The sequence below is a fragment of the Papaver somniferum genome, chromosome 4 (genome assembly GCF_003573695.1).
Source record: "Papaver somniferum cultivar HN1 chromosome 4, ASM357369v1, whole genome shotgun sequence".
In the NCBI taxonomy this organism is placed as follows: Eukaryota; Viridiplantae; Streptophyta; class Magnoliopsida; order Ranunculales; family Papaveraceae; genus Papaver; species Papaver somniferum.
Window position 1 is genome coordinate 152,269,541 of NC_039361.1, and position 72,089 is coordinate 152,341,629.

General features: G+C 39.0%; 2 long non-coding RNA genes and 1 pseudogene across 9 annotated transcripts; 2 read left to right on the forward strand and 1 right to left on the reverse strand.

The window, feature by feature from the left end:
• The first annotated feature begins 23,164 nt into the window (after positions 1-23,164).
• Positions 23,165-28,996, forward strand: LOC113271598. Of its 8 annotated transcripts, none has more exons than XR_003322221.1 (13): positions 23,165-23,301; positions 23,409-23,544; positions 23,979-24,118; positions 24,517-24,603; positions 24,923-25,035; positions 25,312-25,803; positions 25,931-26,017; positions 26,209-26,450; positions 27,486-27,560; positions 27,654-27,747; positions 27,888-28,023; positions 28,482-28,578; positions 28,712-28,996. It is a non-coding gene; the product is annotated as an uncharacterized LOC113271598 (long non-coding RNA). The 8 variants fall into 8 exon arrangements; XR_003322222.1 differs by having other exon boundaries at positions 25,931-25,993; XR_003322226.1 differs by lacking the exon at positions 25,931-26,017 and having other exon boundaries at positions 23,168-23,301; positions 25,312-25,360; positions 25,720-25,803.
• A 9,776-nt stretch (positions 28,997-38,772) lies between these two features.
• Positions 38,773-41,787, forward strand: LOC113271600. The gene is made up of 2 exons (XR_003322227.1): positions 38,773-39,040; positions 39,999-41,787. It is a non-coding gene; the product is annotated as an uncharacterized LOC113271600 (long non-coding RNA).
• Positions 41,788-42,582: 795 nt separating this feature from the next.
• LOC113271601 lies at positions 42,583-47,913 on the reverse strand (annotated as a pseudogene).
• Between the last annotated feature and the right edge of the window lie 24,176 nt (positions 47,914-72,089).

Consider the following 72,089-nt stretch of genomic DNA (forward strand, 5'->3'; position numbering starts at 1 on the left):
GGTTCCCATTCTGATGATAATAAAGTGTTTCCCTCTGATGATCCTTCCTTCACATCTTCCTTGGGACAATTGTCTAGCCTATTTTCAGATTCCATGTCTGCTGTTGGAGATGAGGCATTAACTCGCACGTTTGGAACGGTTGCGAGGATATGTAATGCCCCTTCTTTAGATCATGATTCCCTTCGCGAAGTTGCTTCAGCATCGAGTCCGAATTTCCAATTCTCATCTGGCTCTTTGGTAATCTCTATGCTTTTTTGCTTACTTTGGTGATGTTTTTATGCTTTATACTTTAATATTCATCTTATGTCTTCGCAGATGGACCGCATGTCATATGCTGTTTCTTCCGATTATCAGAGCAAAATTTTCTCTTTTTAAGCGGAGAATGTTAAGCTCAAGTCTGAAGTCTCCACTTATAAGGATGATGTTACCAAGCTTCGCAAGAGAAATGATCAATTAGTTGGTGCGTAATTCTTTGTTTCCTCCTTTTATTCTTATTCATCTTCTTTTGTTCCTTTTAATTGCATATTCTTGCAGAGATTTACAACTTAACTGACGAGGAAACTTCTCTGTTTCGGTCTCTTGATCATCCTGTTGATGATGAATCTCTTCTTGAGCACCTTCATGCATCTCTGAATAATGCTCTCGAGGACAGAATGAGATCTCTTTCTATGGAAGAGCTCTGGGCAGAGTATCAACTTCTTAATCGTGATCATAGGATTGCATTATCTAATAGCAGTGGTCTTAGGCGGCATTTTTTTGAATCTAAAGAAAATTTAAGACTTTAGAAGCAAGAATTAGCTCTCTTATTACTGAGAAGGATCAGGTTACTCTAAGAGGTGCGAAAGCTTTAAAGGAGTTTCAAGAAACTATTCTCCAAGTTCAAGTGGAGCGATATCTAGCTATAAGCGAAAATAATGCTCTCGTCGAGCGAGGGAATTTGATCCGTTCCCGACTTATTATAGAAAATGATACTGAATTGAAGTGGGCTTCTAGGGTCTTAGATAATGCTAGAAATGATTTAGCTATAAATGTTAGTCTTGAATCTGATCATGCTGCATTGGTTAAGGATATTATTTCTAATAAAGAAGGTTGTTTATTATTCTCATCCATCTGTTATTCTCTAATAGATATTTTTCTGCGGCTTTAACCTTCTTCCCTTCTTTCGCAGAGGATGAGAAAAAATATCTTGAAAGAATTGAGAATATGGATGCGAATTTATCCGCCCGTAATTCTAAATACTATAGGCTTAAGAACAAGTTGAATGTCATTGTCTCCAACTTGAGAAATGATGTTGTTCGCGTTCGTGATGCAGTTGTTAAGAAAGTATGCATTGATAATAACATCCCTCTTACAAATTATAACTTTGCTGAAGTTTTCCCTAACGAAGAAGATTCTGAAATCTCTGATAGTGAAGGAGAATATGAGGAGTATGAGGAGACTGACGAGGAGGACAATGGTTCTGAAACTGAGGAGGTTAATGAGGATGACATGGGCGTAAAATAGTTGTTCCTTTTGAGGATCTTTTCATACTTGTAATTTCTTTATCAAATTTCTTGTACACCGGATACTTCTTAGTCTTTTAACCTTTTATTTCATGTACATTCTTGAGTATTTGAGGCTTCTTCAATGTAAATTCTCTTTGTATTACACCTACATTTATCAAAAAAATGAAAATCAACTCTTCGTATTTTCCAACTGTTAGTGGTCTCAGTAATAATAACATATATAATGGCATATTCATAAGTATGCGTAAATATATCATATAGGGGAAAGTAACACTCCTTTATATGCTATCATTCCCATACTTTCCTCTGTTAGTTGTTACCAGATGATTGAGTCGGGAAAATGTTATGTAGAGCTATCATAGTGGCTTTGGAATTGACAAGTGTGATTTTCTAAAAATATATTATATATGTATGTATCTGCTTCGTGCAATATTTCAATATGCAGTAATTACCTTTTCTTTATTTTACCTTACAGATGCGTCCTTGTGTCTTCCCTCAGCTATATTATGTGTTATTGTTCTCGCGTTCATGCGTCTTTATTGTTCTCCTTGTGAGGAGTACCCTTTATCTTTTCATTGTGCGATTATGTATGTGTGTTATTTGATATTTCATTATATTCTACAAAATAATTATTATTTTTTTCATGAGGTCTTACTGAGCCTCCCTAAGTAAAGGTCTTATTTTTCCTAAGACATTATTTTGTTCCTATGCGACGAAATCGCAGGCGATCTTTACATTTTCATGTAATGGCCCATTGACTTCATCTTATCATCTTATTTTATTATTTCCTCTGCAGGTTTTATTGACGCGCAAATATGACAAGCCTTGATACCCCTGTGAGTAAAAAGCCTCATGATATTTGCGTCTTTTAACACAATTCAGCTCCCTAATGGAGGGTGTCGTCCTTATATTCCCCCTGAATTCCCCTTCAAGGAAGCTTACCCCTACCGGGTTAGGGTGGGCTCTTCCCATCCAGTGACGCAACAATCAGTTGTTTTCGCGGTCTTTTATCCCTCCACCAATATGGTTGTGGTCACAAGACCGCACCTTAAGTGGGGTTTCTTTGGATCGAGTGCATCATAGTCAAGACTTGCCAAGAGCGACCAGGTACGCTCCAGACACTCCAGGCACCCTGGGTCAACCGTGTACCCCGGCGCCCTGATCGAGTTTCTGCACTCCTTAAGAGATATCTTGTCACCTTAATATTTCGATTTAGGCGCCTCTCCTGGATGGGATTTTATTTCACCCCAAATCTCCATGACTCAGGTTTCAGGGTCGGTGTAGCTCCCCCCCCCCCCCCCCCCCCCCCCCCCCCGAGTCATGCTCACTAGGTTTTCCCCAATTATGACGTGCGTTAGGTCTTATTGTTGCCTCTTGTTGTATGCGAACTAGGGTGCATGCCACAATTGGATGCCTAGTCTCCCTAGTTAGAGTCTTACTTCTGTTTCTTTGTATTAAGGTCTTATTTTTCCTTGGTATCATAAATAAAGAGATTTTTTTTATTTGCATTCATACTCTTGATTAATACAATTTTGATATCTTCTTTCTTTGTTTATTCGCCTACATAATAACTCCTTCTAAAATATTTATATCTGAGATGACTTGGTTGCGTTTTTCGCCCACTGCACTTCATTAAGCTTGCTTACACTTTTTAACATACTTGCTCGCACAAAGTCTATTTTTTCTGGCATGATATAACTTCCGCATGGACCATATTTCTTCAAATATTTTTGGCTCCAGAGTACATCAGATGGCTTTCATTCTCCATCATTTACTAATTCGTACATTCCATTTCCAACGGCCTTCTTGACCCTGTATGGCCCATCCCATAGGTTCTCCATGGCTCCTCTACTACCTTTCTGATAGTGTGGTTTCTTTCTCAACACCAATTCTCATTCATGAAACAAACTCTTTCTACTTCGCTTGTTACTCTCTTTCGTGCAATTAGCCGGTTCGACTGTAGTCTTGTTTATTTCTTTACTCTTGATCACAACGTCTACCATTAATCATTCACTTTGCTTGTCATCATGTATTCCTTTTTCCAGTCTCTTCTTTTGTTCACACGCTCTTCACATTTATCCACATCAATCTCATGGCCACTCTTTCCCTCAATTGGGTCCCCTCTTATTATTCCTACACCTTGTGGAAAAGGGAATTTAATGCATTGGTGAAAGGTTGAAGCCACCCCTAGAATGTTATGTAGCCAAGGCCTTCCAATTAAAGCATTATATGGTGACTCCACATCAACCACGCAGAATACTATTTCCGTTTTCATGTCATTAAGTGGAATTCGCATCGTTATCTCTCCTTTTGGTTTATTTGTTGAGCCATTGAAACCGTAAATTTGGTAAGTTTGTGGTATAAGCTCATCATCTCTTCCACCCATAGTTTTGTAAGTATGATAAAACAGTATATCCACTGATCTGCCAGTATCTATCAGTATTTTGTTTATGTCCCAAGTGCCTTCATCATCATCCGTTTCTTCATCATTCTTTGCTTTTGGGTTAATTTCTAACTTAACCACTAATGTATTGTCATGCAATTCTCCAAATCGTACTTTTTCCGCATTGAAGGATATATGATGTTTCTTCCAATCTTTGAATGGAGATATCTTTGCCAAGTGGGTATCTCTCTCTCATCAATATCTCTTGTATAAACTCTACTTAGGACATTATCGTGGAAATCATCTATACTTCTGAATGAATGTATAATTGAGTTACAATATAAATTCTTAGCCTTCGCGCCCACTTCAATCAGGTATGTGTTCTTTCCTGCCTCTGCACCTGATGCATGCCCTTCTGGTGGTGGTGGTAGATTATGCGGTTGTACTAGGAAACGTTTTAGTTTCCCCTAATCAATCATTCTTAATATGATGTTCTTCACATTTCTACAGTTGCTGGTGGTGTGACCGTGAAAACGATGATAGGCACATAATTTTCTACTTCTCCTTCCCGGCGGTGGTTCATTACCCATATTTGGTGGCTCTGGTATGTCTTCCATTAAAATCACCGCTTCCCAGATTTTATCTATTGTAGTGTTTAAATGCGGCATCTTTATTTGCTTCGAGACTACTTTGTTACTTCCTTGTCCTTGGTTATAATATTGATTTTGCCCTCCATATCCTTCTGGGTGGTTATCAAGCCTTTGAACCTTGTTGTTTCCTCCACGATTATTGAATTGTCTTTCTCTATATTCTCTTTCAAACTCTTCTTGATCTGCACTGCCCATAGCTACTAGCTTTTGTTCTTCTTCCATTACTTTCTTTCCTTGGCTTCCCTGAGATGTACTTGCAACCGCATTGGTCATTATTGGAAGTAAGCTGGCATTTCCTTCCTTTGTGTTAGTATTGATGGTGGTTTTTTTAGCTTAGGGTTAAAATCGTAAAACCATACATCTGACATGACGTCACGATGACCACTAGCGCATTTATTGAATCAATCAACATGCCTACGTAAGAATTACCAGGGTACCTTTTTTTTATACATGTGTCATGTTCCACGACAGAACCCTTAGTGTTGACCGACATCATCTTCGTACATATGAAATCCTAATTCTCATGCTACCGCGCCAAGGCATGCCAACCATGCCAGTCACACCACTGTGCCAATGGAAAACCATGCCAGCCACATCTCCGCGCCAAGGCATGCCAACCATGCAAGCCGCACCAATGTGCCAATCGCAAACCATGCCAGCTACATCTCCACGCCAAGGAATGCCAACCATGCCAGCCGAACCACTGTGCCAATGGAAAACCATACCATCCCCATCTCCGCGCCAAGGCATGGCAACCATGCTTGCCGCACCACTTTGCCAATGGCAAACCATGCCAGCCACATCTCTGCGCCAAGGCATGCCAACCATGTCGGGCGCACCACTGTGCCAATGGCAAACCATGCCAGCCACGTCTCCGCGCCAAGGTATGCCGACCATGCCAGCCGCACCATCCGCCAATAGCATGCCAAATCCTTGGACCCACTATGCCAAGCCAACCGCACCTTTCATTGACCGTAACCATGCTATCCACACCATGCGCCAATGGCACGCCAAACCCATGGCCCCACCATGACAAGCCAACCGCACCTTGCCCTGGCCCCAACCATGCTAGCCGCACCATGCACCAATGGCATGCCAAACCCTTGGCCCCACCATGCCAAGCCAACCGCACCTTGCCTTTGCCCCAACCATGCTAGCCTCACCATGCGCCAATGGCATGCCAAACCCTTGTCCCCACTATGCCAAGCCAACCGCACCTTTCCTTGGCCCCAACCATGCTAGCCGCACCATGCGCCAATGGCATGCCAAACCCTTGTCCCCACCATGCCAAGCCAACCGCACCTTGCCTTTTCCCCAACCATGCTAGCTGCACCATGCGCCAATGCCGGACTTCCCTATGCGGCTACCAAAACGAAGGCGTGCGACGATCAACGGCCACCCTTCCATCCTATATGCAAATCCTAGCCGTCCAAGGTCACCAAACGACACATGGTAACCTTTGTCCCAAAACCCTAGTTTTGGCCACACCAAACCGCGCCAAGGCATGCCATGCCACATCTTCCAATGGAAATCCAACCATCTTGCCGCGCCATACCATGCCGGTCTTCCCTATGCGGCTACAAAAACGAAGGAGTACGACGATCAACGGCCACCCTTCTATCCTAGATGCAAATCCTAGCCGTTCATGGTCACAAAACAAAGCATGGTAACCTTTAGCCCAAAACCCTAGTTTTGGCCACGCCAAACCGCGTCAAGGCATGCCATGCCACATGTGCCAATGGCATGCCAACCACCTTTCCGCGCCATACCATGCCGGCCTTCCTTATGCGGCTACCAAAATGAAAGAGTGTGACGATCAACAACCACCCTTCCGTCCCAGATGAAAATCCTAGCCGTTCAAGGTCGCCAAACAACGCATGGTAACCTTTGGTCCAAAACCCTAGTTTTGGCCATGCCAAACCGCGTCAAGGCATGCCATGCCACATGTGCCAATGGCATGCCAACCACCTTGCCACGTCATGCCATGCCATCCTTCCTATGCGGTTAACAAAACGAAGGCGTGCGACGATCAACAACCACCCTTCCATCCTAGATGCGAATCCTAGCCGTCCAAGGTTGGCCAAACAACGCATGGTAACCTTTGGCCCAAAACCCTAGTTTTGTCCACGCCAAACCACGCCAAGGCATGCCATGCCACATGTGCCAATGGCATGCCAACCACCTTGCTGCGCCATATCATGCCGGCCTTCTTTATGCGACTACCAAAATGAAGGCCTGCAACAATCAATGGCCACTTTTTTTATCTAAGGTGCAGATCTTAGTCGTCCAAGGTTACCAGCTAACGCATGGCAACCTTTGGCCCTAGTTTTGTCGCGCCTAAACAAAGCCAAAACCCTAACTTTTGGCCGCGCCTAAAATAGGCCATATTAAAGCCATACTGATCATGTTTTCATGCCACTGGCTAGCAAACGAAAGGTTGCAATAATCAACGGCTACCTTTCCTCTCAAGATGAAAAATCTCAAGCGTCGAAGGTCACCACCGAGCCGGCAAGTCTCCCAATTTCAACTTGCCAGACAACAACAACATGCTACATGTTTTCCACGAAAACACTCGAGACATCAACGCATGTCACAAACTGGGGGATGCTCATTGGGTATCTGTTTGGCAGTTTTACAGCGTGCGGCTTACACTACGTCCGTTATAAGAAAGTTTTATAAGGATGAGGCAGTTAGTAAATACAGGGAGTAATGGTGAAACTCCTTCTTTTATGGAACATCAATTCCATGCGCTACCGGTTACCACCTCCTCCTATTTACTCGCCCGTTTTCCATTTCTTAATGAGACCATAGTGCGTTTCACTTCGACTTGTATAAATAGGCATTACTTATTTCCACCGAACAACAAGTTCAGGTCAGGAGCATACAACACTCAGAAAACATTTGCTAGCTTTCCATCTGTTAGCTTCTCACTTTCTGATACAAGTCGTAAAACAACTACTCTTACAGAATCAAATATTCTGGTCTCAACACTTTCTTCGCTTCCCTCCCAAAAAACAACCCTTCTCCTTCACTTTGTGACCGAAAGCAAGTCTGGAACGACCATTTCTTTGTTTAGGCCGATTTTACAGATTGATCTCTCGAATCTAAAGTACTCCCTTGCAGTAAATTTTTTAGGATTTAAATTCGTTTCTCACCCACACACCCGAAATTACCAAAATCAGCAGAACCTGTTTTCACCCTCAAACAATTGGAGACCACGGTGGGAGGTTTATCTTTCGGTTACAATGTAAATTTTCAATCCTCGATCTCATACTTCGACCCAGACGTCAGGACGGTATATGCAAACGACCCGCTCACGGATCGACGACTCAGTCACCAGATGACCCGATTAACAGTCATGACACTGCAAGGGGAAACTGGGGACTTCCCAGAGGTTAAATGCAAACGATCCGCCCAGGGATCGACGACTCGATTATCAAGTGACTCAAGGACTACTGGGGACTTTTCACAATCGCGGTGCTTCCCAAAAAACTCGGACTTGCACCTGACTCATTTTTCGTTAGCAAATCCAAAAAACCGATCCCAGCAACTTGCATCTCTTCCAGCGCTGACAGCTTGCATCCTTCCAGCGCTAACAACTTGCATCTTCCCAGCGCCAGCAGCTTGCATCCTTCCAGCGTTGCTCTTGAACGCTCAGTAGAAGGGAATCAGCAATCCAATTTCATCACACTTAGATATCAGGAACGACTTCTCCAAAATCGAGGCAAGGAGATCAACAACCCCCTGAGTTCACAAAGACTCTCTTCTCGTCAGGAGATGCATAATTTCGGGGGACTTCACCCACAAAATTGTGCAGTCTATGGTGGAACATTTATGAGAGATTTTATATTTTACCAAGGCGCAACGTCAAGACATATTTGCATCCCTCAACCGCGTTGTGTCATGAAAACATCTATTTCAAGCCAATAAGTTGTTCTCAAACCCCTAACTCTCTTGGAAAGCACGATATATGGAACTGGGGACTCCTAACCACTGTTCGCTTGAAGGGTGTCTAGTTTGACAGCACACTGATTGACTCAGCTTCTACACTTCAACGTGCTCCAGCAGTGGCTCCGTTTCAACGTTCACTTCAGCAGCCGCTCCGCTTCAGCATTCTCTCCATAAGATGCTTTAGGATCGAAGCCGAAGCTTCAGCGTTTGTCTTCTTAAGTTTCAACATCCTCTCCAAGAGCAGAAGCCTCCTCAACGTCGCTTCCTCCTGCTAAGGATCGTACCGGGCCCGCCACTCCTTCCTGCAAAGGGTCGTACCACCTTGCTTCCCATGTCAAGGATCATGATCGCAGCTAGCTAATCTTCGTAGTCATGACCGCCTTTTGATCCATCCAGCTAAAACTCATGATCATGGACAGTTAGCTCGCTTACGCATCCAGCCAATCCTTTTACTTCCATGGATCCCCATACAATTCCAGCCAACCTACTTTGTTACCACGACAATGTAGTCTCTTCTGATTACATCTGCTACTAAAAACTGTTACCACTCATTTGTTGATACCAGCCAGAGATTCACCACAGCAGCAATCGCTACAAATATGAAAACATGTAAATCATACTTGGGGACTGAGTATATACATGGAATCAATTCATTTTCAAATCTTAGAAGACACATTCAACCAAAAGGTTATAGCCACAACAAGGTCATCTACTATTCAAGGGTACAACGCAAGAATATCATCACCTCTCTATCTAGAAGACGCCTTCAACACTTTACGAGGCCGCGGAGGATCTGAAGCCTTCTTAGAGGAAAATAAATTCAGAAACTAAAGAAAAATGCGACTGGGGACTGCTCATCGCACTCGACGACCATCAAAAACTCATGAGATAACTCTAGAGACGCGGCTGAAACATTTCCTTGAAGAAATAGAGGAAGCCACGATAAATAACATAACTCTCTCATTTCTACCTCTTCTCTATCCAGAATATTTCACCATGTGATATTCTGAGCATCCCAACGTCGCATCCAAAAAGAATACAATAACCTTGTACCAAACCTCGTGGACGTGGAGTCAAGACGATGCAATGAAAGTATGCTACACATGAGGACTACCAGCATGAGACGCTTTCACTCCCCTCAACCAGGTTATTTCTGATTTCAACATCATCATGTCGAAGTTTTACGAGCCACGGTAATTTATCAACACAAATCCGTACATGTGCATTGAAGACTCCAAAATCACGCCACAGAGATACATTCACATGTTCGGCCGTGCCATCGGATCTAACATAAATATAACTGGGGACTGCTCACGGCATCTCATTCCATATGATAGTCTAATATTTAGAAGATGGTTGTCTCTTGGAACAAATTCCTTGAAGACTTGATAGCAGCACGTCGGTAACGAAACGTCTCCCAACTCATCTATTTCATCCAGTGGCTCCGGAAGATTTCGACCATACAAGCATCCACAACATACTGTCATCGCGAGCAGAAGGTCCATGCACTGAACAACCTAAAATCAAGGATGAACCGACAACGAAACCACATCCATTCGTCCCAAGAATGCAATATAGTTTGGTAAATTTTGGAATCCACTGGTGAGACATTGCATACGAAAGCACGGATGCGGACGAGCGACAAAAAAAATAAGAAGGTCAATACCTCTTTTCATACGGATGGAGTTTCTAGAGTTTGCACAGAATAAAGTTTCCTTCTTGCTCCATAAAGGGCAATAGATGACTATGCACGACTATGTTACCCCAGGCCCGCAACATCCCTCCTGAATTCTTCCTAAGTTTCACTGTCGGGCCGTTTTAACCTCCTAAACAAGCTCAAAAACTAAATATTCCCTTGTAAAGAGATAAGAAATTATTTTCCGGTCATATGGAGGGGAAGACCGTCAAAATCCGAGTTCGTACGAGAATTCTACAATAATTTTAGTAAGGAACACTAATTAGGGTTTCAGCATCCCAAATCCTGATTTCGACAGAGTTGCCAGGCGTCATCACCACTGTTTGGTATCCGAAGTTCCAAAACCAGTTCCCATCCTTCCACAGAACTGAAGCCATTCGTCATCCTTCCAAGGAACTGAAGCCAGTCGACATCATTCCACGGGCCCGCAACATCCCTCCTGAATTCTTCCTGAGTTTCACTATTGGGCCGTTTTCACCTACTAAATGAGCTCAAAACCTAAATATTCCCTCGTATAGAGATAGGAAATTATTTTCCGGTCAGATGGAGGGGTGGACCGTCAAAATCCGAGTTCGTGCGAGGATTCTACAACGATTTCAGTAAGGAGCGCTAATTAGGGTTTCAGCATCCCAAACCCTGATTTCGACAAAGTTGCCAGGCGCTATCACTACCATTTGATAACCAAAATTCCAGCGTCATCAACATCGTTTGGTATACGAAGTTCCGAAACCAGTTTACACCATTCTTCGGACTGAAGACAGTTGCCACCATTCCCGCGGACCGAAGCCAGTTTCCTCCAATTCCAAGCCTACCGACGTATGCGGCCCCCATTCCAAGCCGATAATCTACATCTCACCACTTCACGATCTAGCCAGCAACACCACAAGTAGAATCTATGCAAGGCCTCCAACACGAGAATCACGAACTCTCCTTACCTCTCGAAAAAGGTTAGTCGGATCTTCTTGACCATCTTTTCACGACTTGTCATTTCGATTTTGTCCTTGCCTGTCACCATCTTATGCTTACCTCGCAACAATGCTCTTGTTCCGAGCTAAGCATGAGACTTAATGTTGATGGTGGCTATTTAACTTAGGGTTAAAATCGTAAAACCATACATCTGACATGACGTCACTATGACCACTAGCGCATTTATTGAATCAACCAGCATGCCCACGTAAGAATTACTAGGGTACCTTTTTTTATACATGTGTCATGTTCCACGGCAGAACCCTTGGTATTGACCAACATCATCTTCGTACATACCAAACCCTAATTCTCATGCTACCGCGCCAAGGAATGCCAACCATGCCAGCCGCACCACTGTGCTAGTGGTAAACCATGCCATCCACATCTCTGCGCCAAAGCATGCCAACCATGCCAGCCGCAACACTGTGCCAATGGCAAACCATGCCATCCACATCTCCGTACCAAGGCATGCCAACCATGCCAGCCGCACCATTGTGCCAATGTAAAACCATGCCAGCCACATATCCGCGCCAAGGCATGCCAACCATGCCAGCCGCACCACTGTTCCAATGGCAAACCATGCCATCCACATCTCCGCGCCAAGGCATGCCAACCACGCCAGCTGCACCACATGCCAGTGGAAAACCATGCCAGCCACATCTCCGCGCCAAGGCCTTCCAACCATGCCAGCCGCACCATGCGTCAATGGCATGCCAAACCCTTGGCCCAACCATGCCAAGCCAACCGCACCTTGCCTTGGCCCCAACCATGCTAGACACACCATGCACCAATGGCATGCCAAACCCTTAGCCCCACCATGCCAAGCCAACTGCACCTTGCCTTGTACCCAACCATGCTAGCCGCACCATGCGCCAATGGCATGCCAAACCCTTGGCCCCACCATGCCAAGCCAACCACACCTTTCCTTGGCCCCAACCATGCTAGCCGCACCATGCGCCAATGACATGCCAAACCCTTGGCCCCAACCATGCTAGACGCACCATGCGCCAATGGCATGCCAAACCCTTGGCCCCACCATGTCGGACTTCACTATGCGGCTAACAAAACGAAGGCGTGCGACGATCAATGGCCACCCTTCCATCCTAGATGCAAATACTAGCCGTCAAAGGTCGCCAAACAATGCATGGTAACCTTTGTCCCAAAACCCTAGTTTTTCCCACGCCAAACCGTGCCAAGGCCCTTGCCATGCCATACCATGCCGGCCTTCCCTATGCGGCTACCAAAACAAAGGCGTGCGACGATCAACGACCACCCTTCCATCATAGATGAAAATCCTAGCCGTCCAAGGTCGCTAAAAAATGCATGGTACCCTTTGTCCCAAAACCCTAGTTTTGGCCACGCCAAACCGCGTCAAGGCATGTCATGCCAAATGTGCCAATGGCATGGCAACCACCTTTTCGCGTCTTACCATGCCGGCCTTCCCTATGCGGCTACCAAAACGAAGGCGTGCGATGACCAACGGCCACCCTTTAATCCCATATGCAAATCCTAGTCGTCCAAGGTCGCCAAACAATGCATGGTAACCTTTGGCCCAAAACTAGGGTTTTTGCCATGCCAAACCGCGCCAAGGCATGCCATTCCACATGTGCCAATGGCATGCCAACCACCTTTCCGCGCCATACCATGTCGGCCTTCCCTATGCGGCTACCAAAACGAAGGCGTGCGACGATCAACGGACACCCTTCCATCCTAGATGCAAATACTAGTCGTCCAAGGTCGCCAAATAATACATGGTAACCTTTGTCCCAAAACCCTAGTTTTGGCCACGCCAAACCGCGCCAAGGCATGCCATGCCACATGTGCCAATGGCATGCCAACCACCTTGTCGCGGTATACCATGCCGGCCTTCCCTATGCGGCTACCAAAACGAAGGCGTGCGATGATCAATGGCCACCCTTCCATCCCAGATGCCAATCCTAGCCGTCCAAGGTCGCAAAACAAAGCATGGTAACCTTTAGCCCAAAACCCTAGTTTTGGCCACGCCATACCGCGTCAAGGCATGCCATGCCACATGTGCCAATGTCATGCCAACCACCTTTCCGCGTCATACCATGCTGGCCTTCCCTATGCGGCTACCAAAACGAAGGCGTGCGACGATCAACGGCCACCCTTCCATCCTAGATGTGAATCCTAGCCGTCCAAGGTTTCCCAAACAACGCATGGTAACCTTTGGCCCAAAACCCTAGTTTTGGCCATGCCAAACCGCGCCAAGGCATGTCATGCCACATGTGCCAATGGCATGCCAACCACCTTGCGGCGCTAAACCATGTCGGCCTTCCCTATGCGGCTACCAAAATGAAGGCCTGCAACAATCAACAACCACTTTTTCATCTAATATGCAAATCTTAGCCGTCCAAGGTTACCAGCTAACGCATGACAACCTTGGTCGCGCCTAAACAAAGCCAAAACCCTAACTTTTGGCCGTGCCTAAACTAGGCCATATTAAAGCCATACTTATCATGCTTTCATGTCACTGGCTACCAAACGAAAGGTTGTAATAATCAACGGCTACCTTTCCTCATAAGATGCAAAATCTCGACCGTCGAAGGTCACCACCGAGCCGGCAAGTCTCCCAATTTCAACTTGCCAGACAACAACAACGTGCTACATGTTTTCCACGAAAAAACTCGAGACATCAACACATGTCACAAACTGGGGGATGCTCATTGGGTATTGGTTTGGAGGTTTATAGCATGCGGCGTACACTACGCCCGTTATAAGAAAGTGTCATAAGGATGAGGCGGTTAGTAAATACAGGGAGTAATGGTGAAAGGCCTTCTTTTATGGAACATCAATTCCATGCGTTACCGATTACCACCTCCTCCCATTTACTCACCTGTTTTCCATTTCTTAATGAGACCAGAGTACGTTTCACTTCGACTTGTATGAATAGGCATTACCTATTTCCACCAAACAACAAGTTCATGTCAGGAGCATACAACACTCGGAAAACATTTGCTAGATTTCCATATGTTAGCTTCCCACTTTCTGATACAAGTCGTAAAACAACTACTCTTTCAGAATAAACTATTCTGGTCTCAACACTTTATTCGCTTCCCTCCCCAAAACCAACCCTTCTCCTTCACTTTGTGACCGAAGCAAGTCTGGAACGACTATTTCTTGGTTTAGGATGGATTTGTACAGATTGATCTCTCGAATCTAAAGTACTCCCTTGCAGTACATTGTTTAGGGTTTAAATTCGTTTCTCACACACACACCCGAAATTACCATAATTAGTGGAAACCGTTTTCACCCTTAAACAGTTAGAAACCGCAATTGGAAAAGACTTTATTTGTCTTTTCTTCTCTTTTAGAGCAATGTACTCTTCTTGGTACTCGCGTAGCTCTGCCATGGTTATTGTATCTTTAATCTTGAATATCTGCGTGTACAACAGATCTGTAGCAAAGAGTGCGTTAATGAAGGCTATAATAAGATTTCTCTCATCCACTCTCCCTTCCATTTCACTTCTCATGCTCCTCCATCGCATTTTTAGGCCGCACAAACTTTCATTTGTTCTTCTGCGTAACCTGAACACCTTATCAATCCCTGGTCGCAACATGTTATTACTGATATATTGCCTTAAAAAGATGTTTTTTAAATGATGAAAGGATCGACTGCATCCCACAAGCAACCCTTCAAACTATTGTAAGGCTTCCCATGTTAAGCTTGTCGGAAAATATTTACATAATACCGCATCATGTTCTTCCCATTATAACAGAGACCTATTGTACGCTCTTATATGTTGCACTGCACATGTGCTTCCATCAAAGATGTTAGTGAATACAGGTATAGTGCATTTAGGCGGTACTACAGCGAGTTGGATTCTCCTTGAAAACGAGGTTTTGCTCGCTTCCTCTATTGCTTCATCATATTGCCGCCTACCTCCATCTTTGTGCGCGGCCATCATCTCCCTCACTTCTGCGAGTTCTTTTAATATTTCCTCCCCCATTAATTGATCTATCTCTTATTGCATGGGTCTTTTCAATCTAGCTTGTCTCTCCCTGTTGTCATGTCTGTTTTGACACATAACCCCATGGAGTTCTCGCTCTTCAGCTTCTTCTATTCTTATTTTGCGTTTTTCCCTTTCATTTCGTGCATGTATCTATGCGACATCATTCCTCTCCTCCTCTTCTTCGCGATCACGTCAATTTTTTAATATTTCTCTGCCATGCAATATTATCCTAGCTTGCTCTTCATCACTTTCATCTTCCCGATGATTGCGTGTGCGGTTGTTGTTACCATGTTGATCATTCCGATTACCTCTGTCGTTCTCTCGCACGCGATAGTTGTCGCCTTGTCGTGCGTCTTGATCATCATTGACTTGGTGACCTATGCGATCGTTACCACGTTCTTCTCGCACATCATCATCTTCCTGAATGTTTTCCACAAGGTCATTATTGACGAGTTCTTCATGCATAGCATCTTTACGGCTAGATCGACTTCGCCTTGATGTGCTCATACTTGTTTTTGATCTTGAGATCGCACGTGTTGCTCGCGATGTGCTTCTTAACCGCTGCTCTTGTAACCTAATATTCTCTTCTCCCAGTTCATCATTCTGACGCGTTAAGTTCGCGTGTGCCTCTTCTTATCTTCTCCTTTCTTGGACTAGCCTTTATCTTAGCACCTTTGTTGTCATGTTTTCTCCCTTGTCTGTTATTGGTCCACCTTCTCATGTTTCTTTCTTATCTTCTTATGTTGAATCTGTGTTTGCTGTATGAACACTCACCCTGTCATAGTCGATAATGTTATTTTGCGCTAGTTCGCGTTGGATCTGAGTTTGAGTTTTATTTCCTCTGTTATTCCTTTCTTCCATCCTTGACGATTCAATGATTTTGCTTCTTCTTTTCCCTGCGATACTTCTGCTTCTCCTTGTTGCTGTCACCTGCTCTGTTGTGGATGCTTGTCTCACCATCTGTTCTTTGTTATAAAAATAAAGGAATAATTTCTCTTTAACTAATGAAAACCTGACCAATGAAGATTTCTTTTCTAAGATTGACATCTTTGTTTAAACTTTTTAGGTCTAAACTTCCAAAACTTCCGAAGATGCTTATGAAACTATGAAAAATCTTATGCTCTTTCTTTATAGAAATTCATCAGCAGGGTACAACACTCCCAACTGATTTCCAGCGCCAAAATGTAGTTGCAGGAAACCCTAAAAGCACACCCTTAGTATAATCTATGAACAAACTAAGTAATCATCATGGAAATTATAAGAACTTTTATTAAATCTTGAAGAGAAATACAAAACTCTCAAGAAAACCTTAACTTGGGATGCAAATAATCTTTCTATCTCCTAAATATATTCTCCAAACTCTCTAAAAATCCCTCCTAAATACATGGTCGCTCATCTCCTTATATAGGAGTTTACATAGTGGAGGACAGCTAACAAAGCCCTTAATTTCGGATCTGACGTGTGTCAATGTCGTGTAGACTTTACTATTGACACACGGTTTCTTTACACTCGCACATCTCTTCACACTTTACTCGTGATTATGGTACGTCATCTGATGCGTCATTCTGGATAAGTTGTATGCGGTTGTCTTCGCATAGTCTTGGTGATTATTACTTCGCATGCGTGATAGGTGTGTGGTATTTTGTACCTACAAAACTATTTTTGAAACAGTCATAAAAAGTAAAATAGTTGACACTCTCGTAATTTTCTCCCATAACAATATAATACACTGTCTTATTTGCTGGGGAAATTTTTTATTGCGGCTGCTATAACATTTTTATCTAGCATCATAACAACATACCACTGATAAATATGAGGAGGGATCCCCTCACACTTTTATTGCCACACTATCTCACATGTTGGACGTCATATTTGTGAATTAAAACCAAAATGTAACGTATTTGAAGCTAATACTTTGGAGATATATTACTATTACATAGCTCTACTTTCCTACCGAAAATGAGCGTATTCCGAGTCGTATAACACTATCATCTACTACTTTGAAAATGAGCAGTTGAAAATCTGCGGAAATTCTGGCCACTAAAATTATGACCAGTAGATGGTGAAGTTTTATATTTCAGAATGAGCTCATTTTGGTAGGCATGTATATCTTAGTAAGAAGAACATTTCCTCAAAATATTAGCTTCAAATTCGTTATGATTTAGTTTTTATTTACAAAAATAACGTCCAATTTGTGAGATAGTGTGATAATAAGAGTGTGAAGGGATCCTTCCTCGATAAATATAAACCAACATTTCACAAATATAAACCAACCGAGCAAAAAATAAATAAATAAATAAATATAAACTAACATTTCATAATTAAATTAAATATTTATTCTTTTCTCTCCCAAACATGTCCCAGCTGACTTTGGAGAGACTATATTGCGTTGGATAAGTCTCGAACAGGCTTTATCGCGTTACCCAACTCTCAGGCGGCACCAGACACATCGGCCAAATCTCAAACGACCTTAGACGCGTCGGCCAAATCTCAAACTACGACATTACCGGCATCGTATTCATACTACGACCATGACGGTAGACCGATATCCCCCATTTTGAAATAAAATTTGGCATAGTATTGTACAAAAAAACTATGCCGGTACAATTACTTTTTCACCTACCAAAGAATATTCTCTGGAATATTCTACCGGCATAGGTTCATTCATAGGTTTTTAAGTCGGTACTGCATGAAAAACATACAGGAGGCAGTGCCATCCAAAACAAAAAACTGGCATCGTAAATTCATAAACTGCAACGCCGGAACTGAGTACCGTCTTGGAACCATCAATATCGAGAATGCCGACACTTGAAACCGGCATTGTTCAGTTACAAATTTACAATGCCGGTACCTTCCAAAAAACATACAGGAATAAATGTTTTCCAAAGCTGAATACCGTCATTACATACCAATTATTTGCTATGTCGGGAATACGTACCGGCTTAGAAAGATAGATTACGAGAATGCCGACACCTTAGATTCCGGCATTGATTTTTAATGAAACTGGTTTGCCGGAACATTGGTCGAGCATGCCGGTTCGTGTTTCCGGCATAGTGTTTTAATTTATTTTGGAACTAATTTTTATTCGATCTTTAGGTGGTGATATATATTGATCCAACAAATGCAAAGTCGCTTCATCAGGATACGTCGGAATATTATAAAATACCACAGGTATGTGACCAAAGAATACTTTTCACCTAGTATCTTGAACTTTAATAATGGATTGCTAGTAATGAACCTTCTAATGAACCCGAAATTGTTCTTATGTAGGGAATAAAAGATCGAAAGGAAGAAATCGTTTGGGCTAAAGAGACGGCTCTTAAGAACACGTGTGTGTTGGTGAGGAATACCCAAGGTTCAATACCCGTTTTGAGATGGCTTGCGAGAGAAGTGGGAAATACAAGGAGAAGAATAACCATAAGAGAAAGGATTATGTATATCCAAAGAATACTAATAGGGTATACAAGACTCATACGAGGAAGGATAATTGCACATTTAAGCTTGTATTCCGGCGAAATGACATGAAGAATTGGGGTTGTGAGGTTTTGTGTGGTAGTCATAACCACCGGGATCCGAAGGATTTTGAAGGTCACTGCCTAGTTGCGAAGCTAAAACCTCATGAGTTCGATGATGTATCATCCCCCAAAGGTTTCTTGCGACCTTCATCTTTCCCTCGTGGAGGCAGAGACTGAGGAGTATCAAGACCGTCCTTCCTCCTTCTCTTAGTGACATCATCTTTATTTTTTCTTTTGTTAGCTTCCTTGGCTTTTGACCTATATCATAAGCACAGGAAATAAATATTAGACAACTCATTTTCAGTTTCAAAACTGTCATAAACTCTCTTAATAAAACCAAGCCGGTTCAAAGCTCCCGGAATTGAAACTTAGACAATCACCCTTGCCGGTACAGTGTTCCGGCGGTGAACATTAACTATCGACAATGCCGGTAGTCAAATAGATTTCTCCTAAAAACCAAAAGACAACTACCGGCACTCTCGAAATAAATCAATTCCATGTCGGTAACTTGGTACCGGCATACAATGGAACCTAAAAGCGGTGCCGGTACTGATGAAAAATTCATATATGTTCTTGTATTAAGTCCACTACCGACATACACGAATTAAATCCAATACATGTCGTAACAGGGTACTGGCATACAATGCAACCTATATCCTATGCCGGTACTAGTGAAATATTCAGAGGTGTTCCTGTATGTTTTAAGTCAACTACCGGCATACGCGGATAATTATTAAGGAATTCCGTAACCCAAAACCGGCATAGCATTCAACCCAATTGCTATGCCGGTACATAACATTCAATTTCAGGGTTTGGTAACGACATTGCATTCATCCCAGATTGAATACCGGGAACTAAAAACCGGCATTGTCTTCATCCCAGATTGAATGCCGGTACTCTCTGTAACTCAACTGTTTCATCTAGGATTCACGATTCTAACCTAAACACATTGCTATAAATTGATTCAAACACTGATAAATTAGTTCAAAATGACTTACCTCTCACAGAAGCCATGGTTGCGAGAGGTTGATTGTCCGAGTTCGCTGCTTCGTCTTTTTCTTGCTCTTGAGCAATCAAATCAATTCTCTGTTCGTTTTTTGTTGAGCAATCGATTTTGTCTTCGATTGGGCATTTGTTTTCTTTCGTGGAGGCATTGTTATGATTCGGGTAGGTTAATCGACGAAGAAATTTTTGAATCGACGAAGAACGGATGAAGAACGATGAAGATTTTTTTTAAAAAAAAACCTAAACCTAATGAGTGTGCCGGTACTGAATACAGAGAATGGGGGATATATGAATTTGGTTTTTGATTTTAATGTTTTAGTGTAAAGTGTATAACAGTCTTTTCATAATGTTTTTTAATTAAACAAAGGGTATTTTAGTATTTTCATAACCAAAAATCACCCCTTAGCACACACCATGGGTTGGGGAAGTAATCAATATCCCTCAATTGCTTTTTCTATCCCCCAATTCCGCGTTCTATTAAATTAATAATAATAAATCCATTTAGTTAAATTAATTTAGTTAGTTAATTAGTTGATAAATATTTTGAAATCATGTTTTAATTAGATTGAACTCATAGATAATGTGGGAATATTTTTGAGAAAAAATTTGTTTTGAGAATTTTGTTTGTAACAGAAATGAAACCACACCAGACAAACACTTCTAAAAAGAGGATTACAAAGCTTCTTAGTGGTCTCATTCTACAAACAGAAATCAACACTTTCAAAAATCGCGGTATGAAAGTCGGCACGCTCGACCGAACTAGAAGATAATGACATTCTCTAGACGACAAGGTATCAATTCCATAACCTCCCGACTAATCTTTAGTCGTCAAGGTCGAGAATGCCAAACACTGACGACTAAAAATTATACACAAAAAAAGGTTGACTTTAGTTGTTACGGTTGAAATTGTACAAAGTGACGACCAACAATAAATCGTCAAGGTGGTTTCCCCTACCATGTCGACTAATAGAAAAATGTACACAAAGAAACTGTTTTATGGTAGTTATTCGTCGTCAAGGTTCGAGTTTTCATAATATGACGACCTTAATTACTACAACACTAGTCGGCATAGTATAAGGATGAATACCGGGACGACCATGTGAATGTATTTTCAGAGATGAAAAGTCGTCACGATATTCGCCCCAAGAAGATGACGACCAAAATAAAATTTCAAAAGTCGTCAAGGTTGATGAAGAAGACGACTATATAACTACAAATCAACAATTTCAATTTTTCTTATCGTATTTTGACAATCAAACAACAAAATAAAGCATTGATCGTTGGGTATGGAACGGAAATGGATTCATTTGAGCAGGGGCGGAACTACGACCTAGATTGGGATCCTAGTATTAGGCTTATTCCTATGGACATGCAAAAACATAGTATTTGGCATATATGCACCCACATGGGTATGCCAAACTGGTATGCCAATATGTCAGGACTGGCATATAGGCATACGAGACAGAGTTTCCATCGAGCGACAGAAACTCCATCGCTTCCGCTAGTCAAACTGTCGCTCGATGATTAGAAAATCGTTAAACAGATCTTCATCCAACGGTTAATATTCCCCCCCTCTATAAATACCTAATTTTAATCTCATTTCAACTCACACCAGAATTTCTTAATTTCTCAAGAATTTTTCAATCTCTCTCTAGAATTTCTCAATATCCAATTTTTTCCGTCACTCATCCAATTCCTTAGAGAGCATGGCTGATAATATGAATCTGGCTGAGTGTGTGGCAAACCAATGTACTATCCAAAATCGAAGAGCCGCTGATCGTGCAATCGTAGAAACTAGGAGAAGTCAAATGAGGCGAAACCTAAAATTCAAAAATGCGGAAGATGAATGTATTTGCAGGAATTATATTGATTTTACAATGGAGACAATATTTCATCACCAACTATTGTGGGAAAGGATTTATGTTAGATTTCAAGAACAAACAATGAACCTACGCGGTCGTAGTCTTTCGGATTTGATTAACCGATTCAGTATAATTAGGCAGGAAGTTAGTTGTTATGTTGCTATACTTCAACGAGAAAGTCCATCCTTGAGAAGTGGCGAAACCTTGATGGAATTTTAGGAAAGGTGTCGTGTGGAATATCGCCGCATTTACGGGGAAGAATTCCATTTTGGAAGTTGTTTCGAGATTTTAAGATGTTCGCCCAACTATTTTAAGTTGTTTTCATTTTTAGATTTTAAGATGTTGTAATTTCTCGATTATCCACTATTAATATTTGTTTAAGTTTTAATTAATTTGCTATTTTGTTTAAGTTTTAATATTTGTAATAGTTTTAATATTTAAGAATATAATTAATATTAATTTTCAACAATATTCGTCAAATTTTCAAATTTATTTAAACTTCACAAAATTTAAAACTTCAATATTGAAATAGTCATTTTACAAGATATAAAACTAGACAATAATTGGAAAGACTCTAAAAATAAAAATTTGGGAAAATGTTCTTCATCTTGTTCATCTTCTTCATTTCACCAAACTTCCAATCAATGCGCTCATGAACGGAGTCACCTTTGTTTATCTTCTTCTTTAGCATCAAATTTTTTTTGCCTTGATTTTCCTTGCCTTGAACTTGAACTTTCTTTGCCTTCATCTTGTTCATCTTAGTTGCGGTTTTGACTTGGTTAACATCCAAAACTTGAAGACATCTTTGCTTTTTACCAATTTCTTTATAACTCTCACAAATCTTCTTAACGGCACCTTCAAGCACTACTTCAGAAAAATCAAGTTGTGCCGAATCAAGTTCAGTTAATTGTGCCATTTGGAGAAAATAGAAGAAATAAATTAGATTGAGAAATAGAGAATAGATTAAGAAATAGAGAATTTTTTTTTGTGTAAAAAATTTGGGGCAAGATTTGAGTTTGTAAGTTACACTTTTATAGCGATAAAGAACTAGCCGTTGGCGCTAGAGAAAAAATCGCTGACGAAATGTTATTATCGTTGGCGATAAAGACTCTGTCGCTGGCGATATACTCAAAATCGCTCGCTAGGATGTCTATCGCTTATTGATTCTCCCATAGTGGCACCAATGGTTTGCCACGCCACCTGACATGCCAAACACCATTTTTTTGGCATGTGCATAGGAATAGGCCTTACAAACCGACATTTACTAGGGGGAAAAGTTATTGCGGCTGCTAAAACATTTTTTATCTATCATCATGAAAACAAACCACCGATAAATACAAACCAACATTTCATAATTAAATTAAATAACTTTTTTATTTATCAATTTTTTTCGTTAAATAACATGTAATCACAATTTTGATATAAATGAATTGAAATATGTTGACTGTTTTTTTTTTTACAAATATATCAACAACCAATGATGTGTAAATGGTGAATAGTGACACTGCTTGGCGTAGACAAAAATGTGCTCGAGCAGCACCCTGGTAAAAATATTTCTCCTTATTTGCCGTGGTACACCCTACCCATGGCATGACCCAACACAAAGGCGTGTAGTCGAGACCCACCACAGGCACAACTCCCGAGTCCCAGCCGCTCCGCTTCACTGAATTAACTCTCAAACCCTTAGGCGCGCCTTTTTGGCTGAAAGTTTTCACTTCCTTCGCTTCTTCTTCTTTGTTTACTGCTAAGATCTTACTTAGTGCTGCTCATGTAGGCGAAGTCGACCGATTAAAAAGTAAGCATCGAGTTATTAAAGATTTCTAGTGTTTTTTTTTGGTGATGTTTTGCTGAACTTTTTGATGTTGATGTTGTTTTATTTTGGATCATGATCTGCGGCAGCAGTAGCTCATCTACTTGGATAATGGATATGGAATAGGTGGAAGTGCTATTCATTTGGCTGCTGCTGGAGGGATAGTTCGATGTTCTTAAGTACTTGATTGAGGAGATGAAACTTATGTGGATGTGGAAAGTAATTTAGGTATTTAGTAATTTTGGGGGAATTCTTGTGATTCGATGATTCTTTGGTGTTGAGTGTTCTCGCTTGTAAATTGCGTGATTGGATTTGTTTTTCCGTCTATTTCTGTGTTAGGGTTTGGAATTGGAAATTGTTGTTTTTGTATTGATGTATTGGACATGTTTAAGGGTTTTCTGAATGCCTATTGCCACACCTTAAGTTCCAACAATATTTGTTTTCTTTTGTGTGGTTCTCTTTTTGGGTTTCTGTCTAATTGTACTGAAAATGGTGTGGGTGTTTTGGGATTGGATATTAGATGATGATGAAGCCATGACAACATGGGTTAATGAACTATTTTGGTTCCAATAGTTACACATGAGCAGGGGATTTTCCAAATGTGTTATCCAGACATCTTAGAGTAGCCTAAATAAGGCCCTGGTGTTTTTTTCATGTTGCAGGGCATAACGATATCATACCTTTATTACTTCCAAAAGGTATTAATGTGGATGTTTCGAATGGTAATGGCTCACCGCTACAATATGCTGCCGTTGCTAGCAAATACGCTATTGTTAAAGTTCTTCTGGATCATGGTGCCAATGTGAGTAGCATTTACCTTCTCTTCATGAATAGGCGTGGCATTCTGATTAACAAAGATTTAAATGAACCCATAATCGTAAGCTAGATATTTTCCTGATTGGATGCGATCTGCTTGATCATGACATCTGCTTATCTCTAATTGTGAATTAGAACTAAAAGCTTACATCTCCTATAGTTGTTGAGTTGAATCTTTGCCTAAATGTTGGTTTATAAGTCTTTGCCCTTCAGCATACTTGTTGGGATGATAGTGTGTTCATAATACACCTCCTCTCTACGTACATGGTTGTTATGTGAAAATGACAAGAACATAGAATCTTTCCTTCTACTTCCACAGTGTCTCCTTTGGTTATTCTATAGTCAAGGGGGATCACTGAATCTACCTTCTGTTTATCTTTGCAGCCAAATCTAGTCTTGTATGATACATTTACTCCACTTCATTCATCTGTATATGTCCAATCTTGGCAATGCGCGGAAGCATTACTGAAGGTAGAAATATTTTCTAACTATTACTTTTTGCTATATCTACAGTTAGTGTATTTTCAAACTACATTCTTGTTGGATTCATTAACATCTGTTAAGACTAGTTTGTATGATTCAAACTATTACTTTTTGCTATATTTACAGTTAGTGTATTTTTCTTGATTTCAGATGTATATTAGGGAACTTTCCATGTTTTTCTTGGTTCCATTTCTTTTCATCCGGTCTTTAGGGAGTTTGTACAAGTGGTGATGGGGTTTTTGTCATATGTTTATTATACCATTTTTGGGTTTGTAAATAATCCCTCTACATTTTTTCATCTGTGTAGGCATGTGCTGATCCAAATGGTGGATCAGATGGAACAAGAGCTCTGCCACTAGCAGCTGTAATGGGGGTAGTAAAAATCATCAGGCTGGTGCAGATCCATATGTTACAAATATAGTAAGCTAGTTATGCTTTCGATCTCTGTTCATTTATCAGACATCATTTTTTGTATGGAATGAGCGTCTCTTTAGATTTTATAAAGCTCCAAGGGCCACTTTGAGTCGAGTGATCAAAAGGATTGCCTTGAATACTTCGTCCTTGCGCTAAAAAGGCGCAATTTTTGATTTTTATTGTGCTTTCGTGATATGAAAAGAAGCGGCACTATGAGATGATTCGTTGGTCTCACCTATGGTAGTCTGGGTTTTGAAAGTCGACCCTTTTTTTTTGTCGCAGCACGGACTAAAGCCAATTGAAGTCTCAGCTTACAAAGATAATCGTCGAGGTGTTGAAATTCTTTTTCCTGTGACTTCTCCTTTTCCATCATATGTTGAGTGGAGAGTAAATGGAATAATTGAAGCATGCATATTCTAAGGAGTTTGACAATAAGATAAATACAATATGTATATTTATTTTGAGGTTTTGAATAGTGTCTTAAGACAATAAGCTCACTATCTTTTCACTGGCATACTATAAATCAAATTACTAGAAGTTCTGGATCGACATTAGGTTTGTAGTATCATGCCATACCATTTTATACTTGTTTTTGTTGCTCACTATCATAAATGTGTAGTTCATAGAGACTTTTGAAGTGAATTTATTGTATTAAATATCCATTATTGACAAATGATTCGTCAAGCGAAGGCGGCTTTTGTTGAGGCAAAATCAAGGGGCACAAGTGCATTCCATAGAAAGGAGTATTGGCTAGCAGTGTCTTGGTAGACAGAGGTATTTTTTGTAACTGAAACACTATAAGGTTGAGCGTTTAAGTGAATTTCAATTTTATTGAAAACTTTTGAATGGAAGGTGAAATAGAAACAAACACATGTTCCTTATATATTGTTGTGAATTGCAGGGAATATTCACATTTATATTAGAAATGTGCATTTGCCATATCATGATCTAGAAACGAAATAGGGTACAAGCCTTCATTTTTCTTTTGGTCAGTAACTAAATATTTCTATGCAGTTTCTTACTTTCGTATATGCTTATTTCAAAATCTATGGTCTTTCAGAACCAGGGTTCCTTTCAAGTCTCAACTGCACGGTTTTGCACAAGAAAGAGGGCTTCTTTGTTCCTATCATTAGTACTTACCTATATCCAGTTGAATGACTCGTGTTTTTCGTATTACAGGCAAATAAAGCATTAAGAGGTTTTGGGGAGATTCTTGTTCAAGTGAAGAAATTTGTTGAAAGAAAAGAGATGGGTGATGTGCAGTCAATACTACCACGGGAGATTATTTAGGCCTGTTGCACACCGTCAATGGTCAGATGGTAGGAAGATCAGAAGCCGAAAATGTGTACATGGGCAAATGATTTTCAAAGGATCACGATAACATGAATTGTTGTCGCATTTGCTTAAATGGTTTCATAGAGGTAATGCTGATACTTAATTTCAAAGTTTTGCTTCGGAGTATAGATTAAATGATTTATCAGACATAATTGCAAGCCAAGTTCTACTCTGCAATCATCTAGTTTCCTTATCCCTTAGAAGTACATCAGTAAAAATAATATCATATATTAAATCTTAGAGTTGATTTATAAAACAGTTGATGCAATCTTTAGCAGCTTTCAATCCTCCAATCCTAGTTTTCTTGTATCAAAGTTGTATTGAGTCATTTTATTTCGTACAGAGGCATCATTGTCAAAGCTTTTTCTGCCTCTTAAAGTGGTTAAGCTTATATTTCTTCAATGATTTAGTATTTAGAATAAGTCCAAACTTCACTTGGTAACATGTAGCCTCTAGAGTCTAGAGTAGTCCTTCCACCATACCTCGATATCTTTGTCCTATTGGAAGACTTTAGCTTTCTCATGGAATTGTGGGCTTGCGAGCAAACATCTGACCTGGTACTAGTATGTCTAGTGTTAGTTTGTGCCATGAGATAATGCGTCTGGAGTTTAGCTACTTAAGCACGTTTTGTTTTTAGATTACATCAATCACAGTAATCATTAGTATTGTTTATTGTAATTACTTTGAACAACTTGTTTGTATGCTTTAATCAACTTCTTGTTTTGCTTAACTCTTAAACTATCTGTAATTATTTTTCATGGGTGTTGGGATGAGCCCTTTGGAAAATTGCCCTTTGTACATTCATGTTTCTTTGAAAGAAATTTATGTTAGAGTGCAATGCAAATTTGTTCGAAAAAATATAATCTTTGAAAGAAATTTATGTTAGAGTGCAATGCAAATTTGTTCAAAAGAATATAATCTTCATTAATGGTGTTCTGAACATTTAATCAGGTAACCAAATCCCAATGTTTCGGTGATACAATTCATATATGTGTTTGCAGTGCAAAAATGTCCATTGCATCTGAAGAAATATGAAACCTTGAACTTCTTTTCTCTGTTATAATTTAGGATGTCAGTTTTATATCTTCTAATTTCTTCTTGTTTGGTTTACGTTTTAGCAGAATCCCATTGACAACTATGAGTTTTTGATATATTGAGAGCTTAATGCAGTCCTCAGAAAAGAATTCAAGAAGCAAGTGAGTAGCTGATATTCAGAAACAAGTTTAAGAACTCTCACTAACATTGGCTGCTCTGAGATGATTTACCAATTTTTACATTTTATATTGAAGAGGGCACTGGCTAAAAAAGGCTCTGTAGGATGGAAAGGTGTGGGCACTGAGAAAGAAGAAATAGATTTGTTATCAAAGAAGCTCTTAATAAAAGGTAAGGATGATTAAAATTTCTCTTCAAGAAGCTCAAACACTTCCTTTATCTTGATTATTTTCCGATGTAATTTTTTTTCTTCCTGAAGCATGATGTAATATTATTATTTATGTATCTAATTGTATTTTTTTCTTTTGCAGTAATTTCGCATTTGGAGTCGTTGATCATCAACTAAAGTTGTGTCTTCATGTTCCCCAACCAACCTTTCAGAAACGAAAGACGAAAGGAGTACTAAGCGATTAAATTGTTTTATCAAACTTTCATATTTGCAACTGTGTAAGTGCACAATTGAATATTTATCAATCTTGCTTAGAACTTGAAGCATAAAATTGCCTTAACAGGTTTGATAGAGTGGAATCTTTAAAAAAACAATCGAAAATGGAAAGTGCTGGTTGCCATCTCCAGATGTTTCTGAACCAGAGCATTTAGGGAGGACACGGGATCTAAAGCATAGTGATGCAATCTCTTTTGAAGAGAGAAAAAATAACCATATATTGTTTTTCAGATGGTAGTATAAAAATAAATTGGGTACCACTAATCTATGAAAGTAGGCACGACAAAAACGTTGATATCGAAGCTGTTCATCTGTTTAGATAGATCCACATAAGTTTAATCTCTATATATAAGTTGATGAGCTATCTAAATATATGCATAAACTCATTAATATTGTATGAATTATTATAATGCAAAAATTCTGGTAGTCGTGATTGCTAATTTATTGCTTGACTCGACAGGATCAAAAGGAAGAGCTCAAGATGCAGAGAAGAGTTGGAGGAATGTGAGGCGCAAAATGGAAGTGATAGAGAGAAACTTATCGATGAGAAACAGAAGGTAACATCCCCTCCTCAGTATAATGATAATAGTTCCAATTTGATTTTTAAGAGAAACACAAAAAGATCCGACCACACAAGACTAGCTACTGTTGTTCCTTGATGCTGTTTATATTAATTCTGGGTTATCTTAGGTGCGGGCACTTCAGTTAGCGGGACAATGCGGTTAATGTAAGGAGAATTCAACTCAAACTATTGCTGCCATGATGGTCTCAGTGTGGTATTACCATAGTACTTGGGCATAAAGTTGCTTGGTTTCCCTTTATCGCAGCTTTATTTGTTCGTGAACTATGAACCTTACTTGCAATGTTGCAACTTGTGTTACTTATCTGAATCAAGATTTGTACAATGTGTTAAATGTAAGAATGAGCTGTCTGTTTAACTTATCCTCGATCTTTATTTGGTTTGTTGTTTGATTTCGCACTAGAGATCTTCCTGATGAGCAACTAATCGAAGTGCTGCAGTGGTATGCTAAGCTTAAAAAACATTTAGGTCGTTAAGAGAACCACTGTCCACTTCTTCATAAGTCGTTGTTTCAAGTTGTTGTAATACTCTGTTATTGGAATCTTAAGAAGACTAGCGATCCCAGTATCTGTAGCTGTCCTTCCACTAAACATCTGCGATAAAACAGTGGAATTTTACATACAAATTCAGGAGTACAGAAATCTCTGAAGATCAGTTGCATAATTATTATTATTATCTTTCTACATCGATACTACAAAATCTGCTGCAAAATCCTTTGGCTACAGCAACAGAACTGATACCGGTAGAGGACCTGAAGGTTACAGCAACAGAACTGAACCCCATTATTATTTATCATCTTTAATACGTAAACAAAAAAATTATTCTAATGCTTTTTGTTTTACGTAAACAAAAAAATTATTCTCACTCGTGACCTACCCTACCCTAAGTAAGATGAGAGGTGTACGTCAATTTTAGCACACGACTCCCAACTACCGCTGTCAAATCCTTTGGCTCGCCTTTTCTTAAATGAGAGGTGTGCACGGTGCACCTATACCAATGAAACTTGATTGCCGCCGCCATTGTTTAACGTGATTTCTGACTACCAGAATAAAACACCATTGTTTTGGAACTGAACACGTACATTGAAAGCTTTCTGATAAACAGACTGACATAAATGGCATAGGGAATGCGCTAGTTCCCAATATCGACCTGAACCATGCGCATGGTAAGGGTGTTATTAGGTTTATCTCAATTTCAAGTTAGAAAAACTCTCTTCCCAGGCTCGATAATACCACCGAAATTATCATACCAGTCTCTTTAAAGTTCACAAAGTTAAAACGTCTGTAACTAGGCGTAAAAAAATTGGTCCACAGTCCGAAAGCCTAGAAGCCGTGGACGTAGAGTTGTCACTTCAAATGCGATGTAGAGTTGTCGCATCTGCCATTGACTAATTTAAATGAATACTTGTCAGTTGTCACTTCAAATGCCAACCTCTTTTATGGCCAACTCTGTCAATCAGATGTATCCGATAATGTTGATTCAAATCCTCCCAATGCAATATGAATTGGCCAGGCTTTTGCCGCTTGTATATGAACGAAGATCTCAATCATGTTGACCTCCCATTAACATGACGAATTATATTTCATTGTGGTAGGTTATACCTCTTCCGGAACTGGAATCTTCAAAACTTGATGCTCAAAAACTGTTTGGGTTTAGCATGATTTTGATCCAAGTTCAAACCAGAATGAATCAAACACATTTGGAGCAATTATTCATGCATCACCTTTCCATAACTCGGTGGGAAGTCTAAGTTTATGCTTGCTTCTTCAGATCTTACTATAAGGTCAAAATTAGCCTGGCGTTTTTAGGGGCCACCCGAAAGGATTTAGGGGCCATCAATTTATACCCAGCCAAAGACTCTAGTTAAGGGGTACCCTATATGATATTGAAGTTACATAAATGCCCTTCTGGTAAAACTGTATAAAAACCAAATCAAAAACAATTCTACTCATTTCAACTCTTCTTCTTCCAGTTTCCTATTATCTTCCGATTGTGGAAGAAAAAAAATTTTTCCACTCCAAAGTCAAATGGCCCCAATTAGGTAAGAATCTATCATTTTTGGGGTTTATTTCGCTTTAATTCGACGGATCGAGAAAAAAAATTCTAGGGTTTTCGGTTATTTATCCAGATTCGGGCGATATTCATGCTCCTTTACTTCCGAATGTAGTCGTGTTCTTCATTTCTCAAGAACATCGACAGTATTCGGGAGAAAGATTTGATGGTTATCTGCCGAATATTGGTGGCCATATCTTCCTGGATACAAACTGCTAATAATCGGTAGTTTAATGAATTTTTTGGCTACCGAATATATTTAAGTAGACACACAGTATTCGGAAGAACACTCACTACCGAATGTATATATTGAAAAAAATCTCAAAATTTCTGATATAGGAAAAATCCCATTTTGGGGCCAGTATTTATTCGGAAGACAATATAATGTTTTATACCTTCGATTATTTCAATTTCAAAATTTGAAAAGTATAAGTTTTTCCAAAATTCTGATTTTTGGGCCATCGTACATTCGGAACTTTACAAAAAAATTATCCTCCGAATATTGCAAGTTCAAAACAAACCACGCCATGGCTCTAGGTGGTTCCAAGGGCCAATATAGAATGTTAGACAGCCCATATTCGGACGTTTTGATAACTAATTATACTTCCGATTATTTCAATTTCAAAATTTGAAAAGTATAAGTTTTTCCCAAATTCTGATTTTTGGGCCATCGTACGTTCGGGACTTTACAAAAAATTATCCTCCGAATATGCAAGTTCAAAACAAACCACGCCATGGCTCTAGGTGGTTCCAAGGGCCAATATAGAATGTTAGACACCCATATTCGGAAGTTTGGGTAACTAATTATACTTCCGATTATTTCAATTTCAAAATTTGAAAAGTATAAGTTTTTCCCAAATTCTGATTTTTGGGCCATCGTACATTCGGGACTTTACAAAAAATTATCCTCCGAATATGCAAGTTCAAAACAAACCACGCCATGGCTCTAGGTGGTTCCAAGGGCCAATATAGAATGTTAGACAGCCCATATTCGGAAGTTTGGGTAACTAATTATACTTCCGATTATTTCAATTTCAAAATTTGAAAAGTATAAGTTTTTCCCAAATTCTGATTTTTGGGCCATCGTACATTCGGACTTAAAAAAATTATCCTCCGAATAATATAGTCGTGTTTAGAAATACCAACTTAATCGGTAGATAAGAATTTAAGTTTGCCACCGAATGTCTTATTCGGAGGGAATACGTGTATCGTTAACAACCGATTGTAGTGCACCAATGATACGAAACCTCAACGGCCATATTTTCAGAAACCTCAACGCCATATTTTCAAAAATTAGATCCGTTGGAACTCTAATCTATATAAGGAGGGTAACCCCTCTCAGTTATTATTGAGTAAAAATCTGAATGAAAAACCTTTTCAATGGCAAGTCCATCATCAATCGACAACATACTTCGAAGATGCAAGCGAACAACTACATCAATTGCAGCAAGGGAAGAAGAAATACAAAAAAGGAACAAACAACCCAAAAAAATTAAACCATCGTTAGTGGCAACGGAGGAGGAGGAAGAGGAAATCAAGGCTAAGAAGCGAGGTCAAGAACAATTCCATCATAGAGAAAGATTAAAACAAGTTTGAGGAAGAGACCGAATGGATAAAAAATTATTACATTGTGAAAGATCTACCCAAAGAACAGCAGGACGATCGTATATTTTGGATTAACGTTTCATTGGGTCCTTTTGTTGGTAAGTACAAGAAGCCACGCCACAATTATGAACCATCCCATGTTTCTTCAAGGGTGCACCATGTTATAAAATTGTGCACCGAGTACAACCGTATTCTTGCTAGGCACAGAGACGACAGGTTTGCGGCACAAGATGCTTATTCCAAGTGGAGAGGAGAGTCGTTTCTACATTTCGAAGCCGCGTTGATTGTTGCATCTCGGACTGGGAAAAAAAAAAACATGTGATGTTTGAGTGCTGTAAATTCAAATTTTTAATATTAATCGGCGGTTTGATAAAATATGGAATTCCCGAATATGATTAATCGTATTGAAGTGTTATAATACTGTTGTTCCGATTACATAGTTTCAAAAAAAATTAATCGTGCCTCGAAAAAAAACGATCAAACATCGTCATCATCCGAGGGGATCAATTCGAGTAACTCAGCGGGAAAGTTGTTGTCCATAACACGATCCCAATCAACCATGTTGGACTCATATTGTTTCACCCAATCCTTGCAATGGTTCATCGGGAAGTAATCGTGCCACTTACTCAACGGAGGTAACGGACAATCTTTCTTTACTCTTAAACCGATAAAATGCATTTCATTCACAAATGCCATTACGATTCTTCTATCTTTAACCGACTCGTCGCAAGCCGTTCTTGTGGGTGCAAACGTCATGCTAAGTCCATACATAGGAGGAACAAAGAAATGTACCACGCAATTCAAAACGTCCGCTAGGAGATATCCAAATTTAGGCATTGTCATCCAATACTTGGATCCGATTGTCTTCAATCCCTTTCGACACTTCACACGCGCAACTAAGTCTTTGAACTCTTGTTCTTTGTCGTATCTATCTCCTCGCCTCATCATCTCCATATAAAACCCTTGTCCTTCACTAGTTGTACCGCCACATCTTATTTCTTAAATATTGGCATTGGGTGACATCTTCGATATCCGCCTCTCTAAAGTAACCCATTTGTTCCGTAGCAACGTGAAACCCACAATTTCCATCCCCATCAACCTCGTCGGTCGAAAAAAAATGGAATGATAAGTGGAGGGAGTTGTTCCAAATACTCTTTGTATATTGTATATGTGGATCGATTTGGTCTTCCATTAAGATCTCTAGGGCAACGAAGAGTACCTTTGTCCTCTTTTATAGTAAGAATTTCCATTGGTTGGGTTTGTTGCGAGGCGTTCATTTGCTCAACAACTTCTTCGACAACATTGGGTTGACTTACTTGAGAAGGCTCTGTAGAGATCTTTGGCCTTACTTGTCGGGTGGTTGGTCCACTTTGATCATTTCTTGGACGACCTCTTTTCTTAGGTTCCGGCTCATCTTCAAATTCGGCTTCCGAACACTCGTGCCTAGACAATATTCTTTTATTAGACAAATACTCCTTCAACTCTTTTCTTTGGATGGTCCTCGACACTTCGGTGTTCGGCCTACCGGTGTTCTTTTGCTTAATAGGTTCATCAACCTCCCTTAAACAAGGGTGAAGGGCTTCCTCCAAATTATGCATCAATATTTGCTTTTTGGTGCCGTTTGATGTAGCGTAACGCTCGGCTATTCGTGCATACAATTCCGACTCGAAGAAAGAGGACATCAACTACCGGGGTGTTCGGAGTGAAATTTAATTGCTTCCAAAATGGGTGAATATCATCGATGTCAATCACTTCAACATACCTACCCAACTTATGACGACATGGGAGTCCAATACCTATCATATCCTTGCAAACACAAACCGTATTCTCGTCATCATAAGTTTTATATAACTTCAATTGTTTCATCATGCGATTTATTCCCATCTTGAAACTTTATGAACAACTCCCCTTAGAAGCAATTTTTCCTTAATATGTTCCATCGGGAATTGGTGTACACTAAATTGCATACATTTCCTAATCTTTACGAGATCACGATTGGTGAATTCATGGATTGCTTCTTGGATCGACACAACTCCATTTTGACTACCAATTAGTATTTTCTTAGTCGACCATGAGACCCCTCCGCAATGCTTGTCTCCTCGTTCTTGAAGTTACGATATTCATATGTCCATGCAAACACAAACCTCTCCTTAATCGTTAACCATTTTTTTTTACAATACTCAACCGGTTTTGGGTAGTCCGTGCCGTATTCATCCTCAAATTTCTTCAAGTTACATTCGTAAATTTCCTCGGTCATCGACCAAACGATTTTGTCCCATGCTTTCATGAACATTTTCCAAATTATTCCATCCTCTTTCCACTTTTCTTCAAATAGCCTATCCTCTTCCTTACGTTCTTCCACGGTTAATTTAATAATGCGCTCATCCTCTTCCTTTGACCTCTTGGTACCCTTCCTTGGTCTTTTAGCTTGGAAATGATGATGGCAATTGGTTTTGAGATTGCATTGAATGTGCCACGTACATTGCAAGTTTTGGGCTTCCGGAAACACTACCGCTATTGCATGCATTAAGGCTTGATCGTTATCCGTTACAATAACCCTTGGAAAATTATCACCGTTATAAATGGACCTCAACGTCTCCAACATCCAAATGAAACTCACATTGTTCTCATGATCCATTAAACCCCATGCAATCGTAAACGTGTTTTTGTCCGAAGTATGAAAAGCAATGTTCAACAACGGCATGTTATACTTGTTTGTCTTATAAGTAACATCTATCAACAAAATTTGATGAAAGCATTGAGCCAATTGGATCATTTCGGGATGTGCCAAGAAAATACGAACCACTATACCATCCTTTTCTTCCCTTCTCAAGGTGTAGCCGTGTAACTCCGCTAACCACTCCGATTGTTGCATGACCGTTCTACCATCCCAATCAGTCCTTTTGATCGTAGCTAGGGCCGACTTAATTGTAGACAAAGAAGACAAGTTGTCGGGATCGTCCGACTTTATCTTACTTAAGATCGCACTCGCTTTTTGGATCCGCATAGACCTCACCGTCTGCATTTGATGTGGTTTTAACTTGGCAACCATTACATGTCCAATTAAATCCAACGGATCATCATGGTTTTGACAACCCTTATCAACTTTATACATTTTATACTCTTTACCTTTAATACCATCGGGCTTATAGAAGACAATCTTAAATGGGCATCCTATCTTCTTGGTATTGCTTCGGTATTTCCTATTCGTCTTCCATATGTACTTACTATTCTTTCCCTCGTGACTCTTTCGCGTCCCACCTCGCTCACAAATCATTTCAAATCGAGTGTCACTAACATGATTATTTTGAACTACCACGCACATCTTAGCTTTTTCCTTGTTCATAAGCTATTCCTTTGCCTCCTTCTTACTTCCAAATGTCTAAACGTTCATAAAACAAAAAAAATCTAATAAGCGTAACCATTTAACATATAAATTTTGCAAAAAAAAAAAGTAGTTATGAGTATACCAAATCGTTTGCATAGTATAGGGAAGTGTCGGGCCTCAAATAGAAGTCATCAACAAACTCTTCAATGGCCTGCATATGAAAGCAACAAATTATTATACAATAATCGGAGATTATAAAATAAGTCAAACTTCCGAATATTCTATATTCGGAATTCTATCGGTTACCCAAAACACCCGATTTATGCAAATGAATGTACACAGTTTACTGAGTGAAAAAAATGATATAATCGGAGGTTATTAAATAAGTCAAACTTCCGAATACTTTATATTCGGAATCCTATCGGTTACCCAAAACACCCGATTTATGCAAATGAATGTACACAGTTTACTGAGTGCAAAAAATGATATAATCGGAAGCTAAAATATATAGTAAACCAGCCGAATATAAATAACCGGGAGATAAATTTAATCGATAAACATCCGATTTTCAAGTTTTCGGAAATTTTATTCGGCAGTCAAATAATGTTAAACTATTACCGATTGTAAAGAATAAGAATACTGAGTTTTGAAATTTTCTGAGGAATTCGTTTTTGGGGCCATTCGGGGGTAAATAACTCTACATAACTACCGAATGTAGATATTTTTGGAAAACCAGTTTGGGGTTTTTCTCATATTCGGCAGTAAACTAGTATCTTGGAACTACCGAATATACATATTTGGTACTCAGTGTGTTATATTCGTAAGTTTAATCTAGAAATTATCTATCGAATCTGGATAGTTCATGGCATTCAATGCATGCAATAATCAGTTTTTCTTGTTTACAAAAGCACACAAACCATGCAAATCGAGTATTTTAGTTTCTTAACACAATACCTGTGTTTTACATGCATCGTTAGCTTCAATATCATGCGATTCTCCATTTTCTTCCATGAAAGGGTATCTAGGTTTTCCTCTCCACAAAAGTTTGGATCATTCAACATATACCCCAAATCGTCTTCTCTAAACGGTCGTGAACCCTCAACATTTTGTTCTTCGTCATGATTCTCACCTTCTTCTTCATATCCATCCATTTTTGTAGTGAAAAAAATGGTTTTTCCCTTTTTTCCTTCAACCTCTTCTCTATAACTCTAATAACTCACAAATGCAAAAGAAATGAAAAAATGAAACAAAAATCATTTTAATACTGCACCGACCACAATCGGAAGTCTGGGAAATATTTTGGCTTCCGATTGAAATTGGAGGATAACAATGTTATCATATCCTACGAATATATAAGGGTAATTTCGCCATTACGAATTACGCGAGATAAAGGCTGGCTACATTTTCCCTTTGGGTGACCTTTTTTGTTTTATTGTTGGCCCCTAAATCCTTTTGAGTGGCCCCTAAAAACGCCAGGAAAATTAGAAGGTACTTCGTGTGTTTTGCTAAATATTGTTATAAACTTATGGACTAGTTGCAAAAATAATTAGAGAAAAAAGAAATTTTATGATTTAATAATTGTGAAAATTAAATTAATAAGAAAATCTCCGCATTAGATTTGACTAGACACCTTGCCAAGTACTATGTCGATAGCTCATCGAGATTCAGGACTCCTAGCTAATCCCCCTGACCTCATAGGCCGTAGCCAATGTCGATTTTATTACCTCGATGCACTTTCAACTTTAGTTTAAATTTCACAAAATATTATCAATTAAGTTTCTTTACATCTATAAATTAAATTTTGTAAAAACTAAAATTGACAAAAGAAAAAAAAAGTTAATTTTCTTTTCACAATCTTTTTTCTCTGGTTTGTCGTCTTTACTATTCACCTAAATATAGCTCCACAACAGTAATAAAATCTAACCAAAATGATTATGGAGTATTTCGACCCTGCAAGGAGTCTAACCATAGCTACAAAATTGAAAAAGATTAAGAACAAATGTTATAAATATTTAAAGTAAATTATGCTGGCTTTGCCACCTTTTCGAAAAGAGGGCACTTTAATTTTTGAAAGATAGCCTCTCAGAGCGTCCACAGTGCGCGACTAAACCCAAATATTTGGGAAAATAACGAGACGTAGTGGGACATTCTACCGATTAAATCCCGACCATCAACTAAATCTCAGACTATATTTGGTCTGGGACCAAGACTAAACTCAGATATACTCGAGCGGTCGTATAGTCGACGCCCCACCACCAGGCGAACGTATAGTCCACGTCCCACACCAGGCGAACGTATAGTCCACGTCCCACACCAGGCGAACGTATAGTCCACGCCCCACACTAGACGAACGTATAGTGCACGCCCCATTTTTTTTCTGGGCGTTGACTAAACCTCCGCCCCACTCTTTTTAAATTTTCAGGAATAATGGGGCGGGCTTTATACCTCCGCCCCATATTTTTTTTTCGAAACTCCCCCGCACCAGGCGAGCGTATATTGCACGCCCCGTACCAGGCGAACGTATATTGCACGCCCCACACCAGACGAACGTATATTCTACGCTCGACCAAATATAGTCTTCCATCCGTAGCGTCACACACCAGACTAAACCCAAATTTTGGTATTTTTTTTTCCTCTTTAGTCTTTGGTTATACTCGCACCACTGCAGTTCTCCTTAGGAGTACATCTATGATCCACCCCACTCCCCTATTATTATACGCAAATTGTGATTGATACACTTTCAAGGGTACCTGCAAAACAAACAACAAATATGGATCAAGGTTATATCACACAGTTGTATTTCTCTATCGTATCACTACCACTGTTGAGCCTTTGCAGATTATTGTCATTTCTTTGGGCTTGATTCTGCCACGAGGCCTTCAGTTATTACATCAATATATGTTCAGGAAACCTAACTATGCCATGGACATTGCATCACAAAGGATATCCCACTAAAGAAAACTAAAAAAGTACACCTAGTATATATGCGCATGAGTACATCTACTTACATTATACAAGAGAGCACCTAACGGAATGAGGTTCTTATTCAAAAAATGGGCTATATAGCTAAAAGTGCAAGTTTTCTAGGCCAAAAATACAGTTAGGATTCAGCCTAGGTCAAATAGACAGAGGAATATTTAAATAAGGAGTTTACGTTCCCTTCATATCACATTACATGATATCAGGAATCCCATTTCTTCTCTCGTCTTCTTCGTCACCCTGAACATAAAACAGATCTGAAACAAAAAACCAGCTCTCGTTCTCCATCGCCGCCATTACCACCGCGGAACATCAAATTTCTCCATTATCGACACCACCATCATCATTTCCACCACCATTGACTATATCATGTTTCCCTGAAACCATCATCGACATCACCGCCATCATCATCCAAGAAGATTTCTGTAATCCCTGATATTTGTCGATGGTTCTTCTTCTTCTTCTTCTTCGACGTGTAAGTTACTATTTTCAATCTAGGATTTTCTTTCCAGCGTTCGAACATTCATATCTTCCTTCAAAATTACTGATTGATTCATGGAACATAAAACTTAGGGTTATAAACCTTTTTTCTCGTTCCTTCTAATCTGTTCCTTGTCTGTGTGTTTTTAATTTGGATTTGTGTTTTTCTTTATGAAATTGGTACTTCAATTATGGAGTTGTTGTTACTGATTTTGTGGTTAATTAAGGGATTCAATTCATTCGACATGGTTTGTTGAATTGAATTGTAGTGTCTAAATAAAATTCGGGGTTCTTCAATTTTGTCTGTGTGGTTATTGTTTTCTTGGATTAGTACTGTCGACATTACAAATGCTTAACAGATTTTTAACTAGGATGAAACTAGTTTCATTGTGTTTTAGGTTGGGTTGAATTTCTATTTTAAACTGAGATGAAACTGATTTCATAGTGTCTTAAATTGGGTTTAATTTGGATTCACCCATTTTAACTCGGATGAAACTGGTTTCATTGTGTGTTTAGACTATGTTGAATTTGGTTTCACACATTTTTAACTAGGATGCAACTATTTTCATTGTGTTTTGGGTTGGGTTGAATTTCTATTTTAAATTGAGATGAAACTGATTCCATTGGATGAAAACATAGCTTTTTGTTTGTTAGCTAGATGAAACTGGTTTCATCTTGTGTTGTCACTGGATGAAACTAGTTTCATCATGTATTTCCACTGGATGAAACATGGTGTTTTGTTGGTTACCACTAGATGAAACTGGTTTCATCTTGTGTTTTCATGGATGAAACCTTTGTATGTCATATGTTATTACTGGATGAAATTGGTTTCATCATGAGTTGCCATTGGATGAGCTTGGTTTCATCCATGTTTCATTATCTGCTAACGCTTGTGGTTGTATATTTTTTTTTATAAAATAAAAACTAAACAAGGCTTGGTTTTATTGAAACAGAGAGGGTTTACTGACGCCGTCTCAAACTCAGATGAAGATGTGATGTTAGTAGATAGTGACGAGATGAGTTTGAAATAGAGTTTGTGCTGCAATTAGGGTATGGATTCAAATGGGTTTCGGTTCAAATCTGAATTGCGGTCAAAGGTTGGTTGTGCCATGGAATTGTGGTGGTTAGCAAGGATTGGAGATTGAATGAGCATGAGATGAAGATTTAATGGGTTGCTGCTGTTGGAATTGGGTTCGTTGCAGCTGGTCAGATGGAATTGAATATGAAGCTGATGTTGTTCGAATCTAAGCTAGCGAACGTGAAAGAGATAGGTCTGTGATTGGAGTTACAATCAGCTGGAAGATGTCGCTGCTGTGGAATGGAAGTTGAGCTCACAGAAACCTGTCCCAGGAGTGCAGTCAACAAAACTGAGATGGAAAAGAGAACAACTGGTTCTGGTGGTTGAAGTTGTGAGAGATTAAGATGAGGTAGTGGTAGTGGTAGTTACAGTCATGATGAAGCTAATTTGAAATGCAGGTGCAGTGGAAGAGAAAGATAAAAGAAGTTACAAAGATGAAGTCAACGCTCAGCTCTGAAGCAGGATTTTAGATGAATGCTAGGTTGCAATTGCAGGATGAGTCAGTATTGGTGGTTGACAGTGTCTAGGACTCGGACTGCAGGTTAACGACGCAGATTGAGGATTTTGTGTTTGCAACTGCACTTTGCTGCAATGGGTTTCTGGTTGTGTTGGTGGTCACTGCCATGGGAAGATGGTGGAGTTTACTGCAATAGAATTGGTGAATGGCAGTTGGCATTTTAAGGAGAAGTGGTTGGTGCTGCAGTATGTATGAAATTGCAGGGAATGATTGCAGTGAATGAGCAAGTCAGGACCAACAAGGATCTGAATTGAGCTGAATTGCAGTGGTAACTGGTGCCGGTGGATGAGGTATTGCAGGCTAAACTTAAGAGATGATAGTCATGGGTTGCGAGGCGTTGGTGATTTTCCACAGATGCAGGTTAGTGGAACTGAGGCTGTTGAATTCAAAATACAAGTGAAGCAGATGGAAATGGCCTGAAGTTGTGGTTGCAGTTGAGTTTCTTGGGTCCAATGAAGGTGTGATTTTGCAGAAAGGCTTTGTGTTGTTGAAGTTGGAAGGAACGCAGGGAGATGCAAAGGATGGTGCTGCAAGAATGAAGGAAGAGATGAGCTCATTGAGCTTGTACGAGTCACAGGAACAAGAAGCAGCTAAGATGGGTACTGTGTAGCTCAATATGCAGCTGCAAATGAATCTACAGAAACTATGAGTTCAGGTTCCTACTGGTGACAGTAGTTGGCCTGAAAGTAAGATGATACTGCAATGAAGTATAGGTTGTTGGTTGATTGAACTACAGGAGTACTGGAAGTGCTGAATAGATGAATGTTAGGGGTTGTGCATGACTGAATTAAAGTGGATTAAAAGACCAGGAAAATGGCCTGAGATATGGCTGGAAATGAACCAGAAAACAAGCAGAACTCGGCCGGAATCGGAGAACGGCGAGTTGAAATTCTGAGAAGATATAGGTGCTCTGTTTCAGTGCTCTGTTTTTTGCTCTGTTTCAGTACTCTGTTTTGCTTGCAATTAACTCGTAAAACAGGGCAAAACAGAGCAAATTAATTCTGTAGAAGATAGGGACATAATTGTCTCTTCAGGTTAATAAATAAAAAATATTCTGGGTCAAATATCCATTTTGGCTCAATGAACAGTATTTTTCTAATTTTTGGCTATATAAACAGTATCTAAAGCTAAGAATCCATTTCACACATGAATTTTCTGTTTTGGTCTTTTTAACCAATTTTATGGTTCTTATTTAAGAGGTGTGGCGAGTAAATCGTAGAGGTGTGTGTGAGAAAGACAGTGTTTCATCGTGCCCAATCATTCCGTTACTCAACTTTCAAAAGAGAAAAAGAAGTAAATTAAAACATCAGAACCTATATACTCACTTGGTAATGAACTAAGCGTTTCTTTGTATTATCAAAAGGATTGGGAATCTCAACTTCAATGACCTATCAACAAAGAATGTAAATGTAAGTCGTGATTGTACCACTATCCCAATAATGATTTCACCAGAGCAATGTCTATAATTCACACACATCGCGTTCATATATCATTATATCAAAGAAGAAGTAATGTGTTGCAAATTTCGCGTGAAAGTAGGGATGGCAATTTGCCCCACCCAAACTCATCTCCGTGGGGATCCGTTCCTATGGGTTAGGGTTCTATCCGTATAAACGGGAAACAGGGCGAGGTATGGGGAATCCCCGAAAGTAGTGATGCGGGGATGGGGTGGGGATGGAATTCAAGATCCCCATCCCATACCCGCCCCATACCATAAACTATTATATCTGATCGAGGAACTTTTTTGAAAGATATAGAAAAAGATCATGATAGGATGATTAATATGGAGGAAGATAGTTAATAATGAGAAACTAAGAAGTAAAATGTATCATAGTACTTAATTGTGGATCAATTGCTTCATTTATTTTTCAGTTTAGTTGGTTATTATAAACTTAAAATTTCAAAATGCACTACTTAGGTTAGTTTATTGTTTGAACCGTTATATTTATTTTTAAATTATTATTATTTACAAAAATTTTAATATTTATTGTAATATTATGGTAACTCATAAGTAACCCATCCCCTACGGTGATTTCTCATACCCGTCCCCGCTCCATTCTTACGGGGAACGGGTAGGAGATGGGTTTTGATTTTTTGAACGGGGTAGGGGATGTGATCCAAGGTCCCCGTCCCATTACCATCCCTACGTGAAAGAAATTAGGAGCCACTTCATCTCCCAAATTAACAAATATACAATGTTCCAATAAGCAAATCGATAAAAAAAAAAGAGTATGACGGTACGTAATCTCAATGGTGCCGGTGCCGGTGCCGAAATGTTGTTTTTCCCTTGGCCGGAATGAAGTATGACCTTACGTAACCTCCAACCCAGCGCTCTCCATGCTTCTGCAGCACCTTTGGATAAAGATGCCGATACCTCTGTTGTGATCATCCATTGTACTGGACTGAACCTTGCATCTCCAGACAATTAACTTGATGTTTGTTTGCAAGTACGTGACTAAAGATAATATACCTGTACTACATCCATTCCCTTCACAACTCTACCGAACATAGTGTGCTTATTATCCCTCTCTGGATGTGCCACAGCGTCGGTTATAAGGAACCGAGAGCCATTAGTGTTCGGCTCCCCCTCATTAGAGAGCCATTAGTGTTCGGCTCCCCCTCATTATCCATGGACACGGTGAAAGGTAAGTCATGCCTCAAACTGCACATATTAGAAAAAATAACCAGTAAGCTTCCTAACAAATGAGAGCCTGACGCTAAAATGTACAGGTTAAGAAAACAATCAAATGTTTAACTAGCTTTTACAATGTCAATCAGCAATAGGAGTTACCTTTCGTGGAACTTATCTTCAAAGTTCCCACCCCAAATAGACACCCCATTGGTGAGAGGTCCCCGAGGAGATCCGGTCTTTATAACGACGCCTCTTACAACCTCGTGGAAAATAACGTTATTGTAATAACCATTGTGGCAGAGAGTGGTGAAGTTGTCCACAGTTTTGGGGCATTCTTCTCTGTACAGTTTTATGTAAATGTACCCCAGTTTTGTGTGCAGAATCTGATTCAAAAGGCCAATACATGGATAAACCATACGTATATAACCAAAAGTGAGTAAAACAAGTACGATTACAATAGAGTGAAAGGAAAAATGGACCCACCACATGATCTACAAAAGAAGTTATAACAGATGAAGCAGCAACCAATTCCTCGGCAGGGAGGTTTTCATCCCTTCCGTTGTTTGGTTCTCGTCGACTGAAATATTTATAAGTAATAACAGAAATTTGAAATCTAGACAAAGTTTCGGGTTTTCTTGAAGTTTTGTTACATATTCACAAGTTATAAGGGAATCTGACAGCAAATCATATAGCAAGCAAGATAAAAAAGAGACTCTTTTAGATACCTGAACAAATAGATTCTGTGTTTCTTGAAAGCGCAACAAAGGAGAGTGGGATCTGTCGAAGGATCTTTGCTCTCGTCGACATTAGCTGCAGCTGCAGAATTTTTTCTCACCTTTGTACTTGTGTAGCCTTGATACAAAGCAATTTTTAAAAATCTATCATTCATCTCAACCTTTCCAAGAATTCGTTCAACTGCATTTGTCTCTAAATTTACTATCTGTGCACATACAATTAACATAAAGAAATTTCAATATTAGTACTGGCAACCATTAACTATTATGCACATGTGAGAACAATAATTTCGTAAGCCTTGCCTTAATGCCAAAAATTGTTGTATATGATGAAGTTAGAGCTCTCATCAAAGATCGCATTTAGTTGAGGCACATTTTCAGTTCTCTCTATTTCCCCCTCAACTGCTACTCTTCGTTCAAAATCATTGGCTCTAACATATTAAGAGGAACATTGTCCCTTTGGAGTCTTTGTGCCGCCTAAATGAGTAGCAAAAACTTATTAAAAGTCTCAAAAAGCTAACTGTCGGAAAGAACTGACTGAAGTGAAAAGTATTATTACCTCTAGGGACTCATCATACTGTTGCCAAAGCGTACCACTTCTAAAATGAAACACACGTATTTTACGATCAGGAGATGTAATGGCGAATTTCTTCCCGTCCGGGCTAACCTACAAAGATAAAGATTAACACCTCAGCCGCAAATACAAAAAGTAGGAAACCTGGTATAGAGGATCCTTCAATCATAAAGCATACTACTTGACATAGGCACTGAACCCATATGGTTCTGAGAGCTGCCTTTCTACCATACCTCAATTGTAGAAACAGAGGTTTTGCACTTAAAAACATCAAGGAGATTGGTGTCACTATTCAGTTTGAAATTCACTCTGCAAAATGTAATGGCATATTATCAATGGTAAGAGGTAACTACAAGAAATTTACTCAGAAACCTAAGACTAAGCATGCGACATCAAACAAAATGTAATGGCATATAGTTGGCCAGATCCTTGTACACCACTAACTAGTATTTCTTTCAATTTCAAATAACATACTTATCTTGCGGGAATTGCAGTTTAACAGAGCACCGGTACTCAAAGAAACCCTTATCATCTGCAGATATCACTGTGTCAAAGATATGGTTGTACTTCATTACTTTTACTGGGCCACTGTGTATCTGCATAATCACATACATGAAAAATAAGAACAGTCGCAAGACCAAAACATAAGCTGATCTAACAAGACTTCCAAGTTTGAAAATCTAATTGGACGGAAATGTAGCAAACCTCTTTAAAGATAATTGGCTCATGCTCATCTGTATCAGAACATGCATCGTATATATAAACAAGTGCAGAGTTTCTATCACTAATGGCAAGTCTAGCTTCGACATCCCCTTGCTTGTAAACCCATTCAATTGTGCCGGATACAAAGGACAGCTGTATCTGGACCATTATGTCACAGTTGATGACGTTGTATATCTTCACCAATTTGTAATTTGGAATTGCACAACAAAGTTGGCCATCTGTGCTAACCTGCATTGTTGAACCAGGTCATGGTTGATGACTGCCACTATATCATAGATTGTATACACCAGAAATAATAAACACAAAATTATGCCTAACATGGTTTTTATTATGGTTCTTATAGACAAGGCTACATAAATAGCGTAAATAAGCACCAGCACAAGCAGATCAACTACTTCACTTAATAGAGGATTAAGAACTAATGATAGAGAAGAGAGACTCAACACACGCACGGGATCTTTCTTACTGTTGGCACTAAATTTTATACCCATGAAACAGGACCAAACCCTGTGAGCATAAACTGGAATGTGAAATTCTAGAGTTTAAAATACGATAAAGAAGCCACTCAAAAAAAAAAAAAAAAAAATTAAACAAGAATTGGCTTGAGTTTAAGCGTATGGGAGGGACACTCACAGCTAAACCTTCAATAGGTCCATAGTGAGATCTGAAATGCTTAGAAAACTCGAAGCCAATAGGTTTTTTCTTCCAAAACTTCAAATCACCTGAAGAATTTAGGAAAGAAAGGTCAGATTAAAAATAACGACCAACTAATGCTAATTCAATAATCAATTGCTTTCAAATTATCTGGATCTTAGTCCAAATTGTGTTTGATAATGGAAATAACTCAAAGAGACACTAAATGAGTGAAGCAAACTTACCGTTAGCACTTCCAGTAATGAGAATCTCTGCTAGTTGTGACACGGCCACTGCCACATGTGTGACTACATCCTGATGCATAGAGCTGTTTTCATACCTATATATAGAAAACCAAATATTCATCATGGTTCATACTTCATGCATTGTAAGATTTTTATTTTTAAGTTCAAACCCTAACTCAAAACACACACACACACAAAAAAAAAAAAAAAAAACAGAACAAGAAATACAACTCACTTAATAGCAGATGGCAGGGAATCAAGATAAGCTTGTTCAAACTGCAAAGCACGTTTGCGAGAAGGAGGAGGACCGATTATTGGGTCTTCTTCTTTAGCATTCTGATCTTTGTCCACCAGTAAAGTGTCATTCAATAAGCAATATGTTATTGAGGGATTATTTTCTTTCAAAGTTAAGGGTAATTAAATACCTTCCACAATGTTGCCAATGGATACTGCTTTTCCCTGGATGCTTCCGTGTCTTTCATTTTATCTTGAAGAACTTTCTCAGAACCTTCAGGTTTCTTCTGTTTGAAAGGGGGAATTTTGTATTGTAAGAATTCAGTACTAGAAGTACAAGGCATTTAAAATGTAAAATGGGGACAAATAGTAGAAGATGTAAAAAGATAGTTATAGCATGATTTATCATAACACGACACATGTTATCCTTCCTTTAGAGTTCTTATATTCTTTTTGAATTGCTGATTTATCAAACCTAAGTTCTTACATTCTTTTTCAATGCTAAGTTATCACAACAATTACAGATAAAAGCCAACGCATCGATTGTGAAAAATAGATATTTTACCTTCTTCTTTCTGTCCGCCTCAGAGTTCTTATAGTCACAGGAAATAGAATCTCAACAATTTCACTTTTACCCTCTTTAGCAGCAATCTCTACTGCAGTCATTCCTTCCTGTGTTTTTCAAAAATAAAAGAGAAGTTTAATTCCATAATCTGGGTCATGGAATAACCCTATAACTAGTCAACCAGTTCTCTCAATTGTAGTGCCAAATTTCCTGACTTCTGGTGGAAAAACTAGTCACATCCAACCAGAATGCTACTTACATTCTCAAGACATAGGTTTTCATGCAAGTAGGCATCTTGGCAATCCCGATAGGTTTTAGAAGAAGTTTGAAGTAGGAGAAATGAACTAAAAGGCAAAGCATTAGGTATCCGTACATTATCCGTAGCATCAGGATTGGCACCCTTCTCAAGAAGATACTTTACGCAGTTCAAATGCCCGTTCACAGCTCCATAACATAAGGGAGTTCCACCTGAAAACAGAAACAACTGTAAGATAAATTTTTATTTCAGCTAAAGAGGTTTCCCTTTATGATTAATAAGGATATATAATTGGGAAAAATACCAAAACCTAATTGATCAAACAATCAATCCAAGTTCCATTTCAGTCCCCTATACTATGTCTGTTCAGGAAGTATACTGAAAGTATTCTTGTTCTGTGACATCCTTACCAAGATCCACCACATCTTGTTGACAACAAGTATAATTGTTAGAAGAGTTATCCTCACAATTTTTTCCTAATCTGTAACGAAATCCATGAAACTGAAGCAATAATGGACGATTCTCAATAGTGAAATCTGCTCTCTAGGAGATTATTTTCTATGAAAACAAGAATTTCAAGGTTACAAAGCAATCGAATCTGAAAAGAAGAAAAAAGATCAAAAGTAAGAAGTCAATTTGTGAAAAGAAAGATATTACCGTCATCATCAAACGGGTTTTATTTTTCCAAAAAAAAAAAAACAAATTTGCATGGACTATGTTTTGATCCCTAGACCTATTGCCCACTAGTTGTTTTTTCATTTGAATAGATAAAACAATAGTCCCACATAGACTAAAATCTAAAGAGATTTAGACTTAAATACCATATAATTGGCTAGAAGGGCATGGCCCTTGGGTCAACACACTTTTGTGTGAGGGAGAAGACCTAGACTAGGGCAAGGTTGCCTTTCTCGTACGCGTTCGTCCGGCGGGTCAGGTTCATTAGGTCCTATCTTTTTGCTGAAACTTTTGGTATGTGTTTTCCACACATGTAAAAGAATCTTACTCCTTGTCTGTACGTGTTCGGCTTGGCTTCTTTGTGTGTCTCGCATGCTTTTGACTGACTGACAAAAGCAAAAGCTGAAGTTGTTTTCTGCAAAAGCAAAACTATTTTTCTGCTTAAAGTTAAAGTTGTTTCTAACTGACAAAAACAAAGTGTTTTCTGCTTAAAGTAAAAGTGTTTTTTGACTGACAAAAGCTAAAGAGAAAACCATCTTCACTCTGTTTAATGACTGCCCCTGTCTTGCACTGTTTTTAACAAAAACATCACCATTACACATGGTTTTGTTGCATGCCTTTTTTCTCTCGATTGTAACGTCTTGAACACTATATAAGGGAGGAGTCCTGAGCTCATTTGAAACATAAAAGAGAAACATCTCTTCTTCTACTCTCCCTCTGCTTTCAGTACACAAGTTTTCTCTGTTTTTAAGTTTTTGCTAAACACTGCCAAGTTCTAAGAGTACTCTCTTTGTATGCTACATTGAGGGGTACTATCAGTAGTTGTATCCTGGAGGTGACTCTCCAACTGCTATAGCATCTCAGAGGAGTAGTAGGCGATATTGCCTTTAGGACAGGGTATCATATACGTGCCTCTACCTTTTTTCTGTGCATCTCCAGGAACATCAGTCAAGCGTCGGTTTGAGCTAAGTATTCTCTTCTCAATTACTACGATTGTTGTTACATATTAACCCAACAATCTAAAGGAAATATCGTCTTTACTATATTTTTTGCTGTAACAACGTGGGAAAGAGTATTGTAGACAAACCCCAAAAGTTTAGTGGAAAAGACTTTAAATGATGGCAGTCCAAAATGTTATTCTTCTTAAAAGACCAAAGGTTAGATGAAGTTGCCTTAGAAAGACCCTCAAGAAGGCTTCATGACCGTGGTTATGAAGATAGACTGGATAGGTGGACTAGGAAGAATTACATGTGCAAAAACCATATTCTTAATTGTCTGGATGACTCCTTGTACGACTTTTTTATAATGCAAAAGAAAATTTTACTGCTTTTGATTTATGGGAAGCCCTAAAAGAAAAATATCTTGCTGAGGCTGCTGGAAGCAAGAAGTTCTTGGTGAATAGGTTCCTGGAATATAAGATGACTGATGAAAATCCTGTTGTAGAAAAATTCGTCGAACTACAGCTATCAACGAAATTCTTGCTGAAGGCATGCATATTGATGAATCTCTACAAGTATCTGTAGTGATTGAAAAGCTACCACCCTTATGGAACGAGTACAAGAGGAGGCTGCGATACAAGAATCGCGAAATCATCATGGTGAAGCAGGGGAAAAAGATCCAGGTGGAGGAACTTCTGTTCTGCAAGGATAATAGCCTGATGCTGAGCAAAGACATGTCCAACAAAGCTCATGTCCTGGACGATAATGCCGCGTCAAAAAAAAGGTACGGAGAATCCAGCAAAAATGGTAAACGTAACAAACTTCGTAACTCCAAAGGTAACCATCTTAAGCCAAAGGGTGGTGTCTCCAAAAACACCATCAAAGGAGACTGCTATAACTGTGGAAAAACTGGTCATATGGCCAAAGACTGTAGGGCACCTAAAAATACCAAAAATGATCCTAAACAGAAAAATAAGGCAAGCGTAGTAGATGATTCTGGATATTTTACTGGCATGGTGTCTGAAGTCAACCTTGTCTCTAATGTGACCAATGTGAGAGACTGGTGGCTTGATTCTGGAGCCACCAGGCATGTCTGTAAGTTCAGAAATGCTTTCTCCTCCTATAACAAAGTAGGAGACGATGAGAAATTGTTTATGGGAAACTCTTCTACCTCTAAAGTGGTAGGAAAAGGCAAGGTTGAATTGAAGCTCACTTCAGGAAAAACTCTCGCATTGAATGACGTGTATCACGTCCCGGACATATGCAAGAATCTTATCTCAGAAACCATCTTACTTGGGAAAGGTTTTAAATTTGTAGCTGAGTCTAACAAAGTTGTAATCTCTAAAGGTGGTGACTTCGTAGGAAAAGGATATGTCACTGAAACATGATTAAGCTTAGTGTACTTTCTTTGAACTTGAATGATAATGCATCTTCTTCTGCTTATGTTTGTGACTCCTCACATGTTTGGCATGATAGACTAGGACATGTTAATTTCAAATCTATTGAAAGACTTGCTAAATTAGGCTGCATTCCTAAAATAAACTTTGACAGAGGTCATAAATGTGAAATTTGTGTTGAATCTAAATATGCAGAAAACCCTTTAACAAAAAGGTTGAACGTAGTACAACTCCCCTAGAACTAATCCACTCGATTTGGGAGATTTGAAATCAACACCAACTAGAGGTGGTAAAAAATGGTACATCACTTTTATAGATGATCACTCAAGATACTGTCAGGTTTATCTTCTTAGAAGTAAAGATGAAGCCTTAGACGCTTTCAAATTATATAAACTTGAAGTAGAAAACCAAAGAGGTGTTACTATTAAAACTCTTAGGTCGGACCGAGGCGGTGAGTATGTGATACCTATAGGAGAATTCTGCAAACTTAATGGCATCATTCATGAAACTACTGCACCTTCTTCACCTGAGTCGAATGGAGTAGCTGAAAGGAAAAACCGAACACTCATAGATATGGTGAACGCTATGTTAGCTAGTTCAGGGCTACCTTCGAACCTGTGGGGGGAAGCAATTCTCTTTGCTTGCTATATCTTGAACCGAGTTCCATTTAAGAAATCTGACAAAACTCCATATGAGTTATGGAGATGAAGACAACCTTCCTGCGCATACTTTAAAGTGTGGGGGTGCTTGGCCAAGGTGGTCATTCCTCGTTCCAAGAAAACCAAAATAGGACCTAAAACTGTGGATTATGTTTTCCTAGGCTATACTGAGCACACTAGTGCTTATATGTTCATGTTCATTGGTGAGAATACCATAATGGAATCTAGAGATGCAGTGTTTTTCGAACACATTTTCCCTTTAGGGTCTGGACCTCGCAAAAGGGTCTGCGACGATCTCACAGATGTTCCTTCGACTAGTCAACCCCCGTCTCTAGATGTTGAAACCGAACCTAGAAGAAGTAATAGGGTTAGAACCGAGAAAAGTTTCGGCCCGGATTTTGTGACTCTTACGGTAGTCCGAACCCCAAACCTATAAGGAAGCTATGACTTCTCCGGAAGCTCCCTTCTGGGAAGAAGCTTCGAATAATGAGTGGGATTCCATTCAACAAAATGATACTTGGGATCTTGTAGACTTACTTCCTGGTAGTAAAACCATAGGTTGCAAGTGAGTCTTCAAAAGGAAACTTAGAACATATGTAACTATAGAAAAACACAAATCTAGGTTGGTAGCTAAGGGTTATAGACAACAGGAAGGATTAGATTTCTTTGATACCTATTCACCGGTCACAAGAATCACTTCTATCCGGATGCTGATTGCTATTGCTTCTATTTATGATTTGCATATACATCAGATGGATGTTAAAACTGCATTTTTATATGGTGAATTGAATGAAGAAATTTATATGGAACAACCTGAAGGTTTTGTTGTGAAAGTTTTTGAAGATAAAGTATGCAAACTGAACAAATCTCTGTATGGTTTAAAACAAGCACCTAAACAGTGGCATGAAAAATTTGATCATGTAATGATATCTAATGGATTCAAGGTTAATGAATCTGATAAATGTGTTTACATTAAATTTGTGGATGATTCTCATGTTATTGTGTGCCTATATGTTGATGATATGCTCATATTAGGTAGTAACCTTTATAGTATTAATACCACTAAAAGCATGCTTAACAAAAACTTTGACATGAAAGACTTAGGCCCTGCTGATGTAATCTTAGGGATGAAAATCAGAAAGACGTCTGATGGATATAGTCTTAGTCAATCTCATTATGTTTAACTGTGCTTAAGAGATTTAATCATGAAAATGCTAAACCTGCAACTAGTCCTTATGATCCCAATTGTAAATTGAAAAAGAACAAGGGTGAGGGAATTTGTCAACTTGAGTATTCTCGTGTTATTGGCAGTCTTATGTATTTAATGAACTGTACAAGACCTGATATTGCTTACAGTGTGGTAGGCTGAAAAGAATACCTACATGTTATAATCGCAAGTGCACGGTTGTCGGTTGTAGTGTGTGCAAGTGCGAGTCGATCCACAGATACTTGGGTGTGTAATTGAAGCTAAGGTTTCCCAACTGATTTCTAGGCATTGACAGTGACAGATAGCTTTGATGTTGTGTTAAAACAACTCTGAGATGTTGGTAGTGATTGAACTAGTGACAAAAAGTAATGTAAAAGTTTGCAGAATGTAAGAAAGATGTAGAGATTGATAGTGAAGATACTAAGGCCATGAATTCACCTTTAACTCTAAGCTAAAGCACTCTAGTTTTCTATTGTTCTTGTCCCTTTGGTATCAGACAGTGATGACAAGTTCTAGCATGTCATTTTTTCCAGGGCACATAAAGGTAGACTAAAGAGAATGACAACTAAAGTTCTCTAATCCTAGCATTAGTTGGCTAATTAAAGTTCAACTCAATGTAGACCTAAATCCTAGTTGCTTCTAATTATCTTAGGCATTATGATCATACAAGATACAAAGACATACATGAATTCAGCAGCTTAAGAATTTAAGGCTTCATCAACACCTTAGTATTGATGTTTAGAACATAATTAAACTAACTGACATTTGAACTAAAACGTGTAACTCAAACATGAACTTGAAATTTAACCGAACCCTTGAGCTTGGCTAATCCAAGTCTCAATTGGTGCTCTGGCTAGCCCAGGCATGCCCTCTACATCACGAGCAACATCTCTATTTATACCCCAAAATCCAAAATTAGGGTTCTTACAACAAATCCCCAAATCCAAAAACAGTGACAATTTAGGGTTTCTGATTTACCTAATTTGATGGGATGATTCTTACCCATGTCTTCGACCCATTCTTCGCATGCTCTTCCTGCTCCATCTCCTGTCTTCAATTGCTTCTCTAGGTTAACCTAATTCATCAACCTCTAACCTAGGGTTTCAGAGAGAGGAAAGGTGAGACATTGATGAAGTAGGAGGCTAGAAAGATGGGGGGAAATGATGGGTTGATAGCCATGATGGCTTTTGGTGGTGGTTGTGGCAGTGGAGAAGGTGGTGGCAAGCGACAGGGAGTGATGGTGATGGAAGAGAGAGCTCTGCAGACGGTGAGGGAAGAAGAACTCGATGGGAATTTGGGTAAGGTCTGTTTGGTTGCGGTTTTTGTTAGGGTATAAATGTTGGTTGCTGCGGTGTTGTGCGGGTGTTGCGTATCTTGATGCTTCGAGCGTAGAAACCGTAGGATAGTATGAGATGAATCGAATCGGACGGCTAAGAGGGAAGCGGCTTGTAGCGACCGTTGGATGTATGATACATCAAATCTGACGGCTTGGATTAGAGTTCGGTGCTATGATGTGAGTCAGACGTATCGAAATCTGATGCACAACGATGAAGCGACCGTTGGATGCATCTATGGATCCAATCTGACGGCTACGAGTTGAATGGCTTTGGGTTTGGAGTTTTACGCTTTGGGAAATAAGTTTGGGTTTAGACAATTCTGAGCCCACTTCTTCTTTAAGAACAAATTATTCCTTGTTAAGCCCAATTTTATCCTTGAGTCTTCCATACCACATTCTTTACTGCTTTCTTGCACGAGTCCTTATCGGCTTTTCACCACTTTTCTGCTCTTTTCGCTCCGCGACTCATCCAAGCTTTATTTAGAGCCTAAAAATACAAAATTAAACAGTTTTAAGTATTTATTCATGAGGAGAGTAAAATACAGAATATGGGATAATATCCAAATTCAAAGCACAAAAGATGAGTTAATTGCCAAGAAAAAGATATAGAAATATGCACTTTTTAGCACTCATCAAATACCCCCAAACCTGAATTTTACTTGTCCTCAAGTAAAACAAAACTAAAGAAATTTTACCTATACCACTGTCGCTGGTTTCTCGAATGCATTTAGCGTATGCACTATGCCTTTTAAACCACTAAGTGTCCCTAGTGGACGAGTTGAAGTCTCGTGAAGGTTTGCTTAGAACGTACCTACAAAGTTCTAGGACAAAATATAAGCTCAAATTCCATGAAATGTGACGTGTGCACGACAGTTTAAGCTCACAACAAAAGGAATATGTCAATCTAGCTGTCAAAGGCACAATCCTAGCACTGGTAACGACTAAAGACATGTGATAAGAGTGTAAAGTGTATCTACACATGTTTAAAGAATGACCTGAAGTTATGACTACTAATCACCAAGAGATATTTTTTAGGCTAAGAACCGAATTCAAAGCCAAGCTAGCTGTCCGGCTTTACGAGAATTTTGAATGTTCACCCAAATGAGTTGGTGATATTTCAGTTTACCCGCGTTATACATCGATGGCTGCACCCTCCTTGCTTATTAGAAGACTATTTACAACAAAAAGATGACTCTTATTTACATAGACTACTCTCTTTTTTTTTTGAGGTAAGAGAGAAACATTGTCTTTAACATGACAAAACATGGAAACTTGAAATTTTTGTATTTTTTTTTCTGAATATTTTTTTTTTTTTGAAAATGTGAACAACAATTTTCATCACACTAACAATTTTTATTTTGTGAAAAGAAATTAAAATTTACATGACGCTTTGCAAGAGGTAGCCCTTTCCGATGTACCCAGTCAAATTCAATGGTTGCTTTTCTTAACATATCCTCCAACTTCTATCCCAGCCAACCAAAGAACAAGCTAGTAAAGTCTCATTCAGTATTCTAAATGATTGGCAGTCTACTTAACCGATAAAACACCTACCCGAGGCTAAACATGTATTGGTAGATCGTGCGTGTGCAAATTTCTTATCAACATGTGAATTGTGCTAGAATCAGGGGTTCCCTATAGTCTAGACTAAGAACCCTACGTTAACATATATGCACAGGAATCAACATTTCAAGGTAAATGAGCTCGATTTTTAATTTTTTAATTTTTTTTTCAAAAAGAAAGAGTTATGTTTTTGATTATAGCATGTTATCGTGGTATCTACTCTATACCCCCAAACCTAAACTAAACGTTGTCCTCAATGTTTCAAAAGATGAACAAAATTATACGACAACATATCAAGAGGACCATGCTGAGTAGAGAAAAAAAAAGGAAAGAGATTACCCGATTTGACGAAAGAAAGAACCGAACTCCATTATTCACGGCTAGAATCCAACATTTTTCAGCTGAGATCACATTGGATTAACACAATATATACAAAAGAAACAAAAGATTCAACTAACACATTATCTACTGGATTATATACAAGAAAATTCCCCATACACTAACAATCTAAAGAGTTGAGGATCAACCCAAAAGACGAAGTGTAGTGGTTTTAACAGCTTCACACAAATATAACATGAAAGAAATGCAAGTGAGGATGTGAAACAAAATGAGATACCCCCAAACCTGAATTTTTCAACAGATATAATTTTGGGTACAAAATCTCGCAGTTTTGGGGGTTCATCATGCACAAGGTCTAGCTCGAAGTGAACTTTGGTAGGGACGGGCAAACATGCTAATTCCAACTGTGGATCCTCAAAGATATTATACTTAGATGCAAAATATTCCAAGAGGACTTGGGAAGCACACAGTTCCAAACCTAGATTAGGTATTCTCGGAAAAATTGGTTTCACAATATTGCTACAAACCAAATCTAGGTTGGGTGGAAGGCCATCAGATTGTGACTTATGCAGGAAGATAGGCACATCATTATTAATCAAATCAATGTCTCCTAAATTATCTGCAAGTGTCACAACATGCTCACAATCATCAAACAAATTAGCAAGTCCACAATCAGAATCATCAACATCATCAACAGATTTATTCTCATGCATCGACAAATCAGGGGAAACATCACATGGAATACTAGAAGAAACATCATTCATGAAGGTCGAGGCAGAGAAGCCTAATGTATTTGAACCCAAAGGTTCCATAACATTTTCAGTATAGACATGTTCTTCTAACATAACATACTCATCATCATCATCATCAAAACAAGAATGCCATTCCCTATTCGAAACTACAGTATCTCTAGTCCACTCATTTACCTCTAGATTAGGTTCATGTTCAATATTACTAGCATGAGTAGGATTATAAACACTATTTTCAAAATTAATTTCATTAGGGATAACAGACATCTCATGGTGAAATTCCTCCTCTCCTACATTTTGAAAATGAATCAGGTTACTCCTTAATGTCATATTAAGTTGCTCAATGGAAGGAGATGCTTCACTAGTGGGTACCCTAGCTTCATATGGATTTTCAAAACATGGTTGTTCATGAGGTTCACTATAGAAGGGGATTTCAGAGATGTTACTATATGGATGATCATTCAATGCTTGCATTTCTAATATAGCAGTATTTTGTTTGATGAGATTGATAGTTTCCGTCAAAGATTGCATACAAGGGCTCATGGGAGTATGAAATTGTTCAACTACCCACTGTGGTGAGTGATACATGGGTGCATGGTCGTTAGGGTTTATAAAAGAATTATCGCAACCTTCGAAAGGTTGATTATGGTCCCAATAACTTCCAGCATCATAATCTGTGGGTATTTGATACCTCGGATTTTCTCTAGACTGTCTAAAATCATGCAAAATATAGCAATTCTCAACAGGGTGGTCTAAGCTACCACATGCGGGACAAGCATAGATTTCAGGTTGCCTAGGAAAATTAGAAGTGACAGATTCCTCATGTGATTGCATTTCTAAAGCTGCGATTCGAGCTTCTAATTGATCCATAAGTGATGATTGTGTGAGTGAGGCATTAGCAAAATGTTCATTTTCACGTTGTGATGAATGATGCATGTGTGAATAGTCATTAGGGTTCATTTATTGAGGCTCGGGACTTTGAAAATGTCCATAATAATTCCTATAACTATTGACATCATGGTCTATGGGAGGCTCGTAACGTGAAGTATGCCCATAAGCAAGTTCCCTAAGGGATTTGTTTGAATCCCCAGTTGCAGACCAATGTCCTGACATGATTGAGCTCACAAGCTAAGTAACTATGTTACAAAGCCCACTATTTGGTTTTAATGGGTTTTTGTTAAAAATTTGGTTTTAATGGGAAACATTTGGTTTTGCAAAAGAAATTTGGTTTTTAATGGGTTTTAAAAAACTTTGGTTTTTAAAGGGAGCAAAGCCCACATTGGTGGAGGATGCACGGCCCAACTGAGATGTTTGGACGAAGCCCAGCTAACGAGTTGAAATCAGTGAGACGAGGCCCAGCTGCGAGTTTTTGATTGTTGGGCTCCCAGTTAGCCAAAGTTCGAGGCCCAACTGGGCTTTGAAAAGGTTTTTCAATTTTTTATTGGGTCAAGCCCAGAGTGCAGGTGCAAATCTCACTTGGGTTTTAAGTTCACCGCTCAGAAGCAGAGTGCAATTGGGTTTACAAAGCTCCAGAAACAATTCTTACAGGGCCCATAAATTTCAGTGGGAGAAAAGATGAACCATAATATTGGGCATACCAAAAACTTTATACGCATACAAAGTCATTTTCCTAACCAGGGTGTATTGATAAGGGGTGTCTAATGGGTATGCATGACCTATATACCCTTAAACACTTCGAAAATATTGATTTATAGGCTCTAGGTTCGGCTGACTCGTGTTGATGAGTTATCAGCCGAACTTCCCGCTGTAGACTGAATTCTTTCGATCTTGTTTTGATCATAACTTCTTCGTCCAATGTCGGAATGACCTCATTCTTTTTGCGTTATCTTCGTATTTTCATTCTCTTGAAGATGAAGATAAAATCTACTTGATTTTAATGGGTTAAAATCTACGATTTTCATTATATAAGCTGAACCATTAACATTTTTTATTCCTGAACTCTCAGGAATAGGTTCGGCTTACATCAATGAGCCGAACCAACCCATTGATGAACAGTTCGGCTTACATCTATGAGCCGAACCTCACATAATTTTTCTTCCAGATCACACAGGACTAGGTTCGGCTCATTATGATATTTTTAAACAAGCCGAACTAGTTGGTTCGGCTCATAACAATAGCACTTTCAGCTTGCCGAACTGTTCATTAGTTGTCAACATCCAGGTTTCAAATCAAGGTTCGGCGCATAATTTAGGTGAGTTGTGAGCGGAATCTAGGTTCGACGCATAATTTAGTTGCGTTGTGAGTCGAACCTAGGTTCGGCGCATAATGTTGTTGTTTTTTAAGCCGAACGGTTCTTCAAATTTTCAGCCTGAAAGTGTATATGAACAGTTCGGCTGATACGATTTTCATTATATAAGCCGAACCATTAACATTTTTTATTCCAGAACTCTCAGGAATAGGTTCGGCTTTCTAGAAAATTTTTATACAAGCCGAACTAGTGTCTAGCAGATGTTCGGCGCATACCTAAACAGTTTCAGCTAGCCGAACTGTTCATAAAGGGATCGGTTCGGCTCATAAATGTAAGTCGAACCTTTTCATCCTCCATTGAATCATTCTCGTAATCTAGGAAATCAACCATTTGGGAATCATTGTTGTAGTTGATGTGTACTTTCCTAGGTTTTTTAGATGATATATGACACTCCTCATCCTCCATTGAATCAAGAATTAGAATTTTCTCACTTTCTCCTTCTCTTTCTCTCCTTCTTAACCAAACCAAAACTTTGATTTTTTTTCCCCAAATTTTTCATCTAAACAACTCTTATAATTCTGAAAATTATTTTAATCACTAAACAAAATATTTAATCACTAATCAAGATTAGTAACACTAATACGTAAAGGGCAGATTTGCCATTAAAAATTTTGGGTTAAGGGGTTATCTGATTTTGCTATTTCACAACCTTTTTTGTCTTCATTCAGTATGCCTTGGAAGATTTTGGTATGCCCAATATTATGGTTCGAAAAGATTACCAAACCCAGTAAACTGGGTTGTATGCTTAGTTGCTCTCAGCCCACAGTTTTCTGCTTTCCTCAAGCCTTGGCAGCAGCAGATGAGCAGCAGCAGCTCCTCAGGCCTGCACTACACAGCCTCACAGAACCACAGTACCTGCAGTTTCAGAAGAGAGTTAGTTCTCAAAACTTTGGGGCTAACTTCAAGATGACAGCAGCAAAATTTCAGGCTGGCAAGATGAAAGCAGCACAAAACACAGGCCAACTTCAGCAATTTTTCAAGATAACAAAATCTCAGTTGCAATTGGGATAGAGCCAAGATGACCCAATGGCCAATACACAGTGGCAGTTAAGCAAAGGAAAGGTGCAGCTGACTACATGGGAACAACTGCACCTAACACAGACTCAATGGCAGTTGCAATGAGCAGATTCAATGCTTAAGTACAGGTGATATTAATAAGATGCACAACCAATGCTTCAGATGCAGTGATGCTTTGTAGGTGTTCAGAGCAAGGCTACAGAGCAAGGAGCAAAGCCACATTTGCAGTTTGCAGATGCTCAGATGAAATATGCAAGGCTAATGATGCAACGCTAATGATGCATATACAGATATGCTTACACTAAGATGCAGAAAAACTAAGTTACAGGGAAGTAACAGAAAACTGTAAAGCAAACTGGAAACAACTTCAACCACACAACAGCCAAGTCCCCGGCAACGGCGCCAAAAACTTGGTAGGCTGAAAAGAATACCTACATGTTATAACCGCAAGTGCAAGGTTGTCAGTTGTAGTGTGTGCAAGTGCGAGTCGATCCACAGAGACTTGGGTGTGTAATTGAAGCTAAGGTTTCCCAACTGATTTCTAGGCAGTAACAGTGACAGATAGCTTTGATGTTGGTTAAAACAACTCTGAGATGTTGGTAGTGACTGAACTAGTGACAAAAAGTAATGTAAAAGTTTGCAGAATGTAAGAAAGATGTAGAGATTGATAGTGAAGATACTAAGGCCATGAATTCACCTTTAACTCTAAGCTAAAGCATTCTAGTTTTCTATTGTTCTTGTCCCTTTGGTATCAGACAGTGATGACAAGTTCTAGCCTGTCATTTGTTCCAGGGCACATAAAGGTAGACTAAAGAGAATGACAACTAAAGTTCTCTAATCCTAGCATTAGTTGGCTAATTAAAGTTCAAATCAATGTAGACCTAAAGCCTAGTTGCTTCTAATTATCTTAGGCATTATGATCATACAAGATACAAATACATACATGAATTCAGCAGCTTAAGAATTTAAGGCTTCATCAACACCTTAGTATTGATGTTTAGAACATAATTAAACTAACTGACATTTGAACTAAAACTTGTAACTCAAACATGAACTTGAAATTTAACTGAACCCTTGAGCTTGGCTAATCCAAGTCTCAATTGGTGCTCTGGCTAGCCCAGGCATGCCCTCTACATCACGAGCAACATCTCTATTTATACCCCAAAATCCAAAATTAGGATTCTTACAACAAATCCCCAAATCCAAAAACAGTGAAAATTTAGGGTTTATGATTTACCTAAATTGATGGGATGATTCTTACCCATGTCTTCGACCCATTCTTCGCATGCTCTTCCTGCTCCATCTCCTGTCTTCAATTGCTTCTCTAGGTTAACCTAATTCATCAACCTCTAACCTAGGGTTTCAGAGAGAGGAAAGGTGAGAGATTGATGAAGTAGGAGGCTAGAAAGAAGGGGGGAAATGATGGGCTTCGGTAGGTCATAGCCATGATGGCTTTTGGTGGTGGTTGTGGCAGTGGAGAAGGTGGTGGCAGGCGACAGGGAGTGGTGGTGATGGCAGAGAGAGCTCTGGAGACGGTGAGGGAAGAAGAACTCGATGGGAATTTGGGTAAGGTCTGTTTGGTTGCGGTTTTGGTTAGGGTATAGATGTTGGTTGCTGTGGTGTTGATCGGGTGTTGCGGATCTTGATGATTTGAGCGTAAAAACCGTAGGATAGTATGAGATGAATCTAATCGGACGGCCAAGAGGAAATCGTCTTGTATCGACCGTTGGATTATGATACATAAAATCTGACGGCTTGGATTAGATTTAGGTGCTATGATGTGAGTCAGACGTATCGAAATCTGATGCCAACGATGAAGCGACCATTGGATGCATCTATGGATCCAATCTGACGGCTACGAGTTGAATGGGTTTGGGTTTGGAGTTTTAGGCTTTGGGAAATAGGTTTGGGTTTAGACAATTCTGAGCCCACTTCTTCTTTAAGAACAAATTCTTCCTTGTTAAGCCCAATTTTATCCTTGAGTCTTCCATACCACATTCTTTGCTGCTTTCTTGCGCGAGTCCTTATCGTCTTTCCACCACTTTTCTGCTCTTTTCGCTCCGCGACTCATCCAAGCTTTATTTAGAGCCTAAAAATACAAAATTAAACATTTTTAAGTATTTATTCCTGAGGAGAGTAAAATACAGAATATGGGATAATATCCAAATTCAAAGCACAAAAGATGAGTTAATTGCCAAGAAAAAGATATAGAAATATGCACTTTTTAGCACTCATCAAATACCCCCAAACCTGAATTTTACTTGTCCTCAAGTAAAACAAAACTAAAGAAATTTTACCTATACCACTGTCGCTGGTTTGTCGAATGCATTTAGCGTATGCACTATGCCTTTTAAACCACTAAGTGTCCCTAGTGGACGAGTTGAAGTCTCGTGAAGGTTTGCTTAGAACGTACCTACAAAGTTCTAGGACAAAATATAAGCTCAAATTCCATGAAATGTGACGTGTGCACGACAGTTTAAGCTCACAACAAAAGGAATATGTCAATCTAGCTGTCAAAGGCACAATCCTAGCACTGGTAACGACTAAAGACATGTGATAAGAGTGTAAAGTGTATCTACACATGTTTAAAGAATGACCTGAAGTTATGACTACTAATCACCAAGAGATATTTTTTAGGCTAAGAACCGAATTCAAAGCCAAGCTAGCTGTCCGGCTTTACGAGAATTTTGAATGTTCACCCAAATGAGTTGGTGATATTTCAGTTTACCCGCGTTATACATCGATGGCTGCACCCTCCTTGCTTATTAGAAGACTATTTACAACAAAAAGATGACTCTTATTTACATAGACTACTCTCTTTTTTTTTTTTTGAGGTAAGAGAGAAACATTGTCTTTAACATGACAAAACATGGAAACTTGATATTTTTGTATTTTTTTGATTTTTTTTCTGAATATTTTTTTTTTTTTGAAAATGTGAACAACAATTTTCATCACACTAACAATTTTTATTTTGTGAAAAGAAATTAAAATTTACATGACGCTTTGCAAGAGGTAGCCCTTTCCGATATACCTAGTCAAATTCAATGGTTGCTTTTCTTAACATATCCTCCAACTTCTATCCCAGCCAACCAAAGAACAAGCTAGTAAAGTCTCATTCAGTATTCTAAATGATTGGCAGTCTACTTAACCGATAAAACACCTACCCGAGGCTAAACATGTATTGGTAGATCGTGCGTGTGCAAATTTCTTATCAACATGTGAATTGTGCTAGAATCAGGGGTTCCCTATAGTCTAGACTAAGAACCCTACGTTAACATATATGCACAGGAATCAACATTTCAAGGTAAATGAGCTCGATTTTTAATTTTTTTTTTCAAAAAGAAAGAGTTATGTTTTTGATTATAGCATGTTATCGTGGTATCTACTCTATACCCCCAAACCTAAACTAAACGTTGTCCTCAATGTTTCAAAAGATGAACAAAATTATACGACAACATATCAAGAGGACCATGCTGAGTAGAGAAAAAAAAAGGAAAGAGATTACCCGATTTGACGAAAGAAAGAACCGAACTCCATTATTCACGGCTAGAATCCAACATTTTTCAGCTGAGATCACATTGGATTAGCACAATATATACAAAAGAAACAAAAGATTCAACTAACACATTATCTACTGGATTATATACAAGAAAATTCCCCATACACTAACAATCTAAAGAGTTGAGGATCAACCCAAAAGACGAAGTGTAGTGGTTTTAACAGCTTCACACAAATATAACATGAAAGAAATGCAAGTGAGGATGTGAAACAAAATGAGATACCCCCAAACCTGAATTTTTCAACAGATATAATTTTGGGTACAAAATCTCGCAGTTTTGGGGGTTCATCATGCACAAGGTCTAGCTCGAAGTGAACTTTGGTAGGGACGGGCAAACATGCTAATTCCAACTGTGGATCCTCAAAGATATTATACTTAGATGCAAAATATTCCAAGAGGACTTGGGAAGCACACAGTTCCAAACCTAGATTAGGTATTCTCGGAAAAATTGGTTTCACAATATTGCTACAAACCAAATCTAGGTTGGGTGGAAGGCCATCGGATTGTGACTTATGCAGGAAGATAGGCACATCATTATTAATCAAATCAATGTCTCCTAAATTATCTGCAAGTGTCACAACATGCTCACAATCATCAAACAAATTAGCAAGTCCACAATCAGAATCATCAACATCATCAACAGATTTATTCTCATGCATCGACAAATCAGGGGAAACATCACATGGAATACTAGAAGAAACATCATTCATGAAGGTCGAGGCAGAGAAGCCTAATGTATTTGAACCCAAAGGTTCCATAACATTTTCAGTATAGACATGTTCTTCTAACATAACATACTCATCATCATCATCATCAAAACAAGAATGCCATTCCCTATTCGAAACTACAGTATCTCTAGTCCACTCATTTACCTCTAGATTAGGTTCATGTTCAATATTACTAGCATGAGTAGGATTATAAACACTATTTTCAAAATTAATTTCATTAGGGATAACAGACATCTCATGGTGAAATTCCTCCTCTCCTACATTTTGAAAATGAATCAGGTTACTCCTTAATGTCATATTAAGTTGCTCAATGGAAGGAGATGCTTCACTAGTGGGTACCCTAGCTTCATATGGATTTTCAAAACATGGTTGTTCATGAGGTTCACTATAGAAGGGGATTTCAGAGATGTTACTATATGGATGATCATTCAATGCTTGCATTTCTAATATAGAAGTATTTTGTTTGATGAGATTGATAGTTTCCGTCAAAGATTGCATACAAGGGCTCATGGGAGTATGAAATTGTTCAACTACCCACTGTGGTGAGTGATACATGGGTGCATGGTCGTTAGGGTTTATAAAAGAATTATCGCAACCTTCGAAAGGTTGATTATGGTCCCAATAACTTCCAGCATCATAATCTGTGGGTATTTGATACCTCGGATTTTCTCTAGACTGTCTAAAATCATGCAAAATATAGCAATTCTCAACAGGGTGGTCTAAGCTACCACATGCGGGACAAGCATAGATTTCAGGTTGCCTAGGAAAATTAGAAGTGACAGATTCCTCATGTGATTGCATTTCTAAAGCTGCGATTCGAGCTTCTAATTGATCCATAAGTGATGATTGTGTGAGTGAGGCATTAGCAAAATGTTCATTTTCACGTTGTGATGAATGATGCATGTGTGAATAGTCATTAGGGTTCATTTATTGAGGCTCGGGACTTTGAAAATGTCCATAATAATTCCTATAACTATTGACATCATGGTCTATGGGAGGCTCGTAACGTGAAGTATGCCCATAAGCAAGTTCCCTAAGGGATTTGTTTGAATCCCCAGTTGCAGACCAATGTCCTGACATGATTGAGCTCACAAGCTAAGTAACTATGTTACAAAGCCCACTATTTGGTTTTAATGGGTTTTTGTTAAAAATTTGGTTTTAATGGGAAACATTTGGTTTTGCAAAAGAAATTTGGTTTTTAATGGGTTTTAAAAAACTTTGGTTTTTAAAGGGAGCAAAGCCCACATTGGTGGAGGATGCACGGCCCAACTGAGATGTTTGGACGAAGCCCAGCTAACGAGTTGAAATCAGTGAGACGAGGCCCAGCTGCGAGTTTTTGATTGTTGGGCTCCCAGTTAGCCAAAGTTCGAGGCCCAACTGGGCTTTGAAAAGGTTTTTCAATTTTTTATTGGGTCAAGCCCAGAGTGCAGGTGCAAATCTCACTTGGGTTTTAAGTTCACCGCTCAGAAGCAGAGTGCAATTGGGTTTACAAAGCTCCAGAAACAATTCTTACAGGGCCCATAAATTTCAGTGGGAGAAAAGATGAACCATAATATTGGGCATACCAAAAACTTTATACGCATACAAAGTCATTTTCCTAACCAGGGTGTATTGATAAGGGGTGTCTAATGGTATGCATGACCTATATACCTTAAACACTTCGAAAATATTGATTTATAGGCTCTAGGTTCGGCTGACTCGTGTTGATGAGTTATCAGCCGAACTTCCCGCTGTAGACTGAATTCTTTCGATCTTGTTTTGATCATAACTTCTTCGTCCAATGTCGGAATGACCTCATTCTTTTTGCGTTATCTTCGTATTTTCATTCTCTTGAAGATGAAGATAAAATCTACTTGATTTTAATGGGTTAAAATCTACGATTTTCATTATATAAGCTGAACCATTAACATTTTTTATTCCTGAACTCTCAGGAATAGGTTCGGCTTACATCAATGAGCCGAACCAACCCATTGATGAACAGTTCGGCTTACATCTATGAGCCGAACCTCACATAATTTTTCTTCCAGATCACACAGGACTAGGTTCGGCTCATTATGATATTTTTAAACAAGCCGAACTAGTTGGTTCGGCTCATAACAATAGCACTTTCAGCTTGCCGAACTGTTCATTAGTTGTCAACATCCAGGTTTCAGATCAAGGTTCGGCGCATAATTTAGGTGAGTTGTGAGCGGAATCTAGGTTCGACGCATAATTTAGTTGCGTTGTGAGTCGAACCTAGGTTCGGCGCATAATGTTGTTGTTTTTTAAGCCGAACGGTTCTTCAAATTTTCAGCCTGAAAGTGTATATGAACAGTTCGGCTGATACGATTTTCATTATATAAGCCGAACCATTAACATTTTTTATTCCAGAACTCTCAGGAATAGGTTCGGCTTTCTAGAAAAATTTTATACAAGCCGAACTAGTGTCTAGCAGATGTTCGGCGCATACCTAAACAGTTTCAGCTAGCCGAACTGTTCATAAAGGGATCGGTTCGGCTCATAAATGTAAGTCGAACCTTTTCATCCTCCATTGAATCATTCTCGTAATCTAGGATATCAACCATTTGGGAATCATTGTTGTAGTTGATGTGTACTTTCCTAGGTTTTTTAGATGATATATGACACTCCTCATCCTCCATTGAATCAAGAATTAGAATTTTCTCACTTTCTCCTTCTCTTTCTCTCCTTCTTAACCAAACCAAAACTTTGATTTTTTTTCCCCAAATTTTTCATCTAAACAACTCTTATAATTCTGAAAATTATTTTAATCACTAAACAAAATATTTAATCACTAATCAAGATTAGTAACACTAATACGTAAAGGGCAGATTTGCCATTAAAAAATTTTGGGTTAAGGGGTTATCTGATTTTGCTATTTCACAACCTTTTTTGTCTTCATTCAGTATGCCTTGGAAGATTTTGGTATGCCCAATATTATGGTTCGAAAAGATTACCAAACCCAGTAAACTGGGTTGTATGCTTAGTTGCTCTCAGCCCACAGTTTTCTGCTTTCCTCAAGCCTTGGCAGCAGCAGATGAGCAGCAGCAGCTCCTCAGGCCTGCACTACACAGCCTCACAGAACCACAGTACCTGCAGTTTCAGAAGAGAGTTAGTTCTCAAAACTTTGGGGCTAACTTCAAGATGACAGCAGCAAAATTTCAGGCTGGCAAGATGAAAGCAGCACAAAACACAGGCCAACTTCAGCAATTTTTCAAGATAACAAAATCTCAGTTGCAATTGGGATAGAGCCAAGATGACCCAATGGCCAATACACAGTGGCAGTTAAGCAAAGGAAAGGTGCAGCTGACTACATGGGAATAACTGCACCTAACACAGACTCAATGGCAGTTGCAATGAGCAGATTCAATGCTTAAGTACAGGTGATATTAATAAGATGCACAACCAATGCTTCAGATGCAGTGATGCTTTGTAGGTGTTCAGAGCAAGGCTACAGAGCAAGGAGCAAAGCCACATTTGCAGTTTGCAGATGCTCAGATGAAATATGCAAGGCTAATGATGCAACGCTAATGATGCATATACAGATATGCTTACACTAAGATGCAGAAAAACTAAGTTACAGGGAAGTAACAGAAAACTGTAAAGCAAACTGGAAACAACTTCAACCACACAACAGCCAAGTCCCCGGCAACGGCGCCAAAAACTTGGTAGGCTGAAAAGAATACCTACATGTTATAACCGCAAGTGCACGGTTGTCAGTTGTAGTGTGTGCAAGTGCGAGTCGATCCACAGAGACTTGGGTGTGTAATTGAAGCTAAGGTTTCCCAACTGATTTCTAGGCAGTAACAGTGACAGATAGCTTTGATGTTGGTTAAAACAACTCTGAGATGTTGGTAGTGACTGAACTAGTGACAAAAAGTAATGTAAAAGTTTGCAGAATGTAAGAAAGATGTAGAGATTGATAGTGAAGATACTAAGGCCATGAATTCACCTTTAACTCTAAGCTAAAGCATTCTAGTTTTCTATTGTTCTTGTCCCTTTGGTATCAGACAGTGATGACAAGTTCTAGCCTGTCATTTGTTCCAGGGCACATAAAGGTAGACTAAAGAGAATGACAACTAAAGTTCTCTAATCCTAGCATTAGTTGGCTAATTAAAGTTCAAATCAATGTAGACCTAAAGCCTAGTTGCTTCTAATTATCTTAGGCATTATGATCATACAAGATACAAATACATACATGAATTCAGCAGCTTAAGAATTTAAGGCTTCATCAACACCTTAGTATTGATGTTTAGAACATAATTAAACTAACTGACATTTGAACTAAAACTTGTAACTCAAACATGAACTTGAAATTTAACTGAACCCTTGAGCTTGGCTAATCCAAGTCTCAATTGGTGCTCTGGCTAGCCCAGGCATGCCCTCTACATCACGAGCAACATCTATTTATACCCCAAAATCCAAAATTAGGATTCTTACAACAAATCCCCAAATCCAAAAACAGTGAAAATTTAGGGTTTATGATTTACCTAAATTGATGGGATGATTCTTACCCATGTCTTCGACCCATTCTTCGCATGCTCTTCCTGCTCCATCTCCTGTCTTCAATTGCTTCTCTAGGTTAACCTAATTCATCAACCTCTAACCTAGGGTTTCAGAGAGAGGAAAGGTGAGAGATTGATGAAGTAGGAGGCTAGAAAGAAGGGGGGAAATGATGGGCTTCGGTAGGTCATAGCCATGATGGCTTTTGGTGGTGGTTGTGGCAGTGGAGAAGGTGGTGGCAGGCGACAGGGAGTGGTGGTGATGGCAGAGAGAGCTCTGGAGACGGTGAGGGAAGAAGAACTCGATGGGAATTTGGGTAAGGTCTGTTTGGTTGCGGTTTTGGTTAGGGTATAGATGTTGGTTGCTGTGGTGTTGATCGGGTGTTGCGGATCTTGATGATTTGAGCGTAAAAACCGTAGGATAGTATGAGATGAATCTAATCGGACGGCCAAGAGGAAATCGTCTTGTATCGACCGTTGGATTATGATACATAAAATCTGACGGCTTGGATTAGATTTAGGTGCTATGATGTGAGTCAGACGTATCGAAATCTGATGCCAACGATGAAGCGACCATTGGATGCATCTATGGATCCAATCTGACGGCTACGAGTTGAATGGGTTTGGGTTTGGAGTTTTAGGCTTTGGGAAATAGGTTTGGGTTTAGACAATTCTGAGCCCACTTCTTCTTTAAGAACAAATTCTTCCTTGTTAAGCCCAATTTTATCCTTGAGTCTTCCATACCACATTCTTTGCTGCTTTCTTGCGCGAGTCCTTATCGTCTTTCCACCACTTTTCTGCTCTTTTCGCTCCGCGACTCATCCAAGCTTTATTTAGAGCCTAAAAATACAAAATTAAACATTTTTAAGTATTTATTCCTGAGGAGAGTAAAATACAGAATATGGGATAATATCCAAATTCAAAGCACAAAAGATGAGTTAATTGCCAAGAAAAAGATATAGAAATATGCACTTTTTAGCACTCATCAAATACCCCCAAACCTGAATTTTACTTGTCCTCAAGTAAAACAAAACTAAAGAAATTTTATCTATACCACTGTCGTTGGTTTGTCGAATGCATTTAGCGTATGCACTATGCCTTTTAAACCACTAAGTGTCCCTAGTGGACGAGTTGAAGTCTCGTGAAGGTTTGCTTAGAACGTACCTACAAAGTTCTAGGACAAAATATAAGCTCAAATTCCATGAAATGTGACGTGTGCACGACAGTTTAAGCTCACAACAAAAGGAATATGTCAATCTAGCTGTCAAAGGCACAATCCTAGCACTGGTAACGACTAAAGACATGTGATAAGAGTGTAAAGTGTATCTACACATGTTTAAAGAATGACCTGAAGTTATGACTACTAATCACCAAGAGATTTTTTTAGGCTAAGAACCGAATTCAAAGCCAAGCTAGCTGTCCGGCTTTACGAGAATTTTGAATGTTCACCCAAATGAGTTGGTGATATTTCAGTTTACCCGCGTTATACATCGATGGCTGCACCCTCCTTGCTTATTAGAAGACTATTTACAACAAAAGATGACTCTTATTTACATAGACTACTCTCTTTTTTTTTTTTTGAGGTAAGAGAGAAACATTGTCTTTAACATGACAAAACATGGAAACTTGATATTTTTGTATTTTTTTGATTTTTTTTCTGAATATTTTTTTTTTTGAAAATGTGAACAACAATTTTCATCACACTAACAATTTTTATTTTGTGAAAAGAAATTAAAATTTACATGACGCTTTGCAAGAGGTAGCCCTTTCCGATATACCTAGTCAAATTCAATGGTTGCTTTTCTTAACATATCCTCCAACTTCTATCCCAGCCAACCAAAGAACAAGCTAGTAAAGTCTCATTCAGTATTCTAAATGATTGGCAGTCTACTTAACCGATAAAACACCTACCCGAGGCTAAACATGTATTGGTAGATCGTGCGTGTGCAAATTTCTTATCAACATGTGAATTGTGCTAGAATCAGGGGTTCCCTATAGTCTAGACTAAGAACCCTACGTTAACATATATGCACAGGAATCAACATTTCAAGGTAAATGAGCTCGATTTTAATTTTTAATTTTTTTTTTCAAAAAGAAAGAGTTATGTTTTTGATTATAGCATGTTATCGTGGTATCTACTCTATACCCCCAAACCTAAACTAAACGTTGTCCTCAATGTTTCAAAAGATGAACAAAATTATACGACAACATATCAAGAGGACCATGCTGAGTAGAGAAAAAAAAAGGAAAGAGATTACCCGATTTGACGAAAGAAAGAACCGAACTCCATTATTCACGGCTAGAATCCAACATTTTTCAGCTGAGATCACATTGGATTAGCACAATATATACAAAAGAAACAAAAGATTCAACTAACACATTATCTACTGGATTATATACAAGAAAATTCCCCATACACTAACAATCTAAAGAGTTGAGGATCAACCCAAAAGACGAAGTGTAGTGGTTTTAACAGCTTCACACAAATATAACATGAAAGAAATGCAAGTGAGGATGTGAAACAAAATGAGATACCCCCAAACCTGAATTTTCAACAGATATAATTTTGGGTACAAAATCTCGCAGTTTTGGGGGTTCATCATGCACAAGGTCTAGCTCGAAGTGAACTTTGGTAGGGACGGGCAAACATGCTAATTCCAACTGTGGATCCTCAAAGATATTATACTTAGATGCAAAATATTCCAAGAGGACTTGGGAAGCACCAGTTCCAAACCTAGATTAGGTATTCTCGGAAAAATTGGTTTCACAATATTGCTACAAACCAAATCTAGGTTGGGTGGAAGGCCATCAGATTGTGACTTATGCAGGAAGATAGGCACATCATTATTAATCAAATCAATGTCTCCTAAATTATCTGCAAGTGTCACAACATGCTCACAATCATCAAACAAATTAGCAAGTCCACAATCAGAATCATCAACATCATCAACAGATTTATTCTCATGCATCGACAAATCAGGGGAAACATCACATGGAATACTAGAAGAAACATCATTCATGAAGGTCGAGGCAGAGAAGCCTAATGTATTTGAACCCAAAGGTTCCATAACATTTTCAGTATAGACATGTTCTTCTAACATAACATACTCATCATCATCATCATCAAAACAAGAATGCCATTCCCTATTCGAAACTACAGTATCTCTAGTCCACTCATTTACCTCTAGATTAGGTTCATGTTCAATATTACTAGCATGAGTAGGATTATAAACACTATTTTCAAAATTAATTTCATTAGGGATAACAGACATCTCATGGTGAAATTCCTCCTCTCCTACATTTTGAAAATGAATCAGGTTACTCCTTAATGTCATATTAAGTTGCTCAATGGAAGGAGATGCTTCACTAGTGGGTACCCTAGCTTCATATGGATTTTCAAAACATGGTTGTTCATGAGGTTCACTATAGAAGGGGATTTCAGAGATGTTACTATATGGATGATCATTCAATGCTTGCATTTCTAATATAGCAGTATTTTGTTTGATGAGATTGATAGTTTCCGTCAAAGATTGCATACAAGGGCTCATGGGAGTATGAAATTGTTCAACTACCCACTGTGGTGAGTGATACATGGGTGCATGGTCGTTAGGGTTTATAAAAGAATTATCGCAACCTTCGAAAGGTTGATTATGGTCCCAATAACTTCCAGCATCATAATCTGTGGGTATTTGATACCTCGGATTTTCTCTAGACTGTCTAAAATCATGCAAAATATAGCAATTCTCAACAGGGTGGTCTAAGCTACCACATGCGGGACAAGCATAGATTTCAGGTTGCCTAGGAAAATTAGAAGTGACAGATTCCTCATGTGATTGCATTTCTAAAGCTGCGATTCGAGCTTCTAATTGATCCATAAGTGATGATTGTGTGAGTGAGGCATTAGCAAAATGTTCATTTTCA